Source organism: Myzus persicae, unplaced genomic scaffold (genome assembly GCF_001856785.1).
Source record: "Myzus persicae strain clone G006 unplaced genomic scaffold, MPER_G0061.0, whole genome shotgun sequence".
Lineage (NCBI taxonomy): Eukaryota > Metazoa > Arthropoda > Insecta > Hemiptera > Aphididae > Myzus > Myzus persicae.
The window spans coordinates 48,656-120,744 of NW_019104142.1; the positions used below are offsets into that span (position 1 = coordinate 48,656).

Below are 72,089 nucleotides of genomic sequence, written 5' to 3' on the forward strand. Positions count from 1 at the left end.
CAACACTTTGTCTATATCCATGTGGATATTTTGATGGATGGTTAGCATTGCCAAACCATTTAGCCTAATCTGAATTTAAAAAATTCATCTAACCTAACTAAGTGGTAAAAATATAAATTATAGTGATATGGGCATGGACTTTGATTATAGTCCATGTCGATTATTGTGCTGCGAACTGTAGTGCGCAATGTGACCATAGATATTATAGAATGGATGGGCCACAAATATATTTACTTATGATTATGAACAGACCTCTGTTAGAATAAGAAGCAATGAGAAAAATTGTTTTTCTCTCTTCCCCATTCTGGTAAATTCCTTCTATATTGTTAGTAAGGAAAAAATTTACATAGAAAAGCAAATACTCTGTATGACAATACTGGACAGTCAATGATAAGAACACGACATATGTTTTACGGTTTTACCCCAGTAGTCATCGTGATTATTGAGACATATTCTGCCAGGTGCGTATACGGTTATACTTGATAGTAGGTACCGTAAAGTATATAGGTGTATGGTGTATAGTGTAAAATAAATAACAATACATTAACATAAAATGCGTTTAACTTCTATGGTAGTTTTCAAATAATATTATGTGACAAATCACAATAATATCTTAATATATTAATTACTCATATAGAGTATTTGCTTCAATTATTTTAATTATTTTCCAACCAACCTGGTAATTTGTCATCACCAATTAACATTTTATGTGAGTAACCATTTCTTGTATATAGAATCCTAAAAATATATTAATTATTTTATTTCTAGAATCAAGAGGTATTGTGTACACTATGAATATAATATATACTTTTAATTTTCTAATTAAATTGATGTGATTTGTGTCTCATAAAGTACGTATGTGATCATCTTCATCTTCAAATTTTTACTTGCTCACTGAGTACTTTTATAGATATGAATCCGTTTCGCTGACAATATGTCATCCTTTATTTGGTATGACTGTAGGCTATTACTATCATTGTTCAGATGGACATAGTGTATATAGTTTTGACTATGCAAGGTTCTTGAACTATAAAAATCAACCAACTTACATTTTAAAATGTACACTATTATCAATATTTAATTTTATATTTTGATCATCGATTTCAAATTGATCTATATTATATGACTTAACATTTCCAAAACGTATGAAAATGTATATTATTATATATCTAAGATTTTATACGTTAGGTTCATAATAGCACAATAATTACAAATAATTGTTATTTTCTTTTTTTTTTTTAGAAAAAATTGCATCCAGTACGTATATTATATTTAGTTGAATCTAACGTAAAATATATTTATAACCATTGAGTTGTGTTTTGCACCATTAAAATTTTTTAAAATATATGATTTTAAAAAGCTTTAGATTATGATGATTTATTCATTTTAAATTAATTTTTAAAAACTAATACATACTTTAATATAAAATTAATCAAACTATCTTAACTATTTTGATTCGTATAAAAAATTCAACACACAACCAATAATGTTTATATTTTAAAATTTCGAGTTATAAAAATAAATTGCTGCACCTATAGGTTACTATTTATGTCTTATACGATAGCTCAAATGTTTTGATTCAATCAATAACTTAATATTCAACAATTTGATCATTTTTCATTTTATATTTTTATGTCGATATGGGTAGTGTTAAATCGGTATTATGAAAGGCACTGTATGTGTGTGTGTACCTATCCATGTTAGGGTCGTTTCCAGGGACCCCCCCCCCCCGAAATAAAATCCTGGCTACGTCCCTGGTCGTTTCATACTACACAATTTTGACCGCAAGGCAAAACACCGTACGGTGATAATTTTTTTTAATTTGTTGTAATATAGAAACACAATTATTTTTCATAGATCTTTTAATTACAATTATATTAATACTCGATTACTAAAAAACTATACTTATACCTACATTCGTAAAGCAGTATAATATATAAGATAAGCTCTGTAAATATAATTCAAATAAATGTTGAGATTCAATCAAAATTGTTTATCTCATGAACAATTTGTTGAATATTTAACAAACCAACAGGGGTTTACTTACCTACTTAGAGGCACTTATATGATATATTGATATAGTTATAATAAATTTTTTACAGATTTCGCAATAGAATACAAAACAACGATGAGGGAGCGTATGTAATATGTATAATTTATTAGTCTATAGCTTAAAATTGATCATAAACAATATAATATACCTAGTTACTATAATAAAGTGTTAAAACTATTCAAATCTACGGTGGTTATTAGTGTGAACTTTTATCTCACGATAATAATTTGCTATCGTTTCAGTTTCGTCTGTACTCGTAGGTATTCATGTGATTTCCCAGCTTTTCAAAGTAGCAAAAAACATTAAATACCTAATGTAAGGGATAGTGTCACGAAAAAGGTATCACCGATAAAACGCGTACGCGCAATCGTATTCTGTCCATTAATTTAATATCAGTGGGTTTCATTCCTACACATGAACAATGAAAGGACCTCATTGTTTTCCTGCTCGAGTAAATGGCATAAAAGATCAGATTATCTTATATGATTTATTTTTTAAACTTATGCTGATAACATTTTTTCTTCTCTGTAAAAATGATTGGTACAATTTATTAAAATCGGTGAATTTAAAAAAAAATATTTTTTAGGTTGTAAATTAAAATAGATGAAAATTCCAATATTTTCATGAACAAATAATGACAATTCAATGTGTTTGAGTTGAATCAATTTTTTTTGTGGGTTGTGGACTGTAAATTGATTTTTATTTATGCGTATACAGCTTGAGTTGTGTACGCCTTTGTGGAAGTGCAATCTAACAAACACACTCAAAAAATCCAATACTAATTTATTTTGCAGTGGAATATTTCATTCATCCGGTTCATATGTTCTGCTTGTCGCGTATTCCAGTGGATGTTAAAACCGATGCAAAACGCAAAGATTTTTTTAAGAAAATGTTTAACATTGCAAAATAGAGTAATATTTTATTGTAATATTTTGCTTTATCGTTTTAACTTTTAAGATAAAGATAAATTAAATTGTATACCTTACGCCTAACTTACATTATATTATATTATATTATATTATACGTATATAAACTTGATTCTAATTATAAATTCATACTACTATAATTATTCATACTGAAAAATGCGATGTTTCAAAACACAATTCAACGTTTACAATGTACCTACTAACTAATAGTAACTATATACGTATTATAAATTACGATTGTATTACATTATAATATATACAATACATATACTTTATTATATAGGCTGGTCTGTTTCAGATCCGTTACGTTCTTTCGTACTCAATGATTTAAATTTAAATTTATCCATGATCCATTGGAGACTACAGTGACTCGATCAAAGACGAGGTACACTCAACAATTTATACTTTACTATACACATACAGTGTTCAGTAAAAAAGATACCTACTCACTGACTAAAAAAAATTGTGTGTATATCATTTAAATTATAACTTCATTGAAAAAATAGATACTCGACTTAACAGAATTAAAATTGCATTAAGGCGCTCAGCTTTTACTTTTTGACTTCATAAGAAGCTTAGAAATGCCTTTTATAATTTTAACTTTTGGTACTCATAACTTATCATCATTGAAGTATCTATTCTAAGAAACCATGTGAAGTAAAAATGCTCTATACAATATATTTTGACTGTACATTGTTATTGAGTAGGTCAATGTAATGTATGTGGTGCCTGTATTAATATATAATGTAAATCGCTACAACTGACCTCGCTGCGCTAGTGATTTACCTACCTTATTTGTTATTTATATAGCATTTTAATACCAAAAATTCAATATAACTATAAGACATAAGTTATAATTCATTTTTAAGTAAAACTTAAAATTTACTTACAAACTTTAGGTATTATTAATCAATTTTTATTTTTATTCACTTTAAGTACCTACACTAATTAAGTTAACGAGCGCTATTTCGTACTCACTATTTATACTTCAATTCTCAGTTTTCCCGTGTGTATATCAGTGACGTAATTTGATGGGTGGCAAGCCAGTATTTGCCCCGTCTAATTCTAAAAACAGTCCGGTGGTTTCCGTTTAACCTTAATGATATTCTGTTAGCTCAAAAATATGCCCATTTTTATAATACGTATATTGAGGAAATATTATGTTGTATACTGAGAAATTATTGTTACAAAAATGTTACAATGATAAATTGATAATATCACTAAATAATAGTTGGAATAGGTATTTATATTTAGACGCGTAAGAGGATGCATGTGTATTTTTGTAAATGTGTGTTATATGAAGGGAAAGGAGTATAATAATGAACATAATGTGTTTGCGAGTGCATTGAGCAGTTTTTTTTAAGTTACCCATTTAGGCTGGTCAAAACTTTCCCCCTTTATTAAAAACTGAAATTATGTCACTGCTGTGTATACATCTATACATCATAATATACTTATTAATGTGTAACACTATTTTTATAGAAACATTCTCGAGCCTGTTTAAATTTTTAAAATTATTTTTATTTAATATTATTTTATAATTTAATACATATTATTCAAATCAAGAAAATGGTGTGTAGTTTGTCATTTTGAGGGGCCACTTTTTACTGATAAAAAAAAGTGGGTCAGCTGACCTCCCAAATACTCCACTGGGTCCGCCCCTGCCTACATAGTACATTGATCCTAGTTTATATAAATTTTAAGTTCAAATTTGTACAAAATTAAGAAAATATGTAAATTATTTAATAGCGAAAAATGTATAAAATGTTCAATTTTTATAGCTGAGAATTAAAATATTAACACAAGGTTCCTCATAAGTAATTTACACTGTAACCGAAAATTCTAAAATTATATAAACATATTTTTTTTTTATACATTTTCAGTTAAATTTTGACGAAATTAGAAATTGAATCTATATGAATAATTATGATAAATCAAAGTTTTAATTATTTTGTTGTAATTTGCGTCTTCCCGTTGGGAGTGTTTTAAATCCTTTTTTTACCATGTTAGTATTGTCAGTGCTACCAGCCTTCTAATCATTGGAATGTGTGTTGAGTTGCCCATTGATTGGATGTAGGCGCTGTCGTTAAATTAGTACTGTCGTTGCATAAGAAAAAATAAATCTGGTTGCCTACCTGTCGCCTTCGATCTTTTCAGTATACCTAGTACGTGCTTGCTACAAGTTTTTCCTATTGAATGGTTATTTGAAATAATCGATCATCATACAAATACAGTTATTTTTTATTATTACTGAATTTATATCTTAATATTCTGTATCCAAATAGAATAAATATATTGTTTACTTTCTGAACCTTAAATAAAATATATTAATTTTTGATCTTTTAATAAAGTATTTATAAGTTTCATGTAAAATGTGTTACATTTATTACATATTGGTTTTCAAATATTTAATAACTTTTGAATAAATATTTTGCAATTCTAATAAAATGTTTTTTTAACTTAGGTTTAAAAAATAAATACTGAAGACTAAAAAATACTAAAGACTGGAGCGTATCATGTTTTAAAAAGTAATATTTAGGCAATTTCTATAACATATACATTTGTGACCATGTTTATGTGTGAGTACTGAGTAGTAAATGAACATAAGTGTGTGTTTCCAAGAATCACTGTCACGCCGCATCGAGCAACCACTGCCGGATGCATCTCTCGCACGTGCACCACACATGTCAATGTATATATAGCTAAAAATTAAATATATTCTTGTTTGCATAACTTTAAAAACTACTAAAAGCAGTAGTTAATTAAATATACTTCCTGAATTTAATAATAATAAGTATAATTTCGAAAAAATGGTTGAATTTATAATTTTCTATAATAATATGGTCTTTATTAATTATTAGTCTTTTTAAAATTTAAAATCAGATGTGCCCAACATAAAAACAAATATAGGGCAATGACTTCTTTGGTATTTTTTAAAAAATAATAACTTAATTTGAAGGTTCTTTAAAATTTGAGAATTTAAAATCAACTTCCTGAAAAGCCTAGGCATTTTGTCAAAAAATGCATACTAATATATTAAAAATTAAAATCGGACATTCAGAAGTATATAATTTAGGTAAGTACTACTGCTTATTGGTGTATAATGTATGAAAAGTACGTGTGCTTATATCCCCTCAAATATTAAAATAGAATATTTATACAACTTTTGTTTACGTATATTTATTACACTTTTAGTGTTTGTTATTTAGAATATAAATGTTTCTGATTCAACAAAAATTGATGTGACTATCAAGTTACAATGTATATTTTAAATTATAAATTAAATTATTATAAAATTGTATCATATATTTTGTTTTCATACATAGAGGATTTATAAATTCACATGTCTCCTAGAAATTAGAAATTACTCAAAGTTACCCCATTGCAGTGAGTCGTACACATTTTTTTTATGACGGTAAATTTATTTGATAATATAATATAAAGTTAGAACTTAGAAGTTACATTATAATGTGTTAGTAATCAGTATATTATGATTTATTATATGACTCCAGACACTTAATGTATATTTTCATTTTTTAGATAGGTATCTACCTCTTAAGTACCAAGTACCTACCTAATTAAGTATGTACATTTCGTAAATTGTCACGCATGGAAAATGTTCTCTCCAACTTGAATATATGCTTCAATGTCCAATATAATAATGCATGACCATGCATATTTTTGTCATACATACGGTTATATAATAAACTAAATTAAAATTGTAATATCATATTATATAGGAATACTAATTGGAAATTTAATTGAATTAAAGTGTCTTTAAAATGTGACATATAATATACAAGAATAATATCAAATGTATTTTGATGTGTGATGAGTTGTGATTCACAATTTTGTCTTTATTAAACTAGGTTTGTCATTTTATTTCTAGTACAATATAATATATATTTTAATATTTTGTGTTCAACATTGATACAATCTACACAATTTAGATTAATAAGCATAAATTATGTTAAATTTTTTTTTGTATAATTCGGTGAATTGAAGGGAAAAGCTGACCACTGACGACAGAATAATATGGTACTCTTAGGTTAATATTTTAATAATAATATTCTGTTTACAATTTTGATTTTTTATTAATTCCATTTAATTAAAATAATTTATGCCTATAATATACGTCAAAGTGATTTGATGGCAATCATTAGGTATTTTTTGAAGTTAGTGGGAACATAGATTATACTTTTTGTATCTATACATTTTTATTTCAAGGAATTTAACCTAATCTAACAAATAAAGTTTTAGAAAGTTATTCGATTTACTCTATAATGACATATAGATGTGTTTATTCCTCGGCGACATGTGCATTTTAGGTGCTTAGCCAACAACAATCTTCTATATTTAAATATTTACGACTTACAATACACTTATTGTATTTTAATTGATTGATATTATTATAAATTATAAGTCATTATACGTGAATATACTGTAAATGTCCATATTATATTACAATATATTGTATACAATACAATTTATAATATAATCAAAAATATTCTAATGAGTTATTTATAATTATAGAGTTAAATCTTTTGAGTTATGAGCTATTGTTCATCTATGTCTCTAAAGTGTATAATGCACTTCAATTGTTCTATGAAGTCTATGGTACAAATATAATATTATTGTTACTTATTTATCAATATTAGATATACTTCATTATAATATTTCTCTTCAAAAATGAATAGATACTTTTATGAGACTCGTTTCATACCTATTTTATTAACTTGATTGTGTTAAAAGTCTTTTGACTTTTAGGTATGTTGTTAACAATTTCAAACCTTGAATTCTAAGAATCAGCTATAATATGCATACGTATATATATACATTGATTAATCGTTTGTTTTTCTATCTTTATTTAAAAAATTCTGGTTCAACAATCTTTTTATATGACCGTTTGATGTTTAAATGCATTTTATGATTGTAGTCGTTTTTTCCAATGATGATTTATCATTGCTTTAAGATATATTATAATAATACAGCAGTGGTTAGCCCCGAACTGAGCGAAGCGAGACGAGTGTCCAACACCCAGTCATTGTATCCGGTCCGTACATTTTTTCTTATTATTTTTAAATTATGATTTATCATCACAATCCACTGCATGATTATTAGTCGTATACTCGCGGTATTTTTCTTTTCCAAAAAAAAAAAAAAACAGAATTTTTTGTTTAAAATTTAATAACTATAGCTAACGTACCCGAACATTCCAAGTTCATATTTCAATTACACGCATAATATTAGATAATATTATAACTACCATGTTTGTGATTTACGTTTATATAGCGATAGTACTGTATAATAATTATAATTTAATTATTTAACTATTTAAAATAATTCTATATTATATTTAATTATTATAAAAGTAGGAATACCTGATTACCCAAATGTCGGCCGCAAGACAAACGTTTATGTTATAACTATGTAAGTTAATTATGTGTTTATTTACCGTTTGGACCAGTGCAAGTAATTTTCGTTCACACGAAATTATAATATAACATATTATACAGTTACGATTATTATTTCACATTTATGACATACTTTATGTTTCTTAAATCGTCGTATAATTCAATCGTAGCAATTAATACTGTCATAAATCATAATGGCCGTAGGTATGTTTAGAAATGCTCATGTTTATGAACTTTTCAGCTATATGCTTGTACCTATACTTATAAAAACCTCAAAGTAACTAGTTTAAGTAGTCGATAATATCTACATATTACTTCACTATTTCCTTCAATCTTCGCCAAGAGTATGATATGGGTTGTTAATTGTTTTCAGATAGGATTCAAAATATATTTGATACAATAGTAAGGTATTATTGAAACTGCTCCAAATTAAAAGGTAAACAATAATAATTAATATACTCGGAAACCTTTTATTAAAATAAAACGAACACAACATTAAAATAATATACTGTGTATAGTCCTGATCATCAGCCAACCTGCGTACGACCATCATACACACCCCTACCCTCTAACTCCCCGACAGAACATATACGTATACCATATACCATATCTACCACACTGTGCTGTGACGTCAGCGTTTTATAACAATAATAGACAAATTATAATTTTGTGCGGTATCGGCAAATTCACTTCGTGGGCTGGCCTATATTAATAAATTATTTAATATTTTGCGCGGATACTTTTTATTGAATTAAAACGAATACAAGGCGTCACAACACTGAAATAATATACCTATAAATAATGGTCTAAGTCCCGATTGTCGGTTATTTTACCTACGATGCCGTACACACTCCTACCGCGATAGAAGAGATATACCACTACCACGCTCACCGTGACGATAGCGTTTTATTACAATGGTTAAATGATAATTGTGTGCTTTATCAGCACATTCTCTTCATCGGGCCTATATTAATAAATCATTTAATATTTTGCTGAAATATATAATTCTTACTAAACTTTTCGTTCAGTAAAATATTTATAAATTATTACTGTCTGCAGGACTGCAGCATGAAGACGTGAATTCAGGAGTTCGTGGTCTTTACTGAGTAGAATACAAAAAAAAAATATATATATATAATAATTATGATGGTTCTAGAGACAGAAAAAAAAACGCCCAACTACTAGATTTTGTAAAAATATTTAATCGAAGCAGCCGTTTTATCAATAATATACATTTATGTACCTATATTCCAAATTTGTGAGAAAACGTTTATATTAACAATTTATCTACAAATAGAACAGAGCATGAAATATTATTATAGCACTGCTTGGTAGGCGGATCCTGGTATACAGATATATGGCCTACAGCGTATGATGATGACACCAATGACACATCGATCGACGATATACATAATACAATACAAGCTGTATATAGGTATTATGATATGTATATGGTGTACATAAAATTGGATGTATGTAGGTATGTATGTATGTATATAAATAATAAATGCGTCGCACGCGTTCCGTTCTAGTAGTTCAAGAAGAATGTCCGTACGATATAATTTATAATCTATTATAATATATTAGGTAGGTGTATATTATTTTTTGGTGCACCGCAAATTACTATTTTGGTCCAAAAAACTCTATAATATAATACCTATATTATATACATACAGGTACTTATAATATATTATGTATAGCCGTATATGCACACTATATTACGACCAGAGCTTCTAGTGTGCGATTTTCATTTTTCAATATGTTATTGTTTATTCTCTATACTGATAATTTTCAAACTAACGACCGTTATTGTTTTTCATCACATAAGACGCGCGTGTAATAGATACATAATATTAACCAGCACCACAGCCAACAGCGGATATAATAGTGTCACGAAGCTTAGTCAAAATAGCAGGTATACACACAGTGTAACAGATATAGGCACACCGGAGAAATGAAATATGTTTTGTTAAAATCAATATTGTAACATTTATTTAATTTACATTTAGCTATGGTATCAAATTTTTAATTTTTAATTTGTCATATCTTTCTGATACATCGTGTATACAAGAACCAGAATGCGCCCACTACAATTTTCAACATCATAAACTTGCAATTTTTCGTAAAGTTTAGTGGCTTATAATAATATACAGATATTCTATTCCTGAACGTTCACTTTAAGTTTACATACTATCGATAGATAAGAGAATAATGTTACAGTTTTCAACACCTGAATAGATATTGATTATAAATTAAAATAGCGTAGTCAATGTATGCCAAAATATATTGTTGAAAATAATTTTCTCCGAATAAAACGTGATTCAGCCGTTTTCATTCAGTGCTAACCTCTTGGCGGCTGACAGAGGCTGCGACTGCTCTAGGCAAGTGACAAAAATTGACTTAAGTTCGGGGGGTTCACTTGCAAAAAGAGACGAAATACGCGGGAGATTGTAGACTTGTGGTTAGTCTTATAATACTTTGTATCACAATTAATACTGTTACTAATATATTTGCTACTCTATAGGGTTGGTAAATTTTAATTTAATTAAACCAGGACAAACATTTTTTTGTGTAATTTTTATGGGAAAAATCTTACCACTCCTATGCGGTAAACTATCAGTTTCATTAAATATTTTTTTGTAACTATAGAATACACCTACCGCACACAATATAGTCAGCACTCTACTTAATCTGCTGTGTTAATACATACGTTTGTGAGGCAAAAACTAACTCAATGTTAGAAATCGGAATGAGTAATCGAAGAAATGATCAATATTACCGGGAAGTGACCACAAAAATTGTCGCGGGGGAACAGGAAAACGACGAATATATTCATCAATAATAATTGTCATCACCAAACCAGGAAAATAATTTTAAAATATATTTCGTCAATCAATCAAATAATTATCTTGATTATTTTATCATTTATCAAAATAATGTATTATTGTTTTTTACTTTAAGTGTTTTGTTAGCAACAGTACAATAGTTAACTTAAATTATTGAATAATTATTAACTGGTGATGCCGAAATACTTCATCAGGACGCAATATATTTAAAACCAGGACGTATGTCAACCCTATTTAATAGTGTTTACTATTTGCCTATACAATGTTTAGTTGCAGTCGATTATTCGATTCGAATAGGATCTGTTTATCGTTAAATCGATGAGTGAATTAGTGAGGACATTGAATAATACGATGAACTAATATATATCGCTCAATAACGTGTAGCTAAAAAATGACATCTTAAGTTTCTGCTAAGCGATTGCCTATAATTTTGATGACTAATAAAAATATTTTATGTGTCTGGACTAAGAACTTCACCACAGCTCAGTGCGTAGAAAAGTGCCAAGTAAAATTAAAAACCTAACCATAAAATATGTTAATATCAAGACGTACTGAAATTCCACTTCCAATATGATAAAAAATTGACGGTAACAATAATATACAAAATCAGTCATTAAAACCAATCATAAAATTAATAAAAAATGTAATTAATATTTTGAGTTATCCAGCTGAAAGTTTAAATGCCATTGACATTCTATGTCAGAAAAGGGGAATAATTTATTCTTATACATTCTAAACTAATTAATTGTTATAAATGTTGAATGACATATTTGTTAACTACTTTTTTATATTCTTCAATCTGCACGTTTTTACACGCATTATCTGCGGTGAAGTGTATTTGTCGAGGTATAATATTACAATAATAGCAAAAATGACACTCGGCATGAACAAAATAAGTGGGTCAAAAGTCTTCAGCGGCTGTCCAAGACGTTTTGCACAACATTTCATCCTTCCACACCTTTAGTTTTTCAAATGTATGCTAATATACAATACACATATATATAAAGCTATTATATAGAATACAGAGCGTTTTTTTTTCTTTCAATTTATATCGTAACGTGCGGTAGCCATTACATTATTGCTTAATTTTTTTCTCTCTCTTCGAAACGTTTAGTTTTTAATTAAAATTTTTTAAAGGGAACGGGACGCAGACGGAAATAATAAAAAAAAACAAAAAAAAACAACTGCTGCCTACGTCTAAAAGGCGTACTCGGGCTCGTCCGCCGCTTTCTATGTGACCGGCCAATCGGACACGTACGAAATCGGATACGGCCGATGACAATCGGAAATCTTCATTTCCCGCGCACAACGTCTGCTGCAACATTCTATTGCACGCGCGGCGGCGGCGGCGAACAAAACGCGTAAAAACACGTCTCCGGACCAGGCGCAGTGCGCGTATCGTACCTCGTCCTGCGCGGTCGTGTGTTCGTGTTACGGTGATATTCGTCAGTATTTGTTGTTACAGTGTCACCGGTGGTGGTCCGGTGAAAAACGGAGCTTCTTTGTAATTTTTTTTTTTTCTCGCCTATATTAACTTAACTCGACCTATTTAATATGTAACGATCACCAGTGTGTGTGTGTGTGTGGGTGCGTGACATATGATAATAGTATAATCAATTTTACAATAACATAATTACATCAAAACATTGTAATGGACGAGGATACGGCTTTGGTTTTGGGCGTGCAACTATTGGCCCTGTGTTGCATAGCGTGCTCTCTGGTGGGTACCTATTTGGTTTTAATTTATATATTATTGTACACAAATACATACTCAGAAGTGTAGCCAGGGCCCATGGGGGTTTTGTATGTTAAACTCCTCCCCCCCCCCCCTATCGAAATGTTTTTCCTTTATAAAAGTATTATTTATATACGAAAACTATAAAAAACTTAGTTTAATTTAAACTTAATCCTCCCCCTCCCCCCATTTCACAATCCTGGCTACTGTACACTCACACTCATGCAAACATACAATATAATTATAATATTTCACTTTTTGTTGAAGTTCTAACACATAGTATAGAAAATACTGCTCTGTCGGGGTTGTACTTGTTAAACTATAGAGTATATATGCCTCTTTATAATTGAAGTACCTATCTAAACTCATAGTTTGGCCTATACAGTATCCATAGGTGGCCCACCTATTTCAGATATCGTTTTATCTCAGAATGATATTATAATCTACAGTTAAACCACCCTTTGATTATAAGTCTAAAATGTGTTGGTTTTATTCTATTCCGCTTACAAGAATCTGGACTATTTTCTAAGTAAATTTTGAAATTAAATCATTTTAAATATTTTCCATTACATGCTTCAAATGTGGTTTCTAAAAAGTTCATAAAAGGGTGCTTAGCCCCCCCCCCCCCATACATACAGTTGTCACAAGGTCCTCTATCGCTGTCATCCAGTGTGACATTGCCAGGATTTTGCATTTGGAAGTTGTTGATAATTAGTTATATATTTAGGGGAATTAGAATCTCTCAAATACCTACGTTTGGAATGCCGTTGCCGTTAGTATACGTGTAATGTTTAAGACTTATGCAGCAACCATATAACAAATATCAATTTCAATACAAGATTACGTTTTACTTAATATACGGCCATAGAGCACTGGAAGCATTTTTATATTTTCATGAAATTTCGGAAGGACTGCAGCCACCTCAACACCCTTGTCTACTCATCTACTCTCACCTTACATTCCAAAAGTCCCTAATTGATCGCTGTTAACTGTGTACTTGAGAGCGGAATAGCGGACAAAATACATGATGTTTTTATCGTCACAACTTATCGTAATATTTAACATAGTTCATTTTTCATCCAGTTTCTATGCGAGCAAACTTGACTAATTCAAAATGCTTCATGATAATAATAGTTGCAGGATGATATTGCGCAAATTAAAACGATATTGAAAATAAGCTACCTATAGTAGTTACTAGTTTTGTACGGGTTACAACTATAACTATTGCAACACAGTAACACACATTAATTATGTATTCAGTATTGGTTTAAATTTTGTACGGATGGAAGTACGGAATAAACTGATTGGTTTTGTTGTCAAAGGAAATAAAATATTTGACGACGCTCGCGGACTAAACCATGGGAAATGAATTTCAGGAAGATTTCTCATGCATATTATCAGTTATTTTCAGGAAACAACTAAAAAAATAAAAACTACTATAAATAATAACGACCCTCATATTATGTAGATATATAATAACAAACACAATTGTATTTTAAAGTTATAGATTAATAACGTTGTTCGATAATTCAGCTAGTACTTGCATCTTAAAAGTAAAAGTCGTGATCGTGATTATACAATTTTTTATACCTAATTAAAATGTTACTACCAACACCACTACATAATGATAAAGGTATACATTCAAAGTATATAAAGAAGCATGGATAAATATGTGATCAAAAAAATATTTCAAACATACTGACAGTGAAATGTACAGGTATATAATATACATTTATATGTGTAGACGTGTAGTATAATAGTTACCGTAGTGGCGTAGTTACATTACCTAGTAACAACAATTTTGTCCATATTATTCGTGTACGAACCTAAGTACATAACTACGTGTCCACGTAAACTATTGACTAGCTAAAATGTGCACACTACACACGTAGGATGTAAGTGTATAGACAAATTCAATTTGTACCCGTGAAGTGTATATATTTCCAATTATGTAATTTTATATCGTCATTCACCAATACCCAACATGTACTAAATTCAAAAAATACTAAGTAGTATATTATACTTTTAAGAGTATATCGTCGTAAATTTAAACTAGTGGCTTTGTGAAATTGAACAAAAAAACCTTTTTATAATGCCTTAAAACTTTGAAATTTGTTCATTGGTTAATCAGTGCATTGCATTGGTGCATAAATATTATAACACATGTGAAAAATTTAAATCTAATTTTTTCCCAAAAAAATCTAGAAATGTATCAAAACCATTAATTTTAAATTATGTTTTTTTACTAATAATAAAACGCATGCTCCGAGACTTTCGTGTGACGTTTATTACGATATCGTAACATATTATTATATTAATTAATATAATGCATCCAACCTAATCTTAGTAACTGGGTTAAGAAATTATTTGAATTATTATTAATTATTACAACTATAATATTATGTCTATATATTTTCAACTTCATACAGTTCTTCTATTGTTGGCCTCATTGATTAAATATGATGTATAATCACTCAAATTACTGCGACATAAAGTAATTGGATTTAATCACTTTGTTTTTATAGGCCTTCAAAAAATGTTTAAACAAATGCGTAAAACTGTAATTAATATTTCATAATATAATCATTCCATACCATTTAAACTTTTAATCACGGATTTGAGAAATCTCTTAAATGTTTTATCTATATTAATTTTCATCTGAATATACATAATTGTATGTATAATTAATAATTGTACATATTTTTTGTTATTATTAAAAATTGTTTAATAACACTTTCAACCAATCTATAATTGTACATTATATATAACAAACAACAATTATTAGATTGGGTAATGTAATATAACATAATTTTGTACCACAATAAAATAGTAGATAATTAGGATATATGACTCTATGCGAGAAGGACGTATTATAATATATTTTTCCGCTTCGTTTTACTTAAAGAAAACCGAATAATAACGTCTGTGATATACCTAACTATAGTTATATTAGGTATAAAATATTATATAATATACAGAATATCGAGAATGATTCACCAAGAATGCTTACCCTCATTTGTCATGTTTTCCCTTACTATATACTTAAGGAGTGTCCTGCGGCGTTCCAAACTCATGTTTTTCTAATGAGAATTCCCTACCACCTGTTTACTTCTTTGAAAAAATTACTCCAATCGTTATAAACATTATCATGGCGTGCGTGTAATGTATAAAATGTAAAAATCGGCACCGACATAATATATTTGATAATATAATCATGAAATAATCAGACTCGATACTTTAATTATTTGTTACAACTTCTGCAGTAGTGCAGTTGTAGGTATGGTGTATAAGTGCTCGAGAAACAGTACAGATGTAATGTATGTTGAGGACCGCTATTTACGTATGTAATATAATTACAGGTAACAGTACGTTTAAATACTATTACCTAGTACCAATTCCTATGTACCTATATTATAAATTATAATACCTATTATAATACGTGTAGTTATATACATAATTATATTATGATAATATTATGTGTGTGTCTTGATCATTTCATTCAAGTCGTGACGCGACCACTCGGAGTGGAACTTGGGAGTTGGGATATCGACAATATATTATATTATATTTATACGAAAACACGCTACCAGCTAATAACAAAACGGGTTATAGACGCTTACGATTTATTTTTATTTTTTCAATATTATTATCATACAGGAACGTATTATAAACGACTTATGAAGTATAATATAATCAACGTATTCAGTGATAAAAAGTCGAGGCGTGGCTAGTGTATTATTATAATATTGGCAGGGTAGGTAGGTACCTAACCTATCTATATAACATGACGTATTATATAATATACCTGTACGAGAACGTATTTCAAACGCTTTCTATAAGATTCGCTCACCAATTATTATTTAGCTATTAAGTACGTACCAACACTGTAGAGGGACTTTTTGGAATACTATATTGTGATGTTACTTTCAGCCGATGTCATATTATCGTGTTAATACCGCGAATCGTATTTGAAATATTCAAATACAAATAATTACACGCGATTCGGATCGGTGTAAAGAAATATGCAACTGGAAGCTTGTTATTACTATACTATATAGGTTTGTTTTATGGGTTAACGGTTGAACTAGCTGAAACCTTTTCTTTATTCGTTTGAACGATTTCAACTGTACAACCTGATGATATATAGTTATATACTGAGTGTAACAAAAAGACCTGAAAAATAAAAATTGATACGTATGACAAAAATTATGGTTACTATAATATGTATAATAAATAATAAATTTAAGAAATATACATAAGTACTTATGTCAGTTAATACCCAAAAAGAAAGGTTATTTTGAATTTTTCCATAAAAAATGTATTAAAATAAAAAGCATTTTATTTACAATAGGTATTAAAAATACAAATAAATGTTATACTGTAATATTATTATAGCTCAAGCGTCTATAAATTATACAGGTATACATAAAAAATATTTCAATACTGATTATAACCAAAGTTATTACTTATATTTAATTTGTTAGGTCTTTATGTATTACACCTTGAAGGTATTGGTATATACATTATATAAAATATAATATACTGTACATTATATTCTATAAGTTTACTGTGTCTTAAATGATTTTTAGTCAATTTTCCTAGTTTCGTACACTTCAATACGAACGTAATTTTAATATTTTATTTTATTAATAACCAAATTGTATTAAATAATGCAACACTTTCTAATAAATAGCATATTTTAATCGCAAAAAATAGAAAATGTTATAAAATGACAGCTTAATAGTTTATTTTTTTTTCCACCAGTGTGTGACTAAATAGAAACAAATTATATTTAATCGGATGACACGATTTCGATGATGTAGTGAGTATAAATCTTCTATGACAATGAATTAAAAAACCTCGGACTCTTGGAAAAACATTATTTTTTATCCATAATAGAAATAAAAAACCGTAATATCTAATGAATATATTATAATGATGACGAGGATTCCATAAACACGTTATCTAGTATATATATATAATATTTTGATGTTTGATTTCACTATAGTTGACTTTCCAATGACTAAAAGACAACATGGAATGCTAATTGATAGTCAATGTTATAGCTATTGTCACATGAATATAATTATCGTGGCACCAAAACTATTATTAGTTTGTGAGGTAGGTATTATAGATGCCATTGACTATATATTATGGAATTGGCATAAGCATTAAATTGATAATGACCAGGCAAAACAAATTAGATTTTTACTTCTTCGTATATAATATAATAGATGTTTAAAAATTGTTTGAATACTATATATATTTATTTAAAAGTAATTTAGAAAAATATATATAATATACACATATATAACTAAATTTCATGACGACATTTTAAAATGAATCCTGAATTATTAAAACAAGATTTTTTTAAATATGTTATGGAGTTATACACTTATTTATAACTACTAGTTATATTACCAAACTATAAGTGTATACCTATAACTTCAATGATTTTCATTTTTGATTAACAAATATTGAAATATATTCATTGGAATTTTATTTTCTTACTTATTTAAATTTTATTTCAAATGATTTATGTAAAAATGTTGTTTTTATTTAGCAAATCAATGGTTTTCATAAATATTTTACCACATTGTTACTTGTATGTTTATGAATGTCAAACAGAATCTTAATACTATGCAATATTATTGGTTAAATTAAGGTTAAACGTATACAGCTATATAAAAAAAATATACAATTACTGCAATATTCTTTATTTCTTTATAAACTATAATATGTAATATTGTAATAACCTTCTATAGCTACTTAACTTAACTAAACATTATTTTAAATTCTACAATTAATTTGAAATACCCATGATATTTAATTTAAGATTTAATTAACTAAACATTTAAAAAAATTGATTTGTAAATTGTGTGTTTATTTAAAAAAATGTTTTGTTAGATAACACAGGCAACAAATTAAATATTTATCACAAGCATATAATTATTTAATGTTTAGTAAATAATTGATTACTGTAAGCAATTGGTCCTTGCAACATCTTGTAGTCTTGGGTAGATATCTACATGATGGAATATTATGAATTGTTTCTTTTTCATGCAATGTCTTTTAAATTGAAACGCAAGCTTATCCACACTCTAAAGGTTAAACAACATATTATCATTAATTGAATTATTTATTCTAGAAAATTATTTAAAAAGTGGTTTGAATAAAAACAAAAAATTAGTTTACTTACTTTAAGCTGGAAAGTGGAAATTCTTACACCGGATGGTTTCTCGATTCTGTGAATTATTCCGCGTTTCCCATATACACATAATTATTACATTCACTTATTGTTCGATTTATTAATAAACGTAAAGTACAATAAGAACGTTTTATACGAGTTATGTCAGCAAAATAAAATAATACCTGATACGTTTTAGATATAGGTAATTAATATTTACAGACATTTGATCTTGTGTTGTTTAGAAGTCAATCGTATCCTCTATCATTATTTATAGTTTTATAACTTTGAATACATTTCAGTGTGATAATTTAATACATAATATAAATATACACCTAATATAGTTTATTATACTATTGTCTGCTGGAAATTAAATCATAAGATATATAGTCAGACGGGTATTATATAGTCATCGATAAAAATGTTTTACAATACATTTTTCACATAAAACCGTTTAGTGGAATATCCAAAACAGTTGAATGTGCAGCTATAGTAGGTACCTATTGTGCCTGCTACACGGGTTAATAATAATAATTTAATAATGTATACCAATTACCAAAACAGTTGTATATTAGGTACAATATATAACGCATAGCAGCATAGGTACTTATGAACAAAAGCATAGAGTATAACGGAACGTTTTATTTTCTTTTTGAGAACAACGGCTTGTCTTTTTTTCTTTAATACAATATTCTAGGTTAGGAAACAATAATAATTGGCTAATTAATTATATTTCTATAGGAAGGTATTCGATGCACAAAAACGTGTATATTCACAATTCACGACTAAATTAACTAGGTACCTATACAATATAATCATGGTTAGGTGCAATCATTTTTTTTCACAGTTTAATTTGACTCAAATATATTTACTCACAATATAAGGCTAACTATCATTATACGCGTTTAAAAACGTACAATCGTATAAACGTATTATAGGCGTCTAGGTGGAAATTTATAATTAATAATACTACTTTATTTTTGTTTATTTTTACGCTTTCCTACGTTTACTTTAAACACTTAATTTTTTTGTTATTAAAAATAATATAATATAACATAATATTTAATAATCTGTGTAAAACTGTACATGATAATACGCAAATAAGGAAATTGGCAGGTATTCACAATATTATAAACCCAGGCGTACGTAAACAATTAATATACGTACCTACTTATAATATAATACCTAATTTATTTATTTAAATTAAAATATATCTAGTGGTCAAAAGGTACTATTTTGATATATTAAATTAACAAGATATCAATTTATTTTCATAATATTTAATAGGGTGTTACACAATGTGTTAAACGTCAATTTACCAATTTTCACATTTTAATGTATATAGATAGCTATAAGAAAAACATAACATTTTATGTCATACAGTATAATAATATGTGGATAGCATGTGGCAATGCACACAAATACACAATTTAAATATATAATATATATTGTATATATAGGTACTAAAATAATAAAATAACTTACAAGTGAACTATAATTAGTACGTCATTATAATATCTGTATGTATGACGTAATATGAAATAATTTTTTTTTATACCTAGTTAATATAGTTTGGTAATAATAAAATTTAAAATATCAAACGATATTGTTTTTGAAGTAATGAATATTGGAACAAAATAACATATCGTCGCTCTTCTGCTATCAGTATAAAATATTATGATTTCATTTTTATGAACTAGCAATGGAACCATTTATTGAATTCTACACTATGATAAATATTCTAGATTTAAGCAAAACAAACCCAAGTGATTTGAATAAGATCTCGTTATCTCATATCACATAGAAAATATCAAGTGTTGGCACTAAACTATCTATAGTCTTATGAGACGCATAATGAAAACTTTAGTAATTTAATTTTATACAGTCCTTGGGTGATTATTTGGTACCTATATTGAAGTAAATTTCGTAACGATAAGCCAGACTTGCGAAGAAATCAGTGGCCGAATAATTTATAGTAGGTACCCATCCACCACCTAGATGCAGGTAACACAATATTATTATAACATATAACGACCGTCGTTGTTAGTGCGCGACGCACATTCACACGTACATAAGACAATTGAAAATAATATTGTAGTGAGTAATAACCTACCTCAAGCTACTGTACATGATAATTTGTGTATATTAACTAACCACCGTATCTCTCCGCCCACGCTTTACTTATTACGGCTCATTGAACGTTGATTAATTAAAGTCAACAAATAAATATGTATATTCCTATAAAGTATATCATATATATATATATATTAATCGTACCCGTATACCGTTAGTCCACAAATATTATATAACATGTATATTGTATATTACAATATTATAAGTGAAACACTGGAACCTCGACGGTGATTTTTCAAAATGTATATGAGAGATTTAAAATATGAAATAAAAACGATAGTGATGGGTCTATTAGAATGCAATATTTTCTAGTTGTATAAATATAATTGTATGAAATTCATTAATTTGCAACGATTCACCCCGACTGAAAAATAGTTTCTCGTTTTTAACAACTACAGCAAACTTCGATTTAAAACGATATTATACTTGCATACGTGAGTCATGTGAGTTACGGATTTCACTAGTAAGTAAATTTGAATAAGACGTATAATAATATATTATGCACCTATGTAAATATGCTGTGGAGTTTGGACGTTGAAATTCAGTGTGGACAGAATTTGTTTCATAAAAATATATTGTATTGTACATTCATAAAATCATTTTTTCAAATCAGAATTTGATAAAACGAGTTTTTTATTTGCATGCGTAATATCCAGTACACCTGTTGTTTAGACGTCCCGCGTGGCCGCGTGTAATTGGGTGAAAGTATATAGAGTCGAAGTTGTTTACGACTGCGGTTTACTGCATATTGTACCTATGTTTATATATACACATCAATATACCTTCACAAGTCGAGTAACTACGGAATTTGTGTATTCGGATAAGTTCTCGCCTTCATGACCTGAACCAGACCAATTGTATGCACAAAAAGATACTCGGTTGAAGTATACAATTTCTTTCGCGTATAATATTTAGCGGAAGAACTTTAACGCCTCCCGTACTCGTTATGGTCATATTTAATTATACGCACAGGTAAAACGCCGTGGATATACTAATTGCAGGAGGTTATTGTTGTTGTCAGCTGATAAGTTCATAACCAATTCTCAATAAACATTTCTTTTGACTTTTTTTCCGGCATATTATTGGGTATTCCGGTAGAACTACTACTACTACTACTACTACTACTACTTCTACTGAATTTAGTAAGAACATTATCTGTGCTTAAACTTTTCGATATTTGATTTTTCCAGCAATAAATGGATATGTGAAATATCACAAGTTAAAAATGCTCATATATCGCTTGAAAATTAAAACATCGAATAAAAGCCGATGGGTTAATATTCGCTCTAATATCGAAGCAGACAGCACTCCATTATAACTATTACTGAAAATTTGCTAAGTCGTGCGCATGTACGACGGAGATAACGAAATGTGCATGGGTAGCGTTCTCTTAAACATTGTATGGAAATACTTTAGAAAAATATATAAAATAGGTGAGTAATATTTTAATCATCATTCATCAGTGTTATTTCGAGGGGAGGGTGAGTGTACTCTATAAGTTTTCAAAATTCAAATCAGCACACTCATAATTTATGATTAATGATTTCTTATTTTGTATAAACAAAAGTAAACTATTATGAATTGCTCAATGCCATAATCGTCCATAATTATTAAATAGTTAAATAGTATAATATGATTATCGAATGATGATATTTTAGGGTATGGTGGAGTGGATCATAGTAAATAATATTATATTTATTTCCACTTTAAAATTCCTTTATTATTAAATTTAGGTTTTCCTCTGCACTAGCTATTTTTGAAACTTTATGTCATCAGAATTATTATATTATAATTTATAACCAAACATGATAAAATACCTACATTTTTCTCAAAACAGAGTTAAAATATGTCTATAGTGTTATTATGGAAGGCGCGGCAAGATATTGTTTTACCGAAATCGTAATGATGGCTAACTTGGTATTTGGTGCTGCGGTGTACCACCTTTACCGCGGTAACCTCTAACCGCACACCGAAAATAGCGAGCAACGCTAATGTACTCTTGTAACTTGTATAAATATATCAATATTATGTCATTGACGTGTTCATCGTTGTTTCAGGTGCTATACTTGTTGCGGAAAATGAGCAGGAAAACCGTGGACGCTGTTCCGGCACTCCGATCAGTGCTGGTTACGTCGTGTGAGACGTCTGCCGGACTGCAGCTTTGCGACCGGCTAGCGGCCTCTGGTTTCCGTGTTTTCGCCGGCCACAAGCCGGATATCCGACCGGACTCGGCCGAGTCGTCCGATCGAGCGCAGCCGTCCGGCCCGTCATCTGGGGCTTGCGCCCTCCTCCGGTCGCGCGTCAAGCAGCGCGAATCGGCCGCGGCGGACGTGGAAAGGGCACCCGGAGGTATCGTGTTCGTGCCTTTGGACGTGACCCGCGAGGATTCACTGCACGAGGCAGTGGTCACCATAAAAAGGCATCTGCCTGCCGGTGAAGATGGTCAGTAAATCGCTATATTTGCAGATATACTCTCGAAGATCTAAATTTTAAACTTTGATCGAAAACGAATAGTAATAATATTTCGACTGTAGAGACACCGGGGTATCTACTTAATAATTATTAAGGTCCACTGAAGGTTGTGTGAATGCCTACTGGTAGTATAACATAAACTTGGTATTGACTACTTATACCCAGGTAGAATAAAAATGTATGACCTACCTACTAGTAGATATAAAATTCTATAGATTTCCTATACAGTATAAATCTAGTACATTAATGTGAAATATATCGGGTAACAAAGTTATTTTTTAAAAATAACATAAAGTAGAAGCTATAGGTAATACTCATAACAGTCATAACTATAAGTCATTAAACTCCAAGTAGGAATTAAATTGATATTAACGAAATAATGAATCTAAATCTGTTTTTAACATTTAAATCACAACATTCCATGCAACACATTATACAAATACAATTAGGTACTATTAACATTACCTACTCATAAGTCTTTATGTTATAAGTCAAAAAACGTTTTTGGGCAATTATCAAATAATTTTTTGTCGTTTTTAGAATGTGCTTTATTTATATTTGTTTAATTTAATTGTGTATATCATTATTGGTGATTCACATAAGATCAGAGATTCGTAGTTATGTCAGTTGTATGTTATCGTATATAGATAATGTCTACAAAATAACATTTTTTTGAATATTGGCTATTTTCCTATTCAAAAAGTATATATTTTTTAAGATTCAAACACACAACAATTGATTTTAGTATTGCTGTCCTAAATGTACGTATGGTTAATAAATCCAACGAACGCATGCCATCAATGATTAATGGGATTAAAAAGTTAGAAGTTGTAATATAGTATTACGAAATAATAATATTGTGTTGACATGAAGTTAGTTAATTAATAAACAGATATTATGGGATGGGTCAGTGACCATCACTACATGCCCATAAACTACACATTTTATAACTACACAGTATACTAGCATGCCGCTCATTATGCCATTAACATTTTATATAATAATAGTAACGTCTTGTACGAAGAATCAACGTAATTCTGAAGCAATAGGCGAACGTTATGAATTCCGTTTAAAACAGAATCTGTTACCTGGATATCTGATATCCAACCGGAAATGTTACACGAATGTGTTACCCTTGCCGTCCCACCTGAGCATAATATACCAATATACCCAGTGTTCGGAACGTTCACTAAAAAAATGAACTCGTTCACGTTCACGTTCAGTACTTAAAAAAGGAACTCGTTCGCGTTCACGTTCCTGTTTTTTTCAAACGAACGTGTTCACGTTCACGTTCATTCAAAAAATGAACGCATTTATTGGGCGTTCATTTAATTTTTTTTTCTCAGTTATTACTAATTAAATTTAAATTCGATATCATAGGAACTATAATGGAAAATATTATTATAATATGATTAATTAAAATATTTTAAAAATATATTTATTAAATGGTAAATAAATTAAACTTCTTAATAATCGATTAAGTTCATTAAAAATATAAACGGCGTTCACGTTCACGTTCTATTTTAAAAATACGAGTGACGTTCACGTATCGTTCACTATTTATGAACGTGAACGCGTGAACGTGCGTTCATGAACGACGTTCTTTCCAAACACTGAATATACCTACTATACATTCATACTTAGTAGGTACGTTAAGGCGGAACAATTGCGTATAAAGTTATACTGTAGATTGCTGAATGCGCGTTGCACATATTATTACGTACTTCCACGTCTTTTAGCTTCTAATATTAGAACGTACAGGTTTGTCGGTTTTATCCACTTTTTCGTATTCCTTAACTTCGCAGAAAACGCACATGAACATTTAATAGATTTAGACAACATAACTTCGTGCCCTAATATGTTTGTTGTTCGTTTACGAGAAGGTAATTTTAGTTCTAAACAAATAATAAAAGTAAATCAAAATTACTTATTACGATAACTAAAAGTACCAAGTACTCAGTTATTTGTCGTAGAGTAACTACACGATGATTATTTTGTTTAAGTAGGTACGTATAATCTGCAAATCATAAAAACGTTACCAACGGAATGTCGAAAACTTTGCAGGTATTTACGAAAAATTGGTAGGTAATAATGTGTTTCTTATGAATATATATGTGAGCGCACAAAGGTATAAGTGTGCATTTTGACATGACTTGATGTGGACAAATGGTGTTGTGTAATATATAAAATTATACTCACAGAAGCGTTTAACTGAAATAATATGTCAAATTTGTACAATAGAGATTTTCGTGTTCTGCATTCACTTGGCTTTTGAATAATAATTGATAAACGGCCATGAAACGAAAATACCTCGAAAACTATATGCCTACACATAATACGACAACACAGTGTTTAGCTGAACCGATTTTTAATTTTTAACATGACACCTTCCTACAACAGTAGTACAACAGTGATGTATTTAATTCATAATAATATATACCGTTGTGCAGGTAAAGTCGCAATGAGTAGATATTATAAGTTAAGGCATATTATTTTACTCGGTTCAAGGTCTCGGGTGCGAACATTGGCACAGTATCGTATTAAAAGCCTATACATTATAATAATAATTTAACCTTCATTTTTGTACACAAAACAACCTACATTTAATTTATATAATATTATTAGTAAATTTATTTTCTTTATCAAACGGATTTCCGTTTAAAATTGCATCATAATACTATAGACGAGTACATAGGTACAATGGTACATACGGTAAAATACTGAACTTATTGAATTCGTCTGGAAAAAAATATATGTTATTAAAAATACGAATCACGAAGTCATGAAATCATAATATAGAGTAACTATCTGAATAAACAATATCATTTTTTTTATTATTTCCTATGGTTATTGTATTTTAGTTACGATTTTTAAATTCATTAAATTTAAATGAAACGACAAATTATTATAAAATAAAAGTGATTACGATGACGATACAATGAATTAAAACAATATTATTAACATTTTTGTAAAAAACAACCGGGTATTAAATTATTATATTAACCTATGTTTTTCAATTTTCGTAATAAGTATACCTTAGAGCATACACAATAACATTTGTATTAATATCCTGAAGATATAGGACATAATATCTAATGTGCCAAGGACATCTTCTGAATATATTATTTAATTAAGATGTATTTAACAACGAATATAACATAAAATACATGATTAACAGTATTAAAAAGTCTATATTAATCATGCACATCTCAAAAATGTGGTAGAAATATTGAATGATCCGATTTAGGTTTCATATGGATGTAAAATAATGGCACACTCACTGAATGTATCTAGGTTTTATAATTTACTAAAAATAGTTTAAAAAATCTTCTAAGATCCAATCAATATATTGTCATAATTATTTAAAAACCATTTATAAATTATTTTAATTTTAATTAGGTATATATAGGTAAGTAATACCAAATAAAATGTAAATGTTTATGTAATTATTCATATTATATTTAAAATGTATGATTTAAAATTAAATTACCAATGACTATAGTTAAATGTTACTACTCGTAATACGATTATATAGTTAATAATAGTTATGAAATGGAAAAGAAAGTATAGGCACTAAGAGTTCTTACTATACTGCAGACTGCTTAGATTTAAATGATAGATACTCATTAAAGTCATTATTCATTACTCATTAGTATAATATGTTATTATTGTATGTGCCTAAACAAACTATATACTTCAAACCCATTTAAACCCGTAGATATTTACCAAAAAATATTTAATTGCTTGAAAGTGCATTTTGTATTTTAATTATACATAGCGAAATAATTACTGTATTAGTGTATATTATGTTGTACATAATCATTATAATTCTGATTTTTATATTATGGTATATTCATTATTACAATATGATATTATATATCATTTACCAATTAGTTAAATTATATTTTTAATTTAAGCAGTTTGGAATTTTTATACTTGGTAATATTACTCATACTAGTATCTCAATTTATTGATCTCATATAAAGTGCTTATAATAAATGTTAATTTATAGTTGAGAATTTCGTAGGGTTCATTTTGTTTTATATTTTTAGTTTTACATTATATTATATAACTTTATTTGTGTATAAGTATATTAATTAAAATAACGTTTTAAGTTATGACTGTATAATATGATACGTACTTAATTCATAATTATTTTATGAAACCGATCTCAAATAAAAGTAAAATATAACTCTTTTTTTACGCATCTAAAATTAATATAAATCATAATTAAACGCGATGTTTCACAGTGGGTACCGGTCGGCTGTATCTAATTTGATAAATAAAAAACTCAAACTAAACCACAGATTTCCTAGATGGGTATAGACGATTATAGTATACCAACCATAACCTACATATTTGGCTAAAACAAACCCGACCATGTTATTCGTATCCGCAAAGTGAGAGTAGAGACTATCTTAATAATTTTTGTCGTCAATAGAAAAATAGAGTCGAACGCATCTTAAATTTTAAACACGTCGTTCTTGCCTTCTATCAGATACGCACTGTCCTTGTAAATAGGTACGTTAAGTGTTTTTATTTTTTATCGGTGAAATCAAACGCATAGAATATCAATATAATCGTATTTTAAACACTATTAAAATTTTAATTTTGATATCGAAAATTCTCGAAATAGTTCAATGGTTACATACATACTACTTTAACATATAGCTAGTTACTAACACTGGATCACACAAAATAAGCACTTTAATAAATTACAATTATTACTGTGCACCGTAATATTCACATATATAAATAAGCAGTAGATATGTATAATATGTATAAATTAGTATTCTTATACGTATTGAATGGTATGCATCATTATAATAATATTTTTTTAAACTATTTGATGGAAAACAATCGTTTTTCGAAAGAGATATTTTTGCATTAAAATCGTACTGTTTTTTGTTCATATTAAAAGTCATCATATAACTGCGTAATATAACTATAGATATAAATCGAAGAGCACAATATTATTTTAAATGTAGGTACCCATATAAAAAGGTACATCGAATGATTTGTCACGAGTAAAAAATAATATGTAAATAACATGAAGTAGCTATATATTTAATAATAACCGCCGCGTCGTAAACATTTGGGTGTCATTGTTTTAATATTTCTCTGAATAAATATTTATCGAAAATAACAATGTCACGGTAAAACGTACGATAATTTAAAAACTAAATATAAATATTTGCCATAAAAGTCGAAGAATCAGAAAAATGTTAGCAGTTTAATATTAAAACATAATCTTTCACGGAGATCAACGACAGTTAAAAAATAATTTTACCATAAGAATCAACCGAGACTTTCTCGATTTTAATATTATATTATAGAGGTGAAAATTATTTTTACGCGCACATTCTCTACGTAGGCGGCGTAATCGAATGTCAGACGAACGTTGTTTAAGCAAGTATTAGTGGTAATAACCAAACACATAGGTATTCAACAAAACTCATCAATTTTAAATTTAAATTGCATATTAATGAGTTTGTGAAAAAATAATGCTGTAGGAATTTAGTGTTATAAGCGTAAAAAAATATATATGTAAAAAAATAAACAAATCGCATGCAACGTGTTGTAATATTTACTTTTAAGATGATGTCAGCTCACTATTGGTTTTCTCTCTCTGAACCATACGCAAAATATCAAATTTAGAAAAATTTAAAATAATTATTCCTATGTTATTACATTTAACTATTATCGAACATTACCTGTGTCCCAACGTTGGCTATTTTGTGATATTTTAATTCTTATATAAGTTATGAGCGTATGAATTATTACAAATTAAATATGCTTATAAATTGTATAAAAATTGAAATATTGTACAAAAGCCAACGTAAGGACTCGGGTAATGTTTTAGCTTAAAGTTTTATTATAGGTGAATTCACTCTGTTATTAAACGTTACAACATAGGGTTGGTTCTGCTAAACATACGTTTGGGTGTTGCTCGTGGTCGGTGGGCCAGAAAGAGAAAACAAATGGGGTACTGACATCATATTAACATAGCGATGATATTATTATTGTGTTTTTGGGCTTTGTACAACATTTTTTTTCCTGACCGATTTCCGTAACGATTCGTTTTGTGCCATAGAAACACAAATCAACAATAAAAACAAAAACAAACAAATTTAATTAAATTTCTAACAAAATTTAGCATGCTACGACTAGATAATTTTAACATAACTATGATTCCTCAATTTTAGCTGCAGAGGAAAAATATCTTTACGCACGCTATACTTATAATATTTTGTTTGTAATTCAAAAATAATATGTCTGTTCGTCGTTGTGTTGATAAAGATATAATATTTTTATTTGCAACCAGATATAATTTGTCAGGTTAAATTTGTATGACAAATAAGTATGCATAAATGTACAACAATTTATAGTTTAAATCATTTTTGACAATACAAATAGTTTATAGCCTCCTCTTGTATAAATTAATTTATGGAATTTATCACTTATAGAATTTCAGATATTATGACATGTGAAAAAGATAAGTATGTATATGTAATTTGTATTTTGTATGTATGGTAGTAATATCTTGTTCTATCATTTATCAAACGCACAATGTTATTGTTAAATTTAATATAATGCGTTTGTCTTCTGGTATTGAATATTGATATGTTAAGTACTAAAACTAAAATCTCAAGTGTTAAACTCAAAGGGCAGACGTGATTATCAAGAACATTTGTTTTGTTTATGTCTGATTTGTCAGGATAACAACCATTTATGGGATTAAAATCATCCCAGTGGATATAATTTTCGTTTGAATTATTTTGACAAAACATTTATGATTGATATTGTAATCATTATGAAATTCACTTTAAAAATAGTTTACGTTTGATAAGAAAAAAGCGTCTTAGATAAACAAAATAATATTAAAGTACATACCTATAAAGTATAAACATAATCATACTATAGTCATAAAGAGACATTGCTTTTCTCATATTGTTGTTTGTTATTAATGGACACTAACTTATACACAGATGGTACACGCATACTTATATGGGTACCTAAACTAAATATCACAATTTCAGACACAAATAATCTTAGTAGTTCAACTCAAATTATTTAAAAATAGAATGTTAAAATTAAATTCTACACATGGTTATGGACATATGGTGGAATAAATTAGTAGACTACAAATTAAACCATAATTATTGGCAAATTTCCATTGAATACCTTTCTGATATAGTAAAATGTGCGTTTCATCCATAAAGCGTAAATAATTCGAAATAAGTATTATGCAATAAATTATTATTTTGGAGCGCACACACAAAATGAAAATATCATAATACATTAATGTGATACACGATACGTTCTGATTATTCAAAATCAACAGTGATAACAAATTTAAAACTTATCTAGTTAACATGTTCTGTGAACACTATATGAACAATATTAAATGCAAGTGTAATGTGTAAAATACTGTAATACCATACCTACTAGAAGTTTAGAAATAATGCATCGTACACAATATACCATTAGGTTGTGAAAAATCGATTTTTGTTTAATAATTTTTAAATCAAAATGATGCATTCAACGACTGAAAGTATACACTTTAGAGCGTATTGTACGTCAATGATTATAATAATAATATGAATTTTTTTAATACATTATCAATTGACATCTACTCTTGACTTTATAGGGAGATGCTTTATTGCTATCTAATTCTACTGATAAAAACCTATTTAATCAATATGTAACTAAAATATTAGAATTGATTGGATTTGTAAAAGGTAAACAAAAATCATTATCTATGTGGGTATCTTATATCTACTATATCTCTCTCAATAGACGTGAATTTGATTTTTCTAAATATTGCTCTTGAAAAGTATCTAAATCAGTACACAGTTTACTCGTTTTCAGTTTGATGTAATTATATTTACATGTTATAGTATGCGATATGCATAGTATATTGTATGTAGGTACCTATATAGTGTAATATCACAGATAACTAATCAAACCAAGTCTTTTGAAGTGGGGATCCTTAACACTACTGACCTGTATGGATTAACCTATATTGACGTTCTTGAGCATTAAAATTTAATTACACTATTGAGTAAACGTTTGTTACTCTATAATATAAACGAGTTCGCTTTGCTCTAAGCAGAAGCAACTGGTTTATATAACTAGGAATCTAGTGCGTTTGGCTAACGGACAAGTATATGATGCGTTAGGTATGTTTATATATAGTATATAGGACACAACGTGCAACGCGGTCTAGGATTAGCATGGACAACTGTTGGGAAATAATTTTACCGATAAACAGTTAACCGTAATAATATTTTATTTTTTATATTACAATATTGTCATATGCGAGTTTGCGTCAATACGGAAAAACAAAACAATATAAAAGAGACATCTTTGCCCTACTCCCTCTATATACATAATATACATATATTATTACGAACGCTGAAATTGTCGTGTTCCCGTTTTTCATCTTTTTCGTCTCGCATAATATTATTTATTCTTCGGGCTGTGTTTTGCGCAGAGTATTAGGTGTATTATTATACTTTTAACAGACGATGTCATTTGTCACAGTTTGACGCATTAACTTCTACACATTTTTTTCCCAAATAATACACTTACACACAATAAATATATTGTAAACATATATCGCACGCGTATATAGATTATGACAGAAAATATCTAAATGGTTAAGTGACATGGACAAAAAACATTACACGATCGAAACGCTATGTATACTTTCTCTTTGACAACCGCCGCACCATGTGCTGGTATGTTGTGTACTGTTAGGCTACTCGGTCATTCACATCGCGGTGACCGGCCCTGCTGGAAGAAGTAATACAACAATGATCGTAGGTATGCACATGTATATATGTTTATACCTGTAGGTACCATGAGAATACAATAAAATATTAATCTCTGATACGTCCACGGCCGTAGTACATATAAGCACTGTAAGATTATTGAAATAAATTATAATTATTATTACGGAGTATAGAATGGAAAAAATAATAATAATGTTGTACTATGTGCTCTATTTGTTACGATAATAGAATTACTAATTAGTACTTATATATTGCTCCGTGCGTTCTCTTTGGAAGGTAATCCAAAAGAAAAATAAACATGTTTGCTTGTTGTTTGTTTATTGCGGTTCGATCGGGTTTGCACACAGCGCGCTTGTATTATCACATGCCTAAGATTAATGATTGTGTGTGTTGCGAGAGATCGGTCGTGTGCGATTACACGGCAGACGATTGTTACAAGTGCTGCAGCAGTATGCACACAAACACACGTTTCCATATTATTATATTAATTATAAGTCCTATCAGTACCTATCTATAGGTACACAATAATAATGATAATAATAAAAACAACAGCAATAACAATACGAGCGCGCATATATATAGCGATATAGGTAGGTGCCACACTACACGTCTAACATGTGGTAATTATATTATGCTATCCGAAAAAAAAGACAATAAATTGTTTACGGCCGATGAATTCAACAATTATACAACAATAGACGAAATAACACGGTGTATAGGTAACGCGAATTTTTTTTTTCTCAGTCACAATCTCCGAATCTCGTGCATAAACATTCCGTTTGTCTATATTGTCTTTAAATGAACGCGTTGTCGCGGTCGTTTGATAGTGCTAATGACTATTATAGGCTTTGGCTGATTAATCGAATTCGGTTGACCGGCCAAGCAAAGTGTATCAAATCAATCGGTATAGGCATTATAGGTAGAGTATAGGCACATAATAATCATCTGGACTTCTGTGATTACTTCCTATGTATATTATATATATATATATATATATACATCGTTTGTTAGTATAGTAATACGCTGTTTACAGCAGTTTCTGTAATTGATCGTAACTGTTTTTTATTTGATTTTTTTTTTATTCCAAAAATCGATTAGTTTTTCACAAGACCATAATCTCATTTCTATCTATCCGCTATTATATATACGTATATAGGAATTCTATAACACATGTTTACTCGTCTGTTTCCATAAAGATAGAACTTAATAATATGGATGCGTGCCTATGCGATATTTTTTATATTAATTTGGATAAACTAGCTATATAAGCATTATTATTCAAAATACGGTACATTTAACACGTATGAAATGAAGAAAAAATATAAACAGCTATATGTTGTCATATTTATATTATTGAATAGGTATATACAACACTGGCTATAGGTAAACGATTTTTAAATTTGATTATTTGCAGTTAACCTGCCCGTTTTTAGTTGCCAGTAATGTTTTATAAGTCTCTAGTATACACCTATAATGGGTACCTGCCTAAATAGATAATATAGGTACGGTTTAAACGACCATTTTTTGCTCTCTCAAGATTTGGTGATCTCTTAAAGTATAAATGTGATTGAACAAACAATAACAATATTATTACTGACACAATAAAGGACAAGACACACCCTCGACATGATTATATTGCCTATTCAACACTCCTTAAAAAAAGTCACATTAGATGTATAATAGATAATTACTTTTGAACCAACAAAATGTACCGTCTGTAAAATACACCCAACAAATAAACAATGATCGTAAATCGTCAAAACCAATTAGACATGTTTTTAAAATCCAGAAAGGTCAACCAACCATATAATTATATTTTTTATAGTTGGCTTTTCAAATATTCGGTAATATAACGTCACCGTGAAAAATGTAGCATTGGACCGAATAGTCTATGTCTCAGAAATAAATACTATATACTATAAGTCTAGAACACTTATTAACGGCATTGCAAGACACTGAGACCTATCTATACCGATCAGTGTTCACCTTAATATAATATATTGATTATTGAACAGCGCAATTCTAAATTCGTATACAATCTCTCAAAATAGTCCTTTCATGAATACAACTACCTATATATTATTATTACACTAATTGGCAATCGCATGCACTACTATTACTGATTAAAAAAATATCTTACGTTCCTGACATACGGTTTACCTTGGTTATATTATAATATACATGTAGTAGTTCAAGAAACCAGAATTAATACATTTTAAAATTATTTTAATTTCGTTGGGTATTGAAATTCTATACATAAGTAAAAAATACTAACTAAAGCAGGTAAAACTACATTTATATATATATATTTTATACACGTTTATATATTTCGAGATACTTCATCAACGGATAAGATAATATTTACTATATATATATTTTTTTTTTGATTAAACTTCGATAGGTTGTTGTGATAATAATTGTAATGTCAGATGGGACAACGAACATTATAAAACAACCAATATTCAACAGACCATAGTTTATAGTCTGAAAGCGAATAAACTATATTATACACTATCAGACTATCTAAAACATATTATCATGGCTAGTGCCTCACTGCTTCTATAGTTTTTCTTTTTGTGTTCTAATAACATATACTGCGTGAGTATAATATATACATTATACATTATACATATATCCATTATATAAGAAACGAGAATAGGATTTTGAACAATGATATAGCCTAGAGTAATATTTTTTTCGCCTACTGTGTATTATTTCGTCGTATATACGCTTTATGCAGTTGATATATATATTATTTTCGTAGAACTAAAATATTGAATGGTCCACGTCTTTTGGCGAACATTTCAGGTTTTCACATCTTGACAATGTCTGAATGAGAAGTAATTATTGCGCGTTTGTTGTCAAACGCTCTATAGGTAGAGTTGCAATAGTGTTTCTTACAATTTTACGGTCAAATCGTAATTGGTCGAAGATGGTAGAGAATAAAACTACTAGGTAGGTATAGTTACTGACCGACGGCGACCGCGCAATTCGTGCCACGCACTGCCACCGTTGAACGAACCCTGCACAGGAAGTTGTAACTTAATTTTCTAAACCTTTATCGTGATAATAGTCATTGTAAAGCATCTCAATCATGACGTGAAGTACCTCTATAATAGTAATATATTATTATTATTATTATTATATATACAAGTGCTGCGGACAAATCTCTACACACATTACACAATATACTATAAAATATCAATACATGAAGTGTGAAGTACATAGTGCATGTTTCATGTATATACCTGATGTTTATTACGTATTATGTGTGTACCGGGCATGTACAACGTAGGTACACGAATTATGTACCCATCGTAGATATTAAATGATATTGAAGACGACTGGTATATGGATCCATAGGCTTGCGCATATTCTAAATGCGGGTAGTTCCCATATAGGTAATATTATCATTGGCTCCCTAGTCAACAACTTTTTAAACACAACACATCTAAATTTTATTTTTTGAACATTTTTTCCGTTGTCACATTATAAGTGACGTTTTGAAGCCTAGCTACATATGTACACAATATTAAACTATGGAGTTCACATAGTGAATAATGCTATTCAATCCTTTTTAAATTCACTTTAAGATTGCATTTGGTAATTTAGGTATATTTATGAAAAATACGAGGGTAATATATTACCTTTTATTTGTATTCGGTCTGTGGAAAATCACAGTAAATGCACGCCTATATGTATGGGTCTCGTAATAAAATTGCTTGTGTAAAAAATTTAAAAAAATTACTTCTTCTCCCAATGAAGCCATAGTAGAAGTTGAATTATTGAAAACGGATGGTGTATCATGGATCTTACAGTATAATATTTCTTAATATGTAAAACCATTAAAAACAAATTAATTTTTCTCCCTCACCACACAAAATAGTGCTTACGTATTACAAAGATATTATCGTATTATTTTCTGTTGGCCAGGTGCCTGTGCAGTCTATATGGTCTATCTACACAGCAATATATTATAATGATGCCATACCCTACTCTTCGACAATGTTTATAGTAATAATAATAATAATAATAATAGTACATAACACATACCGTATGTATATAATATAATATAATCCCGTAGTATTATATTCATAGCTGCTTAGCTATATAGCGTATATGATGTCAGTCACGCGGAGGAATGCGTGTGCCCGAGATAGATTTAAGCAAGCTAGGCGTACCTCGCTGAGCAGTCCTTGTGAACAAGTTATACATTAATAATTATTATTATTATCATTCTAAGCGCTGCAACCTTGCCGGCTATCTTGTATTTTTAACGGTGACTATCGCGCCCGACTGCTTATACATATAGGTATGCATGATTGTGACTGCAGGTATTAACATTCTACTCTCGACCCTTAGGTATACACATAAAATAACATTTAACATTATACAACTATTATACAAGGATTGTAATAATACTTTATAATAATATATACGTTCAGGACAGTAGTAAAAGTCGTAGTGAGAGATAAACTCATTATATTCGTACCTACAGTGTACAATAATAATATTATGATTTACGATGTAACGAATATTATAAGACGCATAGGTATGGATTAGTGATCGCTGAAGTGTTTGCAATATTATAAAGAGTTTTAAAAATGTATTAAATACGGGTATTATGTTATTAAATAAACCACGATTGTTGGCATTTTAAAAATAAACAAAAAAATTCAAATTATATACATTGTCAGAAGTCCATCCTAAAGTGATGCCACCATTTATAATCAAAATGCATGTGTCTGATAGAAACATAACATTTAATTAGTAGTAATCTTCCCAGTAATAAAATAAAATACGACGATGGGGATGGGGGGGGGGGGAGGATGGTACGACACTGGTACCATGTGTCAAAAAGTGCCCCTAGGGGGCTAAAATACGCCTCTGTGGCAAATCATTGTCAGTTTTTAGTGGCCATTACTTTTCAGTGAATTAAAATTTCACCGTAGATTTGAATATTACTTATATTAATGAAATACCTATTAGTTATCGTTATCACGCTTGTTATCTTTTTTATATAAACTTAATTTATAACTCTTGTCTCCTACTCGAGCTTGCTTTTGGAGACGAATTATTTTATATTTAGTTTGGCAAGTATGATATCTTGTGAAATAATAATAATTTACTATTTATATATTATTATAGTACGGATGGGATGTATCGAAAATCGTATAATTATAATAGGCAGGCACATCACTTTAATACAATTAATTATTCTTCATAAATAAATAATTTACAGTAGTTATTACTGTTAATATAAATATTATATTAGTGTTAAATTAATAATAAGACTTATCATGAGACTACATTAAGTTGCTAAATCCTTGAATTCTCAAGTCTCCTACTTTTACTAATATATTAACTAATGACTTTTGTAATCAATACTTTTTGATGGTCACACCTTATATATTATTAATGGCCAATAGGTTAATTATTCATCATTATAATTTTATTTTAAATGTACATACTTCTTATGGAAATAATATTAAATATGTTATGACTTACGAGCTTTGAATAATAATATTAAATACTAAAATATTTGTGGTTTTTAATTTAGTTAAAATAATTATTTGTAATAAAAAGATTGACCAAAATACGTATTTGGTACAGACAATGTATTTTAAGTTCTAACCAAATAACATAACATTATGCTACTAATAATATAACTTAAACAGGTTTGGACTGATCTCATATTATAGAAGTTATAAGCTACAAGTTTACATTTATAGTAAGAATATTAAGTTAACAATAAGAGTCTTTCACAACACTATTATGGATTTATGTAAAGTTCATACAATTAAAAACTTTTATTGCGGAGAAGATATTGTAACATATAATAATATGTTGGATATGTTCTATGAAAGAGTTTTGGTGTTTCTTCTGTTACAAAAACTATATTTTGAAGGGATAAAATATAAAGCACTATAAAACTACAATCCATCTCGAGGATTTCAAACACTCTACAAAACATGCGTACAATATTTCACAATGCAATTTATTTTTACAATATTATTTTTTCACAATTTATTGACAGGTTTTTATTTCGTTTTTAGGTTTATGGGCTGTCGTAAATACCGCAGACGTATGTCTGAGGGGAAGAATCGAAATGCAAGAGAGCGCTCAATGGGAGACGTTATTTAAGACTAATGTTTTTGGAACACTTAAGGCGGCTAGAACATTTTATCCTTTACTAGTGAGCCAAAAAGGTAAGCAAATATAATTTAAACAACAATAATTGTAAATGTGGTGTATACAACGTATTTAAAAAAAAACTACATATATAAATAACTAAACACGTATATTTCAAAAAAAAAAAAATTATTCACAATTTTCTTATAATATTATAAATTATAATTGTATAAAACATATATTATAATAGTGTTTTAATATTGCTATGTTTTTTGCTGGGTACAACTTTTTATTTTTTCTCACTGATTTTTGTAATGGGGTTTTTTCATTGCCATAGATCACAAATCAACAAAAAAACAAAAACCAAAATATTCAATTAAATTCTAGTAGTCTAATTTTAATTTTCAAAAATAATTTGAATTCCATAGCTTTTTCTCAATGTCTTGTATGCAATAGATTTTCTGCATTTTGAATAGCTCATGTAGTATGATTACAAATTAATGTACTTAATTTTTCAAAAGTACATGCACTTTAAAAGGCCCACAAAACGAAAAAAATACACAAGTGTTTCCTAAAAACATAGAAAAGGTCAAAATCATTTTTCAAAACTGAAATTGGACTACTAAGTATATTTTTATTTTCACCAGCTTATTGCTCTAAATGCATGAAAAATACAATCAGTTAGATTAGTTAGAACCTCTAAATCCACTTCATTCTGAATGTACATACATTTAGATTCTAAAATATTTTTCATTAAATCACTCAGCAGTACATCATGGTTATTGTCTATAGGTACTCAAGTGTAGATTATTATAGTCAATACACATTTCAAATAGTGACATTTATTGAAAAAAACCAAAAAATTTAAAATGTCAGTAAACAGCCCAAAACTAGTCAAAATATTTTGAAAATTTTATCAAATATAGAAAATGATAAAATAAATATTTGCTATACCTGTAAAATATTTACTAACCTTAGAAATGAATTGTTGTTGAATTATAATAAAATAATAAAATCTTTCCATGTAAAATCGAGTGAATATCAAATGTTGTAAAAATTGGAGTTCAGATGAACCGGAATATAAATGAAATGCGATTTTCTACTATAATTGTTTTTATAAGAAGAGTTGGTAAACATAATAAGATAAATTTTGAATTTAATTTTAAAATCTTAGATATAAAAAGAAAATTGTCTATGAATTTCCAACGCGAAATAATTGAAAAATTTCCTTGATTTTAAAACATTTTGTTTAAGTTCTAACTTCAGACGCTCATAAAAAATTACTGTGGATTTACTCAATTTTTTTTATTTCCTCTGATAACAGTTTATGAGAACCTTGAAGTTCTTACTTTTTTAAGTTTATTCATCGAGCAAAATTTTTTACGATATTAATTTTAAAAAAACTGCCATTGTCTATACCCAAGTGTAGATTATTAAAGGCAATACACATTTCAAATATTTCACTCATACTTATAATTAAATCAAAATGTATTAAATCGTTATATTTTTCAGGTCGTTTTATTAACTTTGGTACATCAAACGGACATCCTCGCCGACCAGGGATGACTGCTTTCGACTCAGCGCGCCATGCCGTGGTCGGTGCTAGCACCTCTTTGAGAGAAGACCTGAAGGACTTGGGTGTTCACATAATAATCATCAACACAAATCACATTCTGCCAGAGCACATGTTCGAACCAGTGAGGTCTTCTGGCAAAGCAAACGAACAAACGCTCAATGAAATGTTTCTGAAAACGACTCTACCCGAGTATGCCATACACACACTAATGGACGCACTACTCGAGTCCAATCCTAAACCGGTGTACGGTTTTGAAAAACCGTCGATGTTCAGTTGCAATAGCTTTTCAAAAAAAATTCTTAAAGCCGAACGCTACGTTGGATATGAAAATATTTAGTTAAACGTCTTTGCCCGAGTTCCAAGATAGTGTAGGTGCAAATTCTAAAAGACAATGAAATTGGAACTAATCAAAGTTACAATATTATCTTATTTTATTATTATAACATTAAATATTCATTCAACATTATTCTAATGTGATCCAAAGAACATTATTAATATTGGTCAGTTTAGTTTTATATTTATATAATATGTTTTTAAATAGGTACTTGTACGAGTATGTTGTATTATTGTTGTAAAATATATAATGTTCAAACTAATTTTATTGAAAACTCCATCAATGTACCGTCAAACTCGTACATACATAATATTTTAGTAACTATTGTTGTTATGGAATAATGAGTACAATATTGTATAAAAATTGAAAAGAATTATACAAAAATATTTATTTTTATCAACTATACCTATGTGTTAATGACTATTTTTTAAAAATTAACCAGTGAATGAAATAATATACATTCTATCGTACAATATAGGAGTAATACATGACCATCTTATTAAGTCTACCATACGTCCATATAAGTTATAAAGCCATATATAACATATATATGTTGCTCCAAAAATTAAATATTAATTTCTCCCGTGGTTCAAATTATTTTAAAAAAATACAAAATACTATTTTTACCATTTAAAAAATGCTTTTTTTATAGTAAATTATAATCGTACAACATTTTTCAGAAAATTTAAAAAAATCAATACAACTTTCCTCATAAGATGTTGTAAGTGGAAAACAAATAAAAAGTTGAAAAGCATAGATCCAAATGAATTTTTTTATGAGCGTCTGAAGTTAAAATTCTTCAAAATCACGTAAATCGGCAAATCATTTTTGATTAGAAATTTATAAAAAAATGATCTATTTATATCTAACCTTTACAAATTTAATACAAGAATGCCCTTAAGTTCTCCGACATTTAAAAAAGTTAAAACCAAGAAAGAAAAAATTATTTTTTACGAGAGTTTGAAATTACACATTGAATATTCACCAATAGGTTAACAAATTCTCATACAACGGTTTTCTTATTTTGTTAAAAACTTTTAACTTGAAAATTACATAAAATGTTTATTTTATAATTTTCTATACATTATAAAATGTTTTAAATATTTCAACCTTTTAAAGTCATTTATAGACGTTTGAAATTTTCAATTTTTTTAGTTTTTTCTCTATAAATGGAAATAAAATTGTATTATTTGAGTCAAAAAGCTTGAAAATTTAATTAATTTGTTATAACAATAATAATTTTAAAAAAATTAATGCAAATTAAAAATTTCTCATGACTATAAATTGCTTAAAAAGATGCAAAATAGTTTGAAAATCACATACAAAAATGAAAATTTTTAATATTTTGAGAAAATTTAAATTACTTACTGTAATTGGTTTTCAATTTCTAAACATTGTTCAGATATCCTCGATTTGTCCATTCTTTAGTTACCAGTACATAAAGTTAAGATTTTTGATATAAATATAATATTATTTTGTGAAATTTTATTAATTTATTGTCTGCATTTACTGTACATTAGAATTAGAATTAGAATTTATTGCGTTATTGTATACAAATAGGTAGGGAATTTAGAATACTCGAAGGCATGTCAACTTGTTTTAGTTAAATTACCTACACGATTCACAGTCTTTACACTCTGACGGATACAGTCTGAACTACTCAAAAATGGAATTTCAAATTTTTAAATCTGTGTAGTAAAATTGTATATTTTTATGTGTACGTACACAAGTATACTTGTACTCCTAGTAAGTTAAATGACTATACCTATTTTTTATTAAAAATATGCCTGATAATATTTTATTATAAAACGAGTTAAGTTACACATTTTCTAACAAGTTAACTTAACTCAATTGAAAAATGTCGTTAACTTGCCCAGGCTTGGAAAAATCTATAAGCCATACAACCCGGATAATTGATCTTTTCTTTCGATCTTTGATTCTTTTTGTAAAAACTTAATATACTGTTTTATTATTTCACTTCTGATATTGTTTTACATAATATGTTCGCGCCGAGCTTATCCGTGATTATGAACACCCCCTGGTCGAGAGGTCAGTTGGAAAGTACGGCGTCCGGGCAACACTGCTGTGGTTGTCTTAACTCTCTCATCATTTTATTTTATTACGTCGATGTAAAGCTGTCTATTATTTTCTGGCTGCCGCCGTTCGTGTCGAAGTATGTCGAAACATGTGTTAAAACGCATTTTTGTATTTTGTCATTCCTCTTGTGTGCAACGAATAAAATAATATATCCACGGTCAGTTTTGGTACATTCGCACGTTCGTTTGGCGACCAGCTCTGGCTCCGACTACAACAATTCCGTTTGTCTTCACTAGTTCCGGTACGACATATATTGTCAGCGTAAGTTCCGGCCCAGTAGAAGACTTGGTCCGGATTCCCCTGACTCTTTACGGTACCGTCTCCATTTTTGTATTGATTTGTATAAAAGAAACTTGTTATTTGATATTTGTTAGTTTAACCAGTCTTAAATATTAGACTAATATGAAGGTTGTATAAAATTAAGAATACGTGTTGCTTATTTATTATTTCTACCCTCTCCTCACTATGACCAGGGCACGAGTCATCGCCGTCCACAATCCAAGCGAGGTAAGTCCGGTGTTGGCGAAACAACATACAAAAAGGCATTTAAGTTATTTAATGTTCAACTATTTTACCAATTACTTATTCTTGTACTGTTAGTTTAATGCAAAGAGGAAACCTGTATATTTGTAATGAATAAATAATTAAACGTATAATTGTTGACTGCATTAGTTGTCCTTAAAACAATAAAAAAAAATGTATATTTAAATATTATGTATTATTAATCAGTAGGACTTGGATTTTGTAACAATATAAATCCTTAAAAAAGCATTTAAAGTAGCCAAAAAAAGCAAAAAAGCATTTATTAAATTTAATTCTAAAAAAACAAATTTTAATTACACATACAATTAAATATTAAAAAAGGATTAACGACCATATTTTTAGTCAAGTTACTTTCATTATAACTCATCCTATTGGGTTCTAATAAATTTTTATACATAGAAAAAGACTTTTCCACATTAACCGATGTAATCGGTGAATATTTCAAATAAACTAAATCATTTAAATAATACTGTTCCACATAAATGTTTAGCGCAGTGCCATTATGAATACTAATGATTTTTTTAATTTCTTCAAATCCATTATTCTTTGAAAAGACACAATTGCACTTTTCTCAAATCAATTTCGCTCCTTCACGATTAGGTGCATTTACGGTCATTAAATTGTAGATAAAACTATACAATTTTGGTACAACAACGATAGTTATTTTATCAGTCATCCATTAATTACTGGGTTTTTCACTGGTTTTATAATTTCTCCCAATAATAATATAGTCCAAGTATTATATACATAGAAATAAGTTAAATTTTCAAGAAAAATATGTAAAAATTAAGAAAAAAAGAACCAAATAGAGTAAAAAGCAAAAACAGCGGGTAAGTGGATGTCGCTCTGCTGTAAAGAAGGTGTCTGAACGTCTCTGTATTGGATGGTATTACATTTGAATTCAATGATAAAATATTATTGTATACGAAAAACGATTCTGAGCGGAGATGGTATGTTAGTTTAGGATACTTTATATTGTGATTACTTATTATTAATATGGTAGCCGGTAAGTTGAATTTATATTATTCATAAAATTATTCTCAAATTATCAGCGATGCTCTAAAAATATTAAATATACTTATGGGCTATTTTGGAACCAAATTACAACATAATGATAAACGTTATTATTTGTGTTAATATGCAATCTTATCCAAAATTGAACTTTAAATGTTTGTAAAGAAGAACTATATTCATATATTTTTTAGATTTTTAGTTACGGAAAAAATTGTTTAAGTGGAACATTGTTTTAAATTTTCAATCTTTAGCTATAAAAATTGAACATTTTATACATTTTTAACTAAAAAATCATTTTCAATTTTCAATTTGATAAATATTTTCAACATTTGAACTTTAAATGCTTGTAAAATAAAATCGTGCCTATGTATTTTTAATATTTTTCAACATATTTAAGAACATTTGTAATTTTAATGTCTAATTTTTTTAGGCATATTAACTGCATATTTTTAAATGTACATTTTAATATTTTTTACTTTTTAGTGCATATAAGTATTTTTGACTATTGTACATTACCACGCCCTTAGTAATTTATAATAGGTACTAGCTAGCTAATATAGGCACAATATTTTCTTTGTCAAAGTTTTCTTGATATTAACTAGCTAAACTTAGGTGTATATAGACTTAAAATTGTTGACATTTTTATATTAGATTATATTGGCTACACGATTATACTAGGTAATATGATGTGCGTGAAGTTGCCCCCCCCCCCCCATGAACAATTTTTTTGAAAGCTATATTATTATTTTGGCAAATAATTTGCGAATATTTGCAAATTGGTTTTCAGAATCTGCAAATAAATTCCCTACCAAAAAAAATAAGACAGGGGGGAGGGCAACTTCACACAGCCCCCCTTTTGAGCTACGAACTTCAAATTGCTACCAATAATTTGCAAATAATTTGCAAACATTTGCAAATTGGTTTTCAGAATTTTGCAAATAAATTACCCACACGGTATGAAAAATATAAGATAGGGGAAAACTTTACGCTATACCCCCTTTATTGGAGCTATGAATTGAAAAATGCTGATAACATTTTGCAAATAGCCACTAACTTATTTATAATTTTGAGTCCAAAAATCATACCAACCATTGGTGTTTATAGGTACGTAGGTATAGTTTATAGTATAATTTAAAATTATGTAACGTATCACACAATTGAAATATACTACTTACCTAAGTTTTTTACATAATATATCGGGCTACTATTTAATGTAAAATTAATTGAGCATAAAAATAAAAATAATTGTTTCTTACCCTTATAGCCTTAATACATGGTGATATTATAATAAACGTAAATTAATAATTAATTTTTTTAAATTTACTCTATATTTGTAGGAACAGAACATAGGTTATTGAATATTATAAGCTCATGACCATCAAACAAGAGCTCACATTAATTAATAACAATTTTTATTTTATTTTGCTAATAAATAGATTATGTTTTTCAGATCTTTACTTTTTTTTCATTTTAAATTTACTTTAGTAATTTTTAATTATTAAGGTTAGAGATCGTGGTTTATAGTTCTCGTAATTTATTATAAAACGTCAAGTCGATACATCAAAAACATTGATTTCAATTGAAAAAAATAACATCTCTTATTACTGTAGTAGACTTTCGTATTATTTGCAAATTATTGGTAGCAATTTGAGGTTCGTAGCTCAAAAAAGGGGGCTGCGTGAAGTTGCCCCTCCCCCATCTTATTTTTTTTATACCATATGGGGAATTTATTTGCAAATTCTGAAAACCAATATGCAAATATTTGCAAATTATTTGCAAAATGATAACATAACTTTCAAAAAAATTGGTCATGTTGGGGGGCCAACTTCACGCACATGGTAATATGCTAATCTAAGAAATACACAGTATAGATTCAATTTTTTATTACCAAGAGAATCGTATTTATTTTAGAATGAATTGATACATAGTAGTATATATTTATGCAATTAAAACAAACTCGTATTATATATAATTTAATTTAATACAATATTATTAATCATTTGAAGTTTAGAATTTTGCAGAATAGTCATAACTATTTGTTTTATTATTAAACATGTTATAAAAAAAATATTTCTTTTCGCTTTGGTCATTAACATGTTCCACACAGAAATGGTCAATGGGTGTCTGGCCCTGAGGTTCTGCAAAATAAATTAGTATTAGATTTGATGAGTGTGTTCATAAATGTAACTCGATTTGTACACGTATGTAAAAATCATTTTTTAGCCCAAAAACCATGCAAAATTATATTCAACACAAATCACTGATTGAATCGTATTTATTTTAACTATGAAAATATTGGAATTTTCTATTATATACTAAAAAAATATTGTTTAAGACTTTTCAATTTTAATTAATCTTATCAGCACGAGAGTTTTTCCTGTAAAACATGTTTTTATATTTAAAAAAGCACGAGCTCTGGAGTTCTGAATCAAGGTGATATTTAAATAAAAGAATTGTTAGTCGTTTGTCGAACTTCAACAACCCAGAAGAGGTTGCAAGTGGTAAAAATAAGATCAAAAGATGGTTTGTTTATAATGAATTCGTGTCCAGAAGTTTTAAGTGAATACAACAGGCCCTGTGCTGGAAAGCGTTAATGCACACTAATTATACAAATTTTATATTTGTATTTATGTATTATAAAAAATTTATATTCTATTCATTGTTATACCTACCCAATAATATCTACCATGTGTTGAACGGTGGGACATATCTTATCTCTTTTTTAAATGCTAAATTGTTATCAATACCAAAAACATATTATTTACATAAGCGATATTAAATTTGAATACTTTAATCAATTTTTTTCTAAAAAAAGGTATCCTTACAGTACACGTATAAACATTTATCAGTTATCTGTGCTGGAAATAGTTAATGCACACTACTTATACATACCAGTGCTATAAAATGATTGGTATGCCGTTGCAAAACCTATAAAAATAAATTAAACTATTATGACATTTTCCTTTTATATATGGTATAATTCATCACATGATATTAGTAAGTCACTCTGTTAGTTAAGAAGTTAAATATTCAATAGATTCAAAAACCCGCTCTTCAGGCAAAAAAATTTAATTTAATTTCAATATTTATTTGAATTATTAGTAGGTAGTAGGTACACTACATGACTTATCATAATAATGTTGCTATACGACATACGTATTTTTTTTAGGAATCGCGTATCAATATAATTGTAATTAAAAAAAACTATAAAAAAAATTATTTTTTATATTCAACAACAAATAAAACATCATTATTTTTTTACTAACGTTGGCAGGTAAATTATTAACGAAGTTGATAAGTGCTAATTGTGGTGGATATAAATTTATAGTATTGCTACCCGTATGATTAATACAATATTAGAATGAATTTTGACGATATGATTGAATGCTCTCAATCTGATTTTGTGATCGACAGTTGGACCTGAAGAGAAATAAGAAAAGTATAAAGCCAGTCAAGGCAATAATAACTCAGTTAAGTTAACAATTTATTAACTTAGTTGAATATCTCTTTTTTCAATAAGTTAGAAATTAAATAGTTAATAACTTGAAAATGAAATCAACAAAAGAGTATTAGACTTATAAGTTATAACTACCCTCAGTGTATAGGAGACTATGGAGATTTTAAAAATAGAAAAGTTTAAATGCATATTTTGCATAGTAAGTTGTTACATATTTTGTCAACTTAAGGGAAAAGGGTCATATTTCTCGATTTTAATACGAATTACATATTATGTTAAGCAAATTTACAATGTTCTAATTTTTTTTTCAACCTAATGTAATGTGTCATGACAAATAAAATAGCGAATTTACTCTGTCATAAACTCTGTTAAATGCAAACTATGTATGGAAGAATAGTATTAGTATTAGTATTAGTATGCCTCAATTAAAAAATTAGCCTCGACTTTCACAGTCCTGGGTATAGGATTTCCAATGTATCAAAAATCAAAACTACGATTATGATAAAGTTGGATTGGATGTGGGTAAACATCATCACACACACACACACACACACACACACACACACACACACACACACACACACACACACACACACACTCATATAATGTGAATTTTCTTAATATTACGAATATGTAATAGGAAAAGTTCCAAAAAGTTTATTTCATATGGCTCGTTCCATGAAGTATATTATTCCTGAATTTCATATGAATGGACGAATAGGGTTAATTCACACTACCCATCGACACGAGTCTACGAAATTGTAGAATATAAATACAATTGCTTGTATTTCGTATTTTTAATACAAATCAAAATATTTGATAGTTCGATTAGTTTCTAGTTTGATTTTTATTTTATAGTGCATATTAGTTTTTAATACATTTTAGACGATCAAATCCATCACACTCTAAAGATTGTTAAACAAATATATTTGATGAATTCGTATAATAGAAAATGCAACTCAATAGTTTTAAAAACATTTTACACAAAATTAAATTAAGTATAAAATAAAAGTACGTACGCTTTGCTATTCTGTCTAAAAAAAAAAAAATAATGATAATAATAATAATAATAATAATAATATTTGTAATTAATGCGATATTTTGGATATAAATATAGGAATATTTTTAAAATGTTCTATTGTGTGAACCGATTCGAAATCGATCGAAATATATGTTGAAATATTGTAAGATGAAAATGTAAGTTGATCGATTTTCATAGCTTAAGAACCTTGCATAGTAAAAAAAAGTGGTTTAGTGGATGTCTCTCTGCTGTGCATTAGGTGTCCAGGAGGTCGCTGTAATGGATGGTATTAAATTTGAATTCAATGATATCATATCGTTGTATACGAAAAACGATTCTGAGCGGGGACGGTATGTTAGTGTAGGATATGATATATTGTTATTACTTATTAGTTATTATTAATACGGTAGCCGGTAAGTTGAATTTATATTATTCATAACATTATTCTCAAATTATCAGTGATGTCCTAAAAATATTAAATATAAGTACTTATGTAAAATTGGACCGTTTTGGAACCGAATTACTACAAAGTGACTAAAATCGTTAGGTTTAACGAATTTAGTTTTTTAGATAATAGTTTATTATTAGTTTATTAGTTAATTTATTCTTTGTGTTACATAAGTAATTTCGTCTAAATTTGAATTTAAAATAAATAACTATAAAAAAAACTGTGTTTATGTTGTTATTTAATTTTTTTGGATACAGAATTAGTTACTAACGTAGAACCTTGTTTTAATTTGTCAGTCCTTAGTTATAAAAGTTGGAAATTTAATACGTTTTTAACTACAAAATCATTTTCAAAGTCAAGAGAAATGTTATCAAAATTTGAACTTTAAATTATTATAAAACAAAAACGTGACTATGTATTTTTAATATTTTTCGACTGATATTGTAACAATATATCAGGAGCCATGTATTAAATGTTCACACTTTTTTACGCAATAAATACAACAACAGCTCATGAGGAACTTTGTATTATATTTTCAACTTTTTTGACCTTGCTAACATTTTTTATACTCATTAATCGAATATTTCACATGCTTGTAAATAGTTCAGCATGAGTAAATATATTTTGAAAACGTTATGATGTATAGAAAATGCTATTACGAATATTCAGTGAACATTTCATATGTATCTACGGTATTTTTTTTTAGAGTTACATAAAAACCTAAACGATTTTTTCAAAAAACTGGTTTTGCTAAAAAATTCCCGATTTTCCTTATTTTTTTGTTTGTTTTTACTGTCGCTTTTAAAAACTATTCTGAATTTTAAATTCTTCTCAAATACACCAACCAGATTCACTTTCCTACCAGAAAAGTTGCTGTTGAAAAAAATCGAATCACTTTTACTGTCCCTAACCGTGATGACAGACACAAGATTAAAAAAAAAAAAAAAGAAACTAAATAAATAAACACACATAATTTTCAAATCAATACATTCATCCCTCCGCTCAGAATCTAAAATAGAAGGGGAATTGGTTCATCTGGATAGTGATAGTATATAGTAATACCCAATAATAGGTCACTGCTTGTCAAATAAACGGATACGTAGTTATAATAATGGTACTCAGTGATTAAGAAAATATTTGAGATTGATCATGATCACATAGGTTATGAATTATGGGACACAAATATCATTGATTGAATTACAAAATTATTTAACATAAATAAATTAGGTATGCAACATGCACGTACTTCGGTCATCTAAAAGTAAAATAAAAAACATACTATTCAATAAATATTATAGTACTTTATCGTTCACAAACTGACAATTGTATGATAGGCATGACTTAATAAATTTTAAATATTTTCTCAAAGTATTTATATTTAAAATCAAATAGTCCATGTTTTTAGTTTGGATGATAAATATTTTATGTTTTAATAAATTGTAATCACGTACAATGAAAAATAAAAATCAACCTGAATTTCAAATATTTTTCGCCTCGTTTATTAATCATTATTATTAGAGAAAGTTTCCATTGTATAGAAAAATAGGCGAGTCTTATCATTGATTTGAATATATAAAAAGTAATTGTTGCATTTTTTGTAAGATGGATGAAACTTTAGTTATAAGTTGTTGTGTTCTTCTGTGAATTATTTATAAAGTTCTAACTCAAAAGAAAACCACACGTGTATATATATATATATATAGGTAGGTAATGTTGGTATAAGTAGGTAAATTATTGCGATCAAGACGTGCGATGAGGCAAATTACCCTGTGGTCCTCAGGTCTCCGCCGATCGATGACTCCACAACTGAGCCGCATACACGCGCTCCACTCCTTGTATACCTGTGGTAAGGGTAAAGGTATCCTCGGACACTCAACCACCATACCGTTATTTTAATGGCCCAGAGGGTATCGGTCAATAATTACACAAACATGAACCGTGCGCACGTAGATCCCTTTTGTCACCTGTTCTTGCTAGTAAAAAACCGTTTGAGATTGGTAGACAGAGCGACGGCCGATCACTTCATTTTTTCCGCTTTATGGGACGATGGATAGGTAGTAACCTCTGTTTTCACTGGTGCGCCTTGTTGGGAATTTTTTTCGTGAATATAATATGTTAATTTTCACCGTGGCATGTATTCATGTTTAGATTTAATAACTATCCATATAATTTCACCCGCTGGTAACAGTCTCATTGGAGCTGTGCGGTGTGTAGTGTGTATAATATATTTCGTCTCGGGGTGATGTCCACTTCGACACGAATATATTATGTTTTTGTTATTTTGTTATTGTGATATCAGCCACGGGGTATCGTAAATCCTGTCTTCCCGTGATTTTGAATTCTATATACATGCTCTTTGTTTATTTTTCCTCTGATCCAGTTTTAAGCTCAAATCGGCTTTATCAGCAATAAAGGGTAGAGAAATGTCATGTGTAGCCTTTGTAATTGGCAGGGTAATTTCCATTACTTAAAACAAAAGTGACAGGAGTAACTTATTGTATGTTGAGGTGTAGTTATCTTCATCACATTTTACGCAGCATGGGGTGCAGGAGCAATATTTATTGGTGTGGCCTTACGATCAGGAGCTTAGAACTTATGGGATTTTTCGGTATTTGTGCTGTTCCTCAATCTGAACTCTTGTTCGAAAAAAGCGGTGAGACATTAAAAATGTGTTTGATGTTATGTACTGGTTCTCAAGCTCAGCAAAAAACAAGGTAAAGGTCAGAATTGTTTTAAGCAAGTATCTGTACAATCATCTTTTTTATTCCTTGTTATCGATAATTAAGGGAGAGGGAGGAACTGCTGTTGGCAAGGAGGAAACTATCATAATTAAGATTTACGTTGAAAAACATTTAAAACACACCATTGTAAATTCGATTTGCAAGCTACTAGCTGCTTATTATTATTTATTATAACAGTTTGGTCGTTATCTAACATTTAAATACAAAGTTGGACTTGTTTTTGAATAGCCTATTGGTAGGGTGAGTTAAACTTAAGCCGAAAACATATATAAAAGCTGATATTGGTTTTGTTAAAAGACAATGTGGAAAGAAAAAAAATTAACAGCTATTGTATAACAAACACGCAATACGTATTATCTTAATATTCTTTAAATTTGTTACTAACAATGTACATAAGTTAAACTTAATTTCCGATATGATGAAACAATTTCTAACTGTAAGCTTAATTATAATTATGTCTTATGCAACATTGTTACTTAAACACATGATTTTGATAGATTATTAGCTTATAGCAGTATTGAAATATCGTATTATAATTATTAATTGATTAAAAAATATATCGTTTGTAAATAATAAACTTGATAAGATTATAATAAAATAAGACAATCATATCTTACAAAATAGAGCTGATTAAATAATAAATACCTGCTGTCGCTGGAATAAAATGAAAAATGTAGTTATTAGTTATAAAATATTCGTAATATCGTTTTGCTATAAGAAGACGATTCAACTAAAAATTACAAACAATATTAATAATTATATTTATATTATGATATTGGATTCTTAAACTATTTACACATGTAAGATTAATCTAAAATAATAAAGTATAAAATCAATCAAAAAGAACTTACAAATGTCAGCTAGAAATCAAATACCCGGTGGAAATGTATAAGTATAATTACAAAAAAGTTATTATATGTTATGATTTAGGTGAAAAATTTAGTGATTTGCTTGAAAAGTTCTCAATAAATTGGGAATATTTTCAGTTGGGGAAATACTTTAAAATCGAATAGTTTTTTGTTTTTAATTTAAATTTGTACATTTTATTCATAGTACATGGTTCTGCAGTCAAATCCGACGATTTAAAAAAATAAAAAACAATATAAAACATTTTTTTTATTAATTTTTCGTCAAACAAATAAAAACTAAACAAGTTGAATTTTATGTTATATATTTAAAAACTTTATTTTTTAAAGATTGTGTCGCTCAAATGCCGTCCTTGGTTAGCCACACATTGTGATAGCCTGACAGCAAAGCTTCCTATTTTCTTGAGTCCGTCTAGTTTTTTTTACTACCGCCTCTGTTTTGAGTCGTGCTAGCTGTGGTTTCAAAGTGTTTTACCCACAGGTACCACGAGAAGGCACAGGATCTCGAGGAGATAAACTAAATTGTTGGCGAAACTCACGTTGAGTGCCTACGAAACTATCATTATTTTTTCAATACGCTTTTACCGCGAACGCACGTTGTTCAAGAGCGTCTCGGGAGCAAAATCGCGCCACCAATCAAAATCGTTCACATTTGTTATCACTATTTGTGAAAATCACGTTTCTTATCATCCTTTATAACAATTATAATGTGACAATATAATAATCATCAATCATACAGGTTAATGATGGGTACTTTCAATTCATTTTAGAGAACTAATTCATATGATTCAGCTCATTAAAATGTCATTGAATCACTGAATCAAAAGATTATATTCACATTTTATAATTGTGACTAATGTTTTAAACCTAAGGGCTAATAATTATTTACATATAAAATCAAACTGACAAACCTAAAGTATAATATTAAATGAAAAATGAATCACTGTCACTCTGTATTATTTATGTGTTAATACTCGTATGTTATATTTATTTACATTGAAAATACAAAACATAAAATGTTTAATATGTTGTGGTTTTTTCCCTTTAATTAGATTTAATAGTTATTATACCAATAATGATTATTTATTTATTTTTTATTATTTATAAAATCATAAAACCAAACAACAATATGATTTGTTGAGTACTAAAATGAGATTGAAGACAGAATATCTTTTTGTAAATTTATTTGGAAAATATACAAGGAAAGGAAATCTCTGAAGGAAGGGTTGGTTTTGGGAGAAGTACAAAACATACATACTTCCTACGATCATACTTACCAGTAATATATTTTAATACCCACTTGATTTTTTTACTATGATTTATTTTTATATTTTAGGACTTTAGGTTTGACAAATATTTTAATGTATTTATTTAATTATGACATATTTGAATTTTACTGTAACTATTATAGATAGACTTAAGATTGACAAATATTATGTTATTTTTTTATTTACTTTAGGTTGACAATATTATATAAAACGAACTTTTTACAGCACACTTAGCACTAGACTTGCAAAGTAACACTTGCCACTTATGCTTTATGATTATCTATTTATCTGTAAAAGCTAAAAATGTGCTTCTAAAATAATGTGCTTTATATAATATATTATTTATTACCTATGATAAGAAACGTGATTTTCACAAATAGTGATAACAAATGAGAACGATTCTGATTGGTGGTGCAATTTTGCTTCCGAGACGCTCGTCGTTGTTCACTCGACCAATGCTCCATGATTACTAAATTCCGGGTATTTAAAAGCGATAAGAATATTCCCGAAATCTCTACCACTTTAGCTCTGCCCGCCAGTTCTTGTTAAAATCGCCGGATTGACTGCCACACCCTGTATAGTGTATATTCTTTACTACTTTATAACATACGACTATTATTAAATCTACTGCTCTATAACATCAAACATAACGTAATACAATATTTTTAGGCACTTTCCACTATGCTCAAAAATGAAATGTAGAATTAAAACATGTTTCAGGAACATAGGAGTTATAAAAATCATTTGAAATAGATTAGTTTAGGAAAATTTGTTTGCAATGTTTGTATATATGACTTATCAAACCATACTGAAAACGTTAGCAGAATTGCAATAAAAAACCTTATTAGGAAATTATAATCATATAGTTCCACACTGTAGCTGACCTAATTGCTATATATTCAAAAAAAGTGATACTATCCTGTAATGTATAACTTTTATAAAGTATAATATTTAAAAAGTTTTACACATTTGAAAATTGTATATTTCATGATTTCAAATTCATTAAAAAACAAGTAAAAAAAAATATATCATTTGGCTAAATTTATGGAGAAGGTTTCAAGCAAAAAAAAACTATTAAGATTAATGAAATAAAAACTAAAAAAAATGTTCATACAATAAGCTGAAAAAAAAATTATAAAATATTAATTAATAACCTTATTATTTAGGTGTCCAAAAATATTAAATTGGAGGCCTTTAACTGTATTTTATTAAATACAATATAGCCGAGAACATTATCTGTGAAATATCGTTTTTATTTTTTTGATATCGTTTATACAAAAAAAGTTCTCATTGTTTCAAATTCTATTATTTTTGCGTTTTTCAAACTTGAATAACTTTTTTTGTACTTCTAATATCGAAAAAATAAAAACGATATTTCACAGCCATAGTTCTCCTTTTTATGTAGTGAAAATTGTGTTTTTAGTAATGAAATATGACTGTAGCCTTTTCGGTTATTTGCGGAACTCGCCCAATATACACACTATCAGAGTACGGCCATGGCTAGAGGAGACCATAGCGAAGATGACGATACCCTGCCCATGACCGTAACCCGAAAAATGACCCCAAGATGATAAAATCTGTACTGGCAGTAAGCACGGGCATACTGGTCTACTACTTCGTATGGACCACGGTATACTATATAATACTATAATATATCAGACACTTTTACGAACAACCCCAGCTCTTCCAAGTAGCTTCAGTAATCAACACGTAAACCGCAACCTTTGACATTGAAAAGAAAATCTACAACCATTGCTGTCATGAGCCAACGTTTTGGACACAGATCTTCGAACTTCGGCCGGTACACCATAAAAAAACTGCCAAAAAACAGCAGATCAAAATCTATTATGTTTCAACTGAGGTGAGCCCACTGTACCAACTACCATGGCAATATGAAATTTCCTACGCAAACTCTGACAAGAAGCTCCCTAAAACCAATCCCCGATAACCTTTTGTAAAAGGCGGCACCACTGTCGTCATTCTCTGACGTATTGTTCACCGCCAAGTGCATTTAAATACTCTGTTAAATTCAACATCTGTTGGAATAGCTCTGGGTGCAGACTTGATCCACTATGTGATATCTACAAACGATTTCTGTCACCTTCCTAGGTAAATAACCTCAATATTTTGTCAAACAACAGCGATTGGTTTATTATAACTGGTGACCTAAATGCCGAATATACTGTCCAGGTTAGGTTATATTGGTTATATTGATACTATCGGGCACAGTAACTGAGTAAATCACATCACTGTATCACTGGGAGCAAGACGGATCAGTTGTCTCTTTTATCTCTGGTTAATATTGAAATGATATTATGTTGGCTGATTGGCGCATGTTGATTAGTCATTTGGTTCTGTTGGACTTTTATTCATATATGGGTTTCTTAGTAACCTTGAGAAGGCCGAATTTAGTATGTGTAATCTGTACTCACAGTTACAATATTTAAATGAAAATGGATTTAAAAAATTTCTAATTAGCACCTTTTAGTTGCACGCACATGCATTTTGTTGATATAAATTTAAAACTTCGTTTAACTAATTTAGTCAATAACTTAATATTTACGTACGTAGTATCACATCTAAAAAAATAAATTATTATAGTGTAATTGTCAATAATATAAGTTAGAAAATATAATAAATGGTATAACAACCTAGGGTTTATGATGTTAATAATTATAAATTGTCATGGTTTAAAAATGTTCAGTAGGGAATAATTTTTATAATATGGCAACTTATTGTTTTTGATTGAACTATATGATTTGATTTCTAAATAATTAAAACATTTACAATTACTGATATATATAATATATATATATATATTTATATATCAATATTAATATTGATTAAGCTTTATAATATAGTAGGTAATATGTTATATCGTTTTGTAATAAATATTATTAACCATGATAGTCGAGACCCTCGATAACATTTCAATAATAATATGTTCTCTGGTCAGCAATCGTTCAAACGCTGGACTAAAATTTGCTTAAGACCACTTTGTATATTGAAATACATTTTTTTAAAGTTTATTACAGTCCTTTTCATCAGAGAACAAATATGTCCTTGCAAATGATGAGAACTGTATTTTTAGTTGTCAGCAATTATTAAAAAAACTAAGTCAATTATGTGTAAAATCAATGTTTTAAAAACAAGCGGAAACTGTATGTATTGGTCTATAAAGTATTTTTCAAGGACTGTTAGTTTTCTTTGTGCATTGATCTTCAAATTTAAGGATGGATTCTAGTAGTTAAATGGATCATGTTGATACATTTGTGACGTAAAACAAGATCATTCTAATAAGTTTTTATAATATTCAGGATAAAAAAAAAATTAGGGGAGCTCAGCAAAACTGTTTTGTTGTAACTAATTCAAAAAACAAAAATGCCTGTGGACTCTACATTGTAGAGACTTACAATTTTCACCAAATATTTATTTTAGAAATTAATCGATTTGACGTAATTCACATTATCATTTACAACACGACAAAATATTTCAACTCTTTTTGTGCTATTTATTGAAATTTAACATTTTTTTATCGATTAAGGTGTAAACAAAATTATGTTATTAAGTAAGAAAAAAAAATGTAATCCAAGGTTTCTCTTGTTTTAAATAGTATCGAAATTACAGTCATAGTTTTGTTGATAACTGTTTATACTTTAAAGTTTAAATTTGTAGGAACTCCATAACATTTTTTTATTTCTCCAGTTAGGAGCTTAACAAATTCTGTACAAAATAATATTATTATGTACCTATTATTTCACGTCTCCTCAAACTCTGGGCTCACTCTATAATATGGTTACCTAAATTACTCAGTACCTACCTCGTACATATTTTAGAATTTATTAGAAGTCTGTCTAAAGGAGATCGGTGCATCGAACAGTCAAGTTTCATGTCCCTTAAACAGAATTCAATAATATGTATAGGATACTAAGTAATATGGGTAATTTATTTATGAAATATACTCTGTTTTAGTGGACATTAGTGGCTTATTAGAAAATAATAAATAATACGTACAAGATGCAAGTGACACTGTAAATGATAATGTTTATTTAATAAAAATATAGTAAAATAGATTTTTTTTTTTTTATTAAACAAAAAAACCCTCGGCAGCAAGGCCATTGGGATATATAATAATATATAATAATAATGTTACTACATGTTATGTGTTAGAAAACAAAACAAAAGAACAAAAAAAAAGACAAAAGAATAAAAAATAGTTATTTAATGTGTATGGTTATTAGATAAGTTTGAGCAAACCAGACTGTTGAAGGAAGGCTATTATATTGGAGACTGGTAGGTTAGGTCCGAGGCTTTCAAATATGTCTTCCGGAAGATGATTGTGTTCCATTGCATCAAGGTAGGTGTTGCACTCGGTCATGATGTGTTTGATCGATAGATTTACACCACAGGATGGGCATATAGGGGGTGCCTCACGAGACATCAGGTACCCATGGGTGAGTTTGGTGTGACCTATTCGGAGTCTATTGATACTGGTTTCTATTTTAAGATTTGAGTGGTTGTTTGGCCAATGTAGGGTTGATTGCTTTATCTCATTGAGTTTTGTTCTTTGTGTGGACCAGAGGTTTTGCCAGGATTTTGCTGATATGAGTTTTATTGTGCGTTTGGCATCATGGGCAGAGATCTTTGCGATAGTAAAATAGATTATATAGCATTATAAGCATATTTCTATGTTTTCATGATTAAAGATTATAATACCTAAATTTTGAGGGGAAAAAGTCTATTCGATTCTGTAAAATGTTATTCTAAACATTCATAGTTAACTTATTATACTAAATAGTGTGCAGTCAAATTAAACAAATAAATAAAAACTACGCTTTTGAAAAAGTCAAAACGATATTTTGACACGTACTACTGCAATAATAATGTAGGTGCTTAAGGATAAAAATGAATAGTATAGCCTCTCGTATTAATACTAAATAAAAAAACAATTTTTTGTTTTGGACGCATGTATAACGACTTTTTATATGGAATAATGAATAAATGTGATATCTGTAGGATGTGACTCTATGAACGTCATACGTAATTCATTTCTTTGTTTGTCGAAGCGGTGATAACTAAAGTGAAAATGTATTTTCTGAATATTTAATTTATTATTTTAATACTATTATGATATACTTTTATAAATGCAATAAAAACAAAATATTTAAAGGAAAACGAAACACCATGAACTCGTATAGTTTTAAAAGAAATACCATGTTCAATAAAACAACGATTCAAATTTTCGTAATTAAGTTAATGCATTCAAAAACAGTATCCTATGGAACAGTTCCGTTCCTGTTGAGTTTAAACACATAATGTTTGAACTGTTATTTCTAAACTTATGACTTCTAACCGCCTTCTATATTTACGCTATATTCAAAATGTTTAGATATTATGTATATTTTTATTATATTTATAAACATATGCATAACACTATTGTTTCGTTTACCCTTTTGTAATTTCCGTTAGGCGTATAAGTTGTAAATTAATTAAATAACCAGTTAGCACTGCGATATGTTCTGAATTCGTTAATCTTGGCACAAGATATTATTGTTATAACAACACATTCAACTGTTCAAGGAAAATTTTTGAACAGATACCACTAAGAAACCGGAACTAAGTTCACAACAACTTTTGATATGTTATTTTAGTCATTCCAGAAGAAGGGAAAGTAATAAATAACAATGCACTTAAAATAATAAAGATACTTACTAATCGCGCCTGCAAAATATGTATATAATGTACCGAAGTTATTAATGATACAATTAGATGTAAGTAATATATGGTTACGTTAAATGTTTATTATTATTTTTTTTTTAATTAATCTTAAGGCCGGAAACTATGGCCATTCTCTGTTTTTGAATAAGGCTTGTAAGTTTGTTGGTTTACAGGGGGGAGGAGGAACTGTAGGTTTTTAACACGTGTGTGTAGTGTGTTTGTGTTTGGCAGAATTTTGATTGAGCACCCGTAGGTTTCTTCCATGCTCGGAGAAAAATGCCACCCGTTTTCGAGTTTAGAGCCCGCGACGGTGCAAGTTGCAACCACGGACTAAGATAATACTTAAGATCTTAGTCCGTGGTTGCAACCAACGCCTTAGTCCACTCGGCCACTCCGTCCCAAATTGAATGTTTATATTTATCTAAAAATGGGTATTTAAGCTAGTAGACGAATTAATTAATATTATACCCAATGTAATCCTGAAATCTCACACAGAATAAAGTTAAAAAATAAAAATATACTTACCCAGAGTTGCTAGAGAAAATTATAATAATTATTAATATTTATATAAAACTTAATCCAATATTTTCAATACAGGGAAATTTATTTAAAAAATTTAATAATTAATTATAGCTCTTTTTATACATGCTGCAGATAAAAGAAAAGTTAAAATCATTAACATTTATTGTTACAAATGGAAACTAAATACTTAGTAATAATTAATAAATAATGACAAAAGTGCAACGGATTGGGTAGTTTTAATTTAAAAATTATCTAGTTTTTATTTAATATTTTGAATAACAATTAATGTAAAAATAACTTCTAGGTACTAGTAATAATAATAAGATTACTAATAAAACTTGTATTACGAATAATAATTCGTAATTGTTATAATATATTATGAGCAAAATATCACATATATTTTTACTTTATTACTCAAATTTGCAATATAATAAAACACACACAAATTACGTACTTTGTAAATTATCTAAATAAAAAATACAAAAGGTTTATGCGTGGATAATTGTTATACTAATATGCTTAAAAACAATTAATCGTATATCATTGGTATGAAAACAAAATTATAGGCATTTAAGTTACTATTATCATCAACAAAACTTTACAAATAATATTTAGTTGTCAACAAAATAATCATTTACAATGTACAACAACAAATATATGTAATTATAATTCTACTGGGACTGAGATCAATAAACCGTTACACGGTCCTTTACGAGTATAAAATAATTGTTCACATTAACATAATGAACCGTATTATGTATAAAATAACTCAGTATAGAAAATTCTAGTATTGTGAATATTAGCATAATTTAATTTAATACAATATCTAAGTTTGAAACAGAATACAAAACTATTTCTTAACTTAATGTAAGGAAGTTCATAGTTCTAATTTATGATGCCATTGATATTCATTAATTCACCTATACCTACCTACTTCCACAGTAAGACAAAATGTATAACTTATAAATACTTACGATCCTGGGATTCTATAAAAACAAATTATATGTAGCTTACAATAAATGGTGTTAATTAATACTTGTTTGTTCTTTTATTCGAGCTTAATTTTTACTATGTCTGTCGATTGTGCAGACATAAATATTTTCTGCAGTGATAAATATTTTGCAGTAATAACCTTTTTATGGATTTAGGAAAATCCTCACATGATACCTACTGTAGGTAAAAATGTGTTTATATTAAAACGCTTTGAATAAAATGATATCTAGTGTGATAAGTTAGATTTTTGAGATAACGATTATAACTTATAATAGGTACCATCAAAATGTCATGACTTGTATACATAGTTATACTATGTAAGAATTATAGGTATGTTATTAAATGTACTTATCAACTGTACAATATAATTTATAATATAGATATATTGGATCTATATGACAGAGAACTTGATCTGCTGTATAGATGATCTCGAATGTTCCTATAGTAATTCGTCATTGGTACCTATATCACAGTAATTATAGATGTGTCAAGTTTTAATTCAATGGTGAATTTGCTAAAGCTTATTATAAGTGTAGTTATGTACTTATCTTATATATACCATTTAAAATACAGTAATTTGTAAACTGTTACAGAACCTTTGCAAATTATATTCTATAAATTAATTAATACATTTTTATTAACTAAAAAACAAGTGCCAATACATACTTAGCTTATCTAAAAAATAATTGTAATTGATTATCACTATTTCATTGGAGAAGTTAAGAATTACAATACACTAAAGGATCTAAAGGACAGTTTTGGGGTGAAGCAACAACACACATTTAGTTTCAAATAAATACCTTCAAAATTCACGTTTAATATATTAGGACTGTTTACATCTGAAATGTAATTATACTAGAATTAAAATTGGTATTATAATAGAAACTACATTGGTAGTTGTGCAACGTACAAAATTTAAAAATAATAATTAATTCTTATGAGAATTGTGTTAACGAGGGCGTCCTGGAATCGCAATTTAGCATACATTTAATCGTCCATGCAATGTTTTGTTGCCAGAAAGTTACTCTTAACAATGTACTTAATGTATATTGCTTATAATAAATTTGTTTATAAATATATTTTTTTAAGTAGATACCCACGAATAATATTTTTATATTTCAACAAAAAAAAAATTTAAAAAAAAACTTAGCTTATATTTTTTTTATTTTTTGGTTACAGAATTAGCTACTTGTGTGCAACTTTGTGTTACATTTTTGACCCTTAGGTATAAAAGTTGAACATTTAATATATTTTTAACTACAAAATCTACTAAATAATTTGTGCATTTTGAATTTGATAAATTTAGTCTATTTGAATTCCAAATGTTTAAAAAACTAACTCGTACTAAGGTATTTTTAATATTTTTTCAGATGATATTGTAACAATATATTAGGACCCTTATATTACATTGACAAGTTTTTTGACCCAACAATTAAAATTATACTGACATTTATAGAAAAAAAAACTATTTTTTTTTACTTTCACAAACATTACATTTTCAAATATGTGACCGAGTGAAAAGTTACGGGATCGCAATTATTTATTATTTCAGTGATGTTAGCCGTTAGGTCATAATATGTCAATCGGTTGAGTAGCAAAAAAAATTTCAAAAATCACGGGACATAAAAAAACACAATGGTACTCGGATATTATTTTTTTATAAAGTATAAACTCAAAACATTTTTACCATGTTGAGGTTTTAAATATTATGTTTTATTTTTATATATTTGTTATCTGAACATAAAAGGAAATTATGTTTTTGAAGTTTTATTAATAAAAAAAAACATTAAGTTGCATTATCTTTTTGCGAAATATATCTCACTAATATAACTTAACAAAATAAATGATATTTAACATATATATTATGTACCTACTATTTCTGCAAACAATTAAAATCCTACTGAGACTATTAACCTAAACGACATATTTCATCAATATGAAAAATATTTCAATTGTCCTAATGGGGGTGTTTCGTTTCAATGTCCCCCACCACTTCGTTCTTGGGATAGCGCTGGAAGTTTTTGTGCACACACGTCGGGACTTGGTGCACATTTCTGTACAAACGATGCACAAACGTTTGTCGTTGTCAGAAGTTCAAATTTTGAAAGTGGGGGGGGGGGGCATTGAAATTGACCTTTGTTACTTTAGCATATTTAATCGTATTTTGTTATAATTTTTGGTAGAAAAAAACCTGTTTTCTATATAAAGAAGTACACAAAGCCATCAATTACTTTATGCTTACGTTATTTTAATACCCAATTAAAGTATACTAATGTAGGCACTATAATCTTTTAACGTAGGTATCAAGATTATTATGTGAGCCACTGCCTCAGTCCGTACAGATTATATTTTAAACCACAACACAGTTCACAATATTATTTACAATAATTTTAAAATAGGTATCTACAATACATATTAAGAATAACAATACATTTTCTGTTTATTTTACGCATTTTTAAAAATTATTTTCAGAAAAATACAAAATTATAGTTATTATTAAGCATTATGTGTCAAAATTAAAAATTAAAATACGATATAAAATTATAAACACAACTTTTTTTTTTGATGAAAACAGTAAACAAACTATGGCAACTAAAAATAGAGCACATTAATACCCAATTTAACTAATATTGCACCACCAATCGATTAATTTATAGTAAGTACCTATATTGTATGTCGGAAAAATGGTGTATGCTTATTACCTAATGTACAATACAAAATATCTTCGATTAAGTAAATTATGTTCTATTAGTATTGAATGCATATTGAATACAATCCACTCCTATATTTTTTTAAATTCTCATTAAATGGTTTGGATACCAGATTATCAAATACAAGAATTTGATCTGAAAAAGTATAAACATTTTATCTAACGGTGTTCCTCAAGGTGACACCTTTCCCCTTTATTTTTTTTTTGTCAGGTATAAATGATGTTATCCGGATGAAAGCAAAATAATTCTCAAATTTTTAAATTTTTAATACCAACTAGCATTTTAGACAAAATATAATTGTAACTGTTAAATATATTTTTCATAATGTAAACTCTATAACAATTGTAAATAATATCATAGTATTGTAAATAACATCTAAGACCTTAATCTAATGGCCCTTGATGCCGTGTTGTACTAACAGATCAATAATAAAAAAAAAAAATGATGTAGTAAGTTCATAAATATGATATAAAGTGTTTGTGTTATTTATCTTTGTCTACTGAAGTAATATAGGTCCACGATGATTGGTTTGAATGCTATACTATTCTATATAGCTATAATGATTTTTAAATAGTCCAAGTATATTTTCAGTTTAATATATGCAATAGATTCAATATTATACTTATAAATGTTATGGCGTATAGAAAACGCTAACACAAATATTCAGTGAAAATGTCATATATCTACGGTTTTTTTTTTTAGAGTTACACTAAATATTATTGGGAACTTCAAAAAAGGATGTCATAAAATAAATTATTTGTTAATTGCAGTTAACTTACTTTTGAATCCAGCACAAAGTAGAACTTCTATGAATTTTAGAATTATTTAAACAAAATTATATTAAATTAATTGTGAGTATGTAGAACAATAAATTGATTAATTTAAGAAGATCATTCGCTAATCTCAAATGATTCAATCGTTTGCCACTAAAGCTTACAAGCATGGCATACTTACTTTTTAAAATATTTTTCTAATTGTTTATTGTCTAATAAATTTGGCATTTATTGTTTTTGTGAAATCGTCAGTTGGGGTAATGGTCATTAATATAACTACATCAACCTTCTAATTTTTTTTCAATTTCTTATTCATCATCTTTCTGGTACTTAACACGTACAATATTTTTGAGTACGAATACAATATTCATTATTTGTTTTTAAATAAAAAATAAAAAATGTTACCTTTACATCTTTCTAAAAACAAAAAATTATTTTTATCACTCCGTCTTGTCTATTTATTACAAATTACGTAAATGTATTACTAAAAATATTTAATTGTTGGCCTGATTATTTTGTATACATCATTTTAGCTTTTTACAGCTACCTATTATAGTTATCATCCGAAGGAGTGAGCAACCTATTTAAAGTCATAGACTGAAAAATAAATATGTACTTATACATTTTTCATAGACTACAATTTGAATTATTATAAAAATCATTTCTGATAAATATCAAGCAACTAAAAACTAAAACACAATTATAATCATTTTAAATTAATAAATAGATCATTACCACGTAATTGTTTTTCATTTTCTAACGAAGCCGAAGGCATAAACCAAAATGAAATTACAATATATGTTAACACTATTAAATAATGTTTAAAAAAATGCATTTTTCTCACTATGAAATAAAAGATAAACAATATGAATGTTGAACAAGAAATGAAATAAAATGTAACTATTAGGTTTCTTTTATAACCGTCGTGTTTCCATGCCATACTTACCTACTATCTTGGCACAAAGTAAATAATGTACACAATAAGTTGGTTATTTATTGTTTGCTATATTTTTAACAGACATAATAATGAGGGGAGTGATGAATGTATTGATTTTATAATGACATGTGTTTTTACAGTTTTTGTATTTATTCATTTATTTTTTTTTTGTGTCTGTCATCACGAGTTTTTGCAGTAAAAGCGCTTCGATTTTCTTCAACAACAACTTTTCTGATAGGAATGTGAATCCAGTTGTTGCATTCGGGAGGTCAAAATTTAAAATTCCCAATAATTTTTAGTGTAACTCTAACAAAAAAAAACCGTAGATATATGACATTATTTATTTTATAACACCTTTTTTGAAGTACCTATGAATACATAATTGTGTTTTTTTCACATGAGTAAGTAATTTGCGTGAAAATCAAACAAAGCGAATAGGCTTTATAGGCGTCTCAATAACGAAATAATAATTCGGCGTTCGTCTTAAGCAACATACAGATACATTATTGTTTATTTTATTTTATAACACCTAAGTAAATAATGACGTGTATGATTATTAAACACGGCGAAGAGGCTATGTAGGAATCTCAAGCAGATGTTAGCAATTTATTCACATTGTTCGATCGACTTTAAAATATTCCACTAAATATTTTAAAATTAATTTCTAGTAATATCACATAAGATAATACTATACAAAAAAAACTTATCGAAATTCGAAATGCATAATACTCATAAAATTATACACCAATAAAATTATATTTGTATAAGCACAGTATAAAATGTGGATATGTTACTACGCCACTTCATTCCACTCATCTACATTTTTAAAACTTATACTTGTTCAAATTTCAACATTTTTGTATGAAGTACACCGAAAACTAGCAATGTGTTATATTTAATTATTTATTCTCTAGCAATGATCTAATTTATTTAAGTATTAATTATGTAAAGATTTATTTTCTTTACTATGTTAGTATAAAAATTATCTAGTAATATTATCATGCAATAATGAAATGCCATGTTCTAACGATAAAATATAAATTATATAGTACATTATTATTTATTTTTATCTATTGACTATTAGTTTTTAATTTATAAAAAGGCATATCTACACGTTATGTCATTCCTATTGCGTATTTAAAATAAACGTCTGTGTTTAAATCTTATTCACATAAGGCTAATATTCAATTTGTTATAACTTATAAGCTATAAACAAATCAACTTGTTTTCCGTCGACATTGTTTATGTGGTAATAAATTATTTAAAAAAGTATGAATATATTAAACAAGTATTAAAAAGATAGAAAAATTAATATTTCTATTCCAAGTTGTCATATAGTAAATATTATAATTAAGTATTACATTTACATATAATATGAGACCATATTACATTAAGATCTCTTAATACCGGAAACTTTCAGTCCCTATTCATATTGTCCAGTTTGTATACAGCTTGTAGTTTATTCCCAAATAAAACATCCAATACTTGGAGGTATTGTTCGTGTTCGAGCTTTGATGTAAGCCCACCTTTAAAAATGGTTTAAAAGAAATAAAAAATAAGTATAATATTGTATCTATTGTATATATTATACTGAATATACACTTGGACTATTTAAAAATCATTATAGCCATATAGAATCCTATAGCATTCAAACCAATCATCGTGGACCTATATTACTTCAGTAGACAAAGATAAATAACACAACAACTTTATATCAGGTATTAAAAATTATGTAAGTGTTTCATTTTATGAAGTACATCATTTTTTTTTTATTATTGATCTGTTAACAGATGCTGTTTTGCTGTGATGCTGTGTTGCCGTGTTGCCTATGTTTACCTTGCTGTCTTGTTGTATTAATTAATACAACATGGCATTAAGGGCCATTAGATTAAGGTCTTAGATGTTATTTACAATACAATGATACTATTTACAATTGTTATATAGTTTAAATTATGAAAAATGTATTTAACAGTTACAATTATATTTTGTCTAAAATGCTAGTTAGTTTTAAAAATTAAAAAAATTGAGAATTTTTCGTTTTCATCCGGATAACATCATTTATGCCTGACAAAAAAAAAAATAAAGGGGCAAGGTGTCACCTTGAAGAACACCGCTAGATAAAATGTTTATACTTTCTCAGATCAAATTCTTATATTTGATAATCTGGTATCAGTGGTATCCGAACAATTTAATGAGAATTTAAAAAAATATAGGAGTGGACAATGTCCCCCCGCCACTTTGTTTTTGGGATAGAGCTTTAAGTTTTTGTGCACAAACGTCGGGACTTGGTGCACATTTTTGCAGAAATGCACAGACGTTTGGCGTTGTCAGAAGTTCAAATTTTGAAAGAGGGGGTTGGGCCATTGAAATGGACCTAAGTAACAAATATTGTATAGTTACCTAAAATAATTATACATTTAAAATCACTCAAAATGCCAAATTAGGGCCCTATTGCATATCAAATGGTATAGAGGTTTTAATCGTTTGTTAAAAGTTGGCTCATAGATTGTTTTTTCATTTGTGTACAAAAAATATTTTTATGCATGTTGTGTACATTAATATTTTTGACTATTGTACATTACCATGCCCTTAAAATGCAGAGTTAACTAACATAAGACAATAGTTTTTAAATTAATAGTCTTCTTTTTTTTATTAGGTACATCTGGTCAATCTAAAATTAGTGGTGTACACAACAATATACATTTAAAAAAAAGTAGGTAAGTAGATGTCACTCTGCTGTACATTAGGTGTCCAGGAGGTCACTGTAATGGGTGGTTTTAAATTTGAATTCAATGATATCATATCATTGTATATTATGAAAAACGATTCTGAGCGGAGACGGTTTGTCAGTCTAAGTCGTCTTGGATATTTTATATTGTTATTACTTATTATTACTATGGTAGCTGGTAAGTTCAATTAGTATTATTCTTAAATTATCAGTGATGCTGGAAAAATATTAAATATAAGTATGTAAAATGAGGCTGTTTTGGAACCGAATTACAACAAAATGATAAACGTTATTATTTGTGTTAATATGCAATCTTATCCAAATTTGAACTTTAAATGTTTGTAAAGAAGAACTATATTTATATATTTTTTAGATTTTTTAGTTACTGAAAAACCAGTTTAAATGGAACATTGTTTTAAATTTTCAATTCTTAGCTAGGTTTTTTGATAAAGGTAGACAAACTTGTAAGGAATCTTGTATTACATTTTTAAAATCTTAGGTATAAATAGAAAAAAGCGGGTAAGTGGATGTCGCTCTGCTGTACATTATAGGTGTCTTATAAGAGGTCGCTGTAATGGATGGTATTAAATTTGAATTCATTGATATAAAATCATTGTATATGAAAAAAGATTCTGAGCGGAGACGGTGTGTCAGTTAAATATAATATATTATTATAATATTGTTATTACTTATTATTTATTGTTTTAGGTTGTAAAATAATTTCGATAGTTACTTCTCATTGGAATCCCTAATTCCCTATACACGACTATTCATAATTATTTATAGATAATTATTGCAGTAAAAAAATATTTGAGTTTAAGTGGGTAAGTACTATATGTATATATACCTATACTAACCTAACCTATGTATATGTAGAAACAATAAACATTTTTCACTCAAGACATTGTAATAAATAAATAAACATACACACCTACTAATCTTATATAAAATCATTGAATAGTATTATTATACCTAGCGTCAATAAAATCATAATATTCTAATCATATCACCAAATGACTGTAATATACTAATATAATATTGTAGGTCCTTTATATTAAAATAGTAGAGTTTCAATATACATATTAATATATCAACAGTACGTAGATAGGTGCTTTATTCTTCTGCTGTTTACAGTCGACTATTATATATTCTTTAATGGACTGGTCGATTCGATCGTGTCATAACCGGCTAGAGTAGGTGTAACATCGCGATTCTTAATCCACTATAATACATTCTATCAGCTATACACATTACATAGCTAAATAGTGATCAGCGTTTAAAAATTGGTATGCTGTCTAATAGAATTATATTATAAAGGATGTTGACCCGTCAGGAATTTAAAATTTTAGTAGAACAACATGTTTAACGTTCACACACAATTAATATTAATATTGTGAGTATTTAAAATAAACATCACGGTATAAGTACCTATTCATTAATAACATTGCATTGTAGGACTGTGGGTATCTATTTAAATTTGTATTCAGACAAGTACACTATAATATATTTTAGTGATGTAACATATTTTTGTATCAAAAATGATGGGTAAATTATAGATATTATACCTAGTTTAATAAATAATAATACCATCACCGCCATGACTCGTGAGTTTAAGACTAAATATATGGTATGGCGTCTTAATCTTGCAGTGCATGCCGGTAAATTTTGAACGAAACGCACTACGTCATTAAATCAGATGAAAAATAAAATTAATTTTAAGATTTACATAAAAACGTTTTATTTAATGTCTGGAACGGGATGGATAAAAAAAATTACATACCAATTGACTTAAGTATTAACATTATATTCATTTACCACTGCGGAATGACTACAATTTTGTATCTTATGGTATTTCAAAATGATACCTGCTATGGTGGGGGTATTTGCGAGCGTCAGGACGTAGAACAAGTGACCTGCCGAACTGAGTATCATTCGAATTCGAATTTAATCTCATGTCTGTTCCGGTTCTGGATACTAGTGACTAGTGCTACATTTTTTTGCAGATGAACAAATCCAAGGAGTGTGCTGCAATATAACATCATACATTTTTGTCAGGTAACATTTATTTTTATTTTACTCTTTATTATAATGTTAATAACCAAAAGTCAATTATGCATTTGAGTGTTTATACTAAACGATCGAAACACAACTAGATTATTCAGGAATATTAAGCATAAAAGTATATAATAAATATGCAATTTTATTTTGTTAATTTGTCATTTTTTTTAAATGTAATTTCAACATTTTTAATTCTTTAACAGTATTTAGTTGGTTTTTTTAACCAAATTTATAATAATGCATATTTTAGCTGTATTTATAATTTTCATTTGTTTTTGTTTATTACTCCAAATCCAAATTATAATTCGATAACAAAGTTATTTATGTATATTGTTTACATCTAATTTGCCATAGGTTTGTTTTATAGACACTGATTTAAAATATTACTCTTATGAGTAGGAAATAAATATATAATGATTACAATGTTAAATCCTGTTAGTGTTGAACATTTAAAATGTTTAAACGCATATTCTGTTAATACTCTTACATTTCAACGAATGAAATACAGTCACCAATGCTTTGAAGTTAAAATAAAACAATACGTCTTACGTAATAGTAAATTATATATTGCTATATTATTAGTTACCTATAAATATTATAAAGTTCAAATATATTATTACATTGAATAATATCTTATATAATATTAAAACATTCAATGTGTATTATTACATCGCTTTGATATTTCGATATCTAAAGCAAAAAAGGAGTAAAATTAGAGCATATTATAATTCATATACATGGCATATGCTGAACAAATTTCTATAGATATAAATGGTACAATATACAAATACTCATATATAAATACATAATTAAATCTAATATTCAAATAGTATTGAGTAATAATAAATACCTTTAACTATACCTAACCATTAATAATTTATTATAAACATAATGTATTTATTTATATAAATAATTGTATATGAATAAGCATAATAATCATTCCAATAATGGTTTATATCACCATAGGTATGTAAGTAATCTGAAAGGTTGAAATTCTTTTTAATATTCTGCAATGAAGAATTAGTTAATAGCTTAATATCAAAGCTATTTAAATACTTGTAAGATATAATATACCTATAGTTTATTATAATATATATTAGTTATTAATTATTAATACAATTCAAATTCAAATATTATTAATATTATTGGTGTACTTAATGTGGTATAATTTTTTTGTGTGCGTATATAGAAGTTGTTTTTATTAGTAAAAAATAAATAAAATATGTAGTTATCTAACCTATATGTGAATGACATCGATGCATCCCAAATGTATCCAATAAACAAATGTACAAGTTTACAGTTCTAAAATGCAAATTTTTATACTTCGCAAAATGTTTAGAATTCCAAATTGTACATTCCCCTGTATTTTTTGTTGAATTTTTGCCATTTGCCAAATATATATACTGTCGTCATAAAGTGGTGTATAGTTACTAACAGTAAATCTCAAAGAAACTGGTTTTTGGAATATTTGTGAACATTAATAATGTAAATAAGTAGGCCTCTATAAAATAGTACGTATTATTAAAGAGGTCAATACACCGACCAAGAAATATATGATTTTTAAAAGTTTTAGATCACTCTATACGAT

At 28.1% G+C, this 72,089-nt stretch overlaps 3 protein-coding genes across 3 annotated transcripts in view; 2 read left to right on the forward strand and 1 right to left on the reverse strand.

Annotated features, from left to right (window-relative positions):
• The first annotated feature begins 12,567 nt into the window (after nt 1-12,567).
• Nucleotides 12,568-40,675, forward strand: LOC111039174 (D-beta-hydroxybutyrate dehydrogenase, mitochondrial-like). Its single transcript, XM_022322520.1, has 4 exons — nt 12,568-12,959; nt 23,352-23,736; nt 38,621-38,773; nt 40,209-40,675. The coding sequence occupies exons 1-4, from the start codon at nt 12,891-12,893 to the stop codon at nt 40,607-40,609; spliced, it is 1,008 nt and encodes a 335-aa protein (XP_022178212.1). The 5' UTR covers nt 12,568-12,890; the 3' UTR covers nt 40,610-40,675.
• Nucleotides 40,676-46,129: 5,454 nt separating this feature from the next.
• On the reverse strand, nt 46,130-65,691 carry LOC111039170. The gene is made up of 18 exons (XM_022322515.1): nt 65,514-65,691; nt 65,184-65,195; nt 64,785-64,811; nt 62,095-62,133; nt 61,961-61,969; nt 61,276-61,287; nt 60,756-60,767; nt 60,305-60,313; nt 59,774-59,782; nt 58,076-58,090; nt 56,629-56,640; nt 55,176-55,181; nt 52,779-52,787; nt 52,573-52,581; nt 50,433-50,441; nt 48,737-48,751; nt 47,153-47,188; nt 46,130-46,398 (listed from the first exon to the last, which is right to left on the reverse strand). Exons 1-18 carry the CDS (start codon nt 65,611-65,613, stop codon nt 46,268-46,270), a joined length of 471 nt encoding a protein of 156 aa, XP_022178207.1. The 5' UTR covers nt 65,614-65,691; the 3' UTR covers nt 46,130-46,267.
• A 4,675-nt stretch (nt 65,692-70,366) lies between these two features.
• LOC111039175 (extensin-2-like) overlaps nt 70,367-72,089 on the forward strand; it is a 10,181-nt gene continuing 8,458 nt past the window's right edge. The window contains exon 1 of the mRNA XM_022322521.1: nt 70,367-70,498. The gene's annotated coding sequence lies outside the window, so the exon portion shown is untranslated. The remainder of the gene's footprint in view (nt 70,499-72,089) is intronic.

Coding starts and splice junctions, on each gene's coding strand:
- LOC111039174 (XM_022322520.1), top strand. CDS start 12,891: ATGGACGAGGATACGGCTTTGGTTTTGGGCGTGCAACTATTGGCCCTG. Junction 12,960..23,351: donor GTTGCATAGCGTGCTCTCTG/GTGGGTACCTAT, acceptor TCGTTGTTTCAG/GTGCTATACTTGTTGCGGAA. Junction 23,737..38,620: donor TCTGCCTGCCGGTGAAGATG/GTCAGTAAATCG, acceptor TTTCGTTTTTAG/GTTTATGGGCTGTCGTAAAT.
- LOC111039170 (XM_022322515.1), bottom strand. CDS start 65,613: ATGCATTTTTTTAAACATTATTTAATAGTGTTAACATATATTGTAATT. Junction 62,134..64,784: donor ACTTTGTGCTGGATTCAAAA/GTAAGTTAACTG, acceptor ATTACATTTCAG/ATGTAAACAGTCCTAATATA. Junction 46,399..47,152: donor CCAATCATTTTATAGCACTG/GTATGTATAAGT, acceptor TTTATTTTGCAG/AACCTCAGGGCCAGACACCC.